We start from the raw sequence: 72,089 nt of genomic DNA, 5'->3' as shown, positions 1-72,089 counted from the left end.
TTGCTGAAAATACGCCTATTTTTTCTTTGCTTCAACATTCGGCGGTGACAACCGAACAAATCATTACAAAAAAAAAAAAAAAAAAAGAGTTAACTAATTTATATGAATGAAAGAGACTAGCAAAAGGCATCTTTCTGATGGTAACGAAGTGTAACCGACAGTTTGAGGGGATGAAAAAACATAGTTTTTGATTCTAAATGACAAAAATCTGAAGTCAAAGCGTAACACTTGGCACAACGCCTACAGTTCTGCAAGAGAGAAAGAAACACCTGACTCAAACATAATTTTTTTTCTTTTTGTGTGTGTCTCTTACCTACTTCATGCAAGAACTTAATCCTCATAAACAGCTCAAAACGTCAGCAGACTCTTACGTTTTAAATAAATAGATCTTTTAATACTTTGTTTCGTTATTTCTCGTTGAAAAGTCCACGTAAATATATGTATGTTATTTACTCTGTTTTATTTTATTTTTACATCGGCGTTGAGCAGCCGGTTTATATTAAATGTACGGCAGTTGCAGTTTTTAACCCGACCCAGAAAATAAAGGAACCTGGGTCAAGCATTGCTGTGAAATTTCTTGCATGAAACTAAACCACATTTGTGCTTCATGGTAACAAAAAAAAAAAAAACCCTGAAATGGAGAATATCTTGCAAAACGCAGCAGAGTTGTATACGAGAGAGCTAGAATCTTACCGAACTCAGCTCAGTCAACGCACATAAGGACTCGCAAATATTTCATCTGACATGTGACACGATCATACATTACGAACCGACTGTACACCGAAATGGATTGTTGTTAAATGAATTGTGAAAATGTTAAAAAGAAAAATGTTAAAACCGCGCTTTTTGCATAATTCGTGACAAAAATCGGTATGGTAAAGAAAATATATATCTCATTTTTGAATAGGAAAAATTGACTACTTTTTAAAAACACACAATGAAGTAAGCACCTTTAAGGGCTTTTAAGAAACAAAAAAATCGAAAATAAGCATCTTTAAGCACTTTTTAAAAACGCCACGCACCATATCTAAGACAAAGGAAAATTTTTGAATCGACTAGAAAGTCTGCAAACGTATCATGCTGAAAACTCGTGAAGACCATAAAATCGACTTTTTTTTTTATTGTGTCTGCATTTCTTTGATTGTTTGTAAGCAGCCGACCCAATTTTTGAGTTCACGACTGCCAATGTTTAACTACGTAACCTCGTAACTTTGCACCCAATCCAGAAGACCAGAGAACTGCTGGATCAAGTCAAGTATTTGGGGGAATTTGCTTTCGTGAAGTACTTTTCGATGGAACTAACCCGAATTTTTGCACTGCATGGAGAGAAAAACCACGAAAACCTCCTACGGTTAGCTTGGGAGCAAGGGACTTTAAACCATGATCCGTCTACCACTGAGGATACTTCACGTCTGCACTGTGGTCGGTGCGACCCGGATGCGAAATTCGTATCGAGCAGCCATCGCTGGGACTCGAACCCGGTTCACCACATTGGAAGGCGAACGCTCTCTTTTCTGAGCCATTACGGCTCATGCTTAGTGTTTAAAAATGTAAGGAAAAACAAATACGTTTAGTTGTTATAGTCTTATTAAGCATTTTGAGTTGAGCCCTCAAAAAATAACTCACCTTTACCAAAACTGACTGAAGTCGGGACGCGTAATTGTTCTGCAGCTTGGCCACCCTGCACGAAGTTCATCACATATTAAGCTGCGGGATTAATAAATTATTTTGATCCTGTAATGAAATCTCTGAATGGTAAGTAAATGAATGACTGAAACACTAATTAACTGAAATTAATCACAAGGGAATTTTGAAGTTCTTAATTTATACCGAAAAATTAAATAACTGAATTTATGTGAAATCCATGAAGCATAAATTTTTGCTTATAAAATAATCTATATTTGATCTTAGCTAAAATTCAAGTGTTTTTTTCCCCGACTTCAATAGGGATCCTTATTTTTTTTAAAGAGTTTTCCTCCTTTTCTTTTTATTTTACTCATTGACAAAATGGGTGTTATTTGGGGTTTGATGGTGTGCGAACCTTATTTGGACGTCATCACACTTTTCAACTGTGATCAAGAATAATAGTAAACAGTGTGTCGGCCAGATGGCCGACACACTGTTTACTATTAATCTTGATGGTTAAAGAGTTTTCTACTCTTGATGGCCAGGTGGCCGAGCGGTTAGCGTGCCTGATTGCGGGTTCGTATCCCGCTCAGGGCATGGATGTTTATCTCTATGTGTTGTCCTCTGTTGTGTGTGATGTGAGAATGTTGCGCACCCTATTAACGGGTATTTGGGGCAGTGTCGCGTGGGTAATGTTGCTCGCCTCCGTGACTTAGATTCACAGGTGCCCACTGGGTAACGTTAAATGAGCCACACTTCCGGCATCTTCCCAGGTAAAGGACTTAAAAGTTCAGTACTTGCCATTAGGAAAAGAAAAAAACAGTGCGCATGCGTTGCTATGGCGATCGCTGCTGTTTGATAATTGTTTTAGAATTCTTTTTTTCACTTTTAATTTTGTTATGCATTCAGTGGATGAGTTTTTATTTGAAATAGGGGACCAGAGAGATCCTATAAATACTTCCTGAGTTGTGAATAAAAGAGAATTTCACCATTTGAACGATATTTTTGTTTTCATTGTTTTAATTAAGAATCAGAAATTCTAACCTACAGATCTAACTGGATCGTTTTCAATTCTTCTTTCAGGTGAATATCACAAATAACGAGGGTAATTAAAAGAAAAAAAATTTAGACAACAACCATTTTGCCAAGGGGCAACCTGTGATTGCAATTTTTTTTTTCTAGTTTTGTTCTTTATAGGCACCGAATATGAACCGTTAGTTCTAAAATGTTAGTTCGTTTTTCATCAGACGATTTTTATTTTAGTTATTTATTTTTGATAGGTTACAGTAATGCATAGAACATCTTTTCACCTATCTCGCATTAGCGACTAAAACTTGAAACATGCGATATCTGTGATGACGTCTTGTCTCTCTACCGGTCATAATTATTCTCTCCTAATAGTTGATTATCTGCTTCCAGATTTTCCTCGCTTTGTCACTTATCTGTTCTCGATGTATCTATTATTCCTTACCTATTCTTGTCGTAACAGTTTTAATTATCTGTTTTAGATGTTTCTGTGCTTCGTTAATCCATCGTTACACTACGCAGGGCCCGATCCAAGCATTCGCCAAATACGATAAAATCGTAAATTTGGCGAATAAAATTATGTTTTGGTGAAAGTATTGGCAAATATTTTTTTCCTCTGTGAAGAAAAATATATATTTCATTCGACCCTCAAAATTACGTCAAAATTAAATCTGCTAAACAAATCAGTATATTTTATTCGATTACAGTAATTTTCGGTAGATACGCCGGATAACCTATTCGAATCGGGTCCAAATAATATAAGCCTGAAACAAACTGCAGTAAAATAGTTTTCTATGGGAAAAAAATTAATCATAGAAAAGGGGTAAGGTTTGCATTTGGCAAAGACTATCGAAAATTGGCGAATACTTTTGATATTTGGCTTATTTACTGGCTGATAGTTTGAAATCATTTGCACGGGCCCTGACTACGGAATGACTGAAAGTATAAAATTAGATAAAATTCTTTTTTGAAATCTATGCAATCAATTCATAGCCAACTTGATATAAAAAATAATTGAATTGAAGGGCAAAAAAAAAAAAAGTACTTATGATGTTTTACGAATTGAAGTAAGGATATTGTTCGAATTTATATTTTTTAAAATCACTTTAACATTTTGCGTTCTATATAAGAAGACATGCCTAAAAAAGGTGCATTTGTAACATATCCCGCCACCCCGAGATCCGGAACTTTGCACAGTAGTTACTGGTGTTTAAAAAAATGAGATACACCTTGTACTGTGGTAGTAGTTACCTAATGTACGGTGGTAACATGCTTTTTTTACTACCAACCGCCGAAACGAAATAGTACCAAAATTTATATAAATCGCAGGATGGTTTTGTTTCATAATTTTAGAACTTTATTTTAGAAAGAGTACCACCATTTTTATATAAATCTGACCAAATCGCACTAGCATCCCAGAAAGCATGTAACCTTGCGTCAGAATTTTCTTTTTACTGTCACGCAATCGTTTATACTAAAAACATTTTTTCAAACAAAGCAAAAATATGGCAGTTTCAAACCTTTCATCCTAAAAGGATTAAAAATTATTTTTTAAAGCTTTTTTTAAAAAGTATAGTCACTTAGGTTAAATGGTCACTTAGGGTCCAGTGGATTTTTAGAATCGTTTTCTAATTTTAAATTTAAAACTGTAATATAGGAACAAAATAAATACCCCAGTTTTTCTTTTCGAGTTAGAAAATGTACAACACTAGTTTAAAATTATTCTCCTGTCTTTAACACCAAAAGAGGTAAATTGAATTTTTTTATCGTAAAATTTAGCATGTTCGAAATTATTAATCCCATTGCACATAATTTTATGAACATAAAATATCGATTACTATTGGAGCAAAAGTCTTCAATCGATGCCAAGTCTATCGATGCTTACAAAAAAATGTAAGGTTTTTAAATTTTCAAATTTGATATTCTAGTCAACTTGAGAACATTATTTCAATAAAAAAAAAGAAGAAAAAACATGCATATCAAGCGCTTTGACAGCGAAACAAGAACAGAGCAAACGATTACGAATGCATTTTTAGCGCTAAGCATGATGGGAAAGTGAATACCCAAACTTTTTTCATTCAAACTGGAAAAAAGAAAAATGCAAAATACGTTGAAACGCATCGTCACAATTTTAAAGGAAAATCAACTACTGCTCTAATGGTTGGATTCATAAAGTACAGTAACGACTTATTTATGTAGATCCTTTTGCTTTTTTTTTCATCAAAATATTTCACGCAGTAAAAATGTTTTTAATATTTCTCTCCTATTTTTTTGTTGTATTGTATTCAGAATTCGCTGTTAACTTTTTTTTAAAAATATTATTTGAAATTTACTTTAAAAATTACGTTAGTTCAATGAAATGCATTAAATTGACCCAGAAAATAAGGAACCCAGAAAACATGTAACATTACGGTAACCTTGTATCGGAATTTTCTTTTTACTGATATTACAGCGAATGTAATATCAGTAAAAAGAAAATTCCGACAAGGAATTTTCTTTTACTGATATAAAAATCAGTAAAATTAAGTCTTTATACTTTTCTTTATACTTTTTAAAAAAAGCTTCAATAATGAAGGATTTTAGTACTAAACATTTAATAAAATATTAGTACTAAAAACCTTTTTTCAATAAAGCAAAAATATTGCAGTTTCAAACCTTTCATCCTAAAAAGGATTGAAAATTATTTTTTGAAGCTTTTTTTGAAAAGTATTGACAACTTAGGTGCATTATGACTAGAGCCCGGATTTTGATGACCTAAAAAAATCTCAACTAATGCCCTTAAAAAGTGCAAAAAATGCCCTTAAAAATGCAAAAATTGCGCAAAAAATGCCTTAAATAAAGTAAAAATATTGCATTAAAAAAATGTTTTGCTCTTTAAAATTATTATGAGTCATTTAAAAAATATAAAGCAATGCAATACTTGTTCTACGTTCACTAAAGTTTGAAAAATATGTTTTATATCCTAAAATAACAAAAAAAGGAAAATATATTGACACCAAAATATTTTTCTTTTGTATAGAAACTTTGATGGATATAACACCAAAATATTAGTAACATAATATTACTAAATATCAGAATTGCATTGGATTATTAAATGTTTTTTGATAATTTGAAATGTAAACGAGCGTTTGTCTGAAAGTAAATTTTCATTCCTGCAGAAGCTTCTTTCAACGTCTACTGATGTTATAGGTGTGTACTTGAAAAGGACGGTCTCACTTACTGACAATTCTTTTTCAATTTGAAAAGATTTTGCTTCACCTGTTAATATCCTATAGATTTTCTTCATTGTTTGAAAAAAATTAACAGAAAACTTTAAAAAATGCATTAAAATGCAAAATACGCCCAAAAATTTAAAGAAAAATGCCCTATAAATCTAAAAAAATGCTTTAAAAGACCAAAAATGTCCAAAAATGCAAAAAATGCAAAAAAATGCAAATGTCATCAAAATCCGGGCCTTAGTGATAGCCATACACTTTGACGTCATGCTGCGCAATTTTATATTGGCTTTAACTGTAAATCCCATTTGGAATTATTATGATTGATTTTAATTTTTATAAATCTCATTGGGGATGCTGAACTAGTTGTTCTTGCACGGACGCATTTTGCGTTCATTTATTTACTTCGTATTTTTTTACTTTCCTACGTGGTTTAAAATACTTGATTTATTGTTTGAAATTTACACGTCATCGATAGTGTGATGTTTCTAAAGTGTATCAATCTTTATAGTTAACGGCAGCATATTACAATAAACAACCGAAATTTGGTAAATCCTAGGTTTCACCTGTAAAACAAGTAATTAGATAATTTTCTTCTACGGAAGATTGTTTTGATAGAATTATCCCACAGTTACATCTCTCACTGTTAACCCGATTTGAAAGGTTCTTTTACACCAGGATAGGTCTGCTACACCTGGTGGTCGACGTGAACTGGGAAGAGCTATTTTATTTTATTTTGCAACCGTCGTTGAGCAGCCGACCCAACTTTATGGGTTTACGACTACTAATGTTCAACTTCGTAGCCTTGTCATTTTGAACCCAATCCAGAAGACAAGTGAACTCCTGGATCGAGTATTGGGAGAAATTTGCCTTCGTGGAAGACTTTTTGATTTAGCTAACCCGCATTTGCGTTATATGAAGAGGGAGACCACGAGAACCTCCCACGGTTAGGCTGACGGCAAGGGGACTCTAACCCATGATCCGTCTAACATTGAGGATATTTCACGTCAGCACTGTGGTCGGTGCAAGCCGGATGCGGAATTTGTATCGACTGGGATTCGAACCCGGTTTGCCGCACTGTAAGGCGAACGCTCTATCCCCTGAGCCATCGCAGCTCTGGGAAGCGCTATTGAGCAGAATTAGGAATCGATTAAATATTATGAGTTACAAATCATGATTGGAATCGTAATCGTAAGTGGTTACTAGCATTAATTACGCCAGAAAAATGTTAATAGAAATCAATTATCTCTTCTGTAATCGATGAAGGAAAATAAATTCTTATAATGTGCAATGTAATCTTAAGGCCATATCACACTTAAAGAAATTCGTCCAACTCAACCTTCAACTCAACCTCAACTTCAACTCCGAAGACAACTCCGTCCGAAAACATAGGTGTGCTATACTTATCCGAGTTGGATAAACTGTTGGATCAACTCTTTCACATCTCCTCGAAAAAGTTGATTCAACTTCACAATTCAACCAATCAGGTGGCAGCAACCGCATGGGATTATGGGATAGCACAAGTCAAAACAATATGGCGGCAAAGTTTATGTGAAAAAGCAGCGAATCTAATTTGTTATATATTAATTCAGGTGAGTTTTTAATTGAGTATTGATTTTAAAGTTATTTTATAAGAAGTATAAATCTGTTTCTATCCATTAAAGAAGTTTATGTTATAAATGTGTTATGTTTTTAACCGTGAATTAAAAGTATGATTTTTTACGCCAAATTCGCCAATCTGAAGTAAATTTTGCTAGTACATAAAAGTAGTTTTGTTTTATATTTTGACATTACTTTAAATGATAAACAAATTTTATGAATTGCATTTAATCTTTTTCGTACGAAACTGTATATTTATTAGTATTCGCCGAATTCAAATATAGTTTTTTTTTTACAATTACTTTGCTCTTTCTATAGTTCCGATAAGATTATACCAGCAATTATTCTAGAGTTGGTACTGAATTCAGTGATTTTGAATATTTTTTTACAAAGGAAAAAATTGCGTTATAAAAAGTAAACTTATTCATACCTAAACAATATGCTGACAGAATTAATTTCTTTGTATTATTTTATTTTTAAATTGTATATTTGTCAGTATTCGCGGAATAAAAATTTTTTTTTCCAATTGCTTTGCACTTTCTATTGACAAGTGGGCCCACCTTGAAAAAACCCACTTGGGACGCTAAGTGGGTTTTATTAAAAAAAATTTTTTTATTAAAACTTATTGATTCACATTTAATCTTATGTAATTTATTGTGTAGCATAAGTTTGTCAAATAGATCTGCATGCTTTATATGATTAAGTTTTTAATATTTATAAAGTTGAAGAAACTAGCATCTGTAATTTTGTATTACTATTAAAAACTTAAAGAGGGTTTTTTCAAAAAGTAATATTTAATGAAATTAGATTAGATGGAAATTTAAATAACATAGACTGTAAGGATCAATTTTTCAGATGCAGTTGCATTCTTTATATTATTAATAAGCAGGTTTTGAATAAATTATGAAGGAAGTTGAAAATATTTTTTTACCCGTTAAAGCACCTAACAGGTTTTTTCAATGTAATTTTTTTAATAAAAAAGTATTAACACACGTTTAACTTTAAATATACTAATATGTAGGTACTTCTTATATCTGCTTTTTTCATAATTTAATAGATTAATTTATTTTTTGAAATTAAAGATAAAGTTAAAATTATTTATCTAAAAAAGAAGTCTTCTTCTTAAGGTTAAATATTTGAAAAAATGGGACAAGTAACTGATACTCCTTGTAATTATACATAATTTTAATTTCACTTTCTATTAATCTTATTATAAAAACATGGAAAACCATTAAAAATTTATTTCAGTTTTTACTGATAATAAAAAACTTACTCATATCATAACAATATGCTGACAGAATTAATTGGTTGGTAATTTTTAATGACTGTTCCTTATTGTCTGTTGCCTTAAATACATTTGCTTCACCTTTCTTAATAAATTTTTTTACTTGTATTGCAGCAAAGATGAGTCAAAATTTTGAACAAGCTCCCGTTGGAGAAACTTTTAAATGGAGCATCGAAATGGAGAGCACATTTATTGAACTCTTGAAGAAAAAAGAGAACATTTGGAATGTAACATACCGCCACCACAGGAAATATCATTTAAGAGCTCATAAAAAATTAATCGAAACTGCTTTTGGAATAAATTGTTCACTTTTATCAGTTCTTGTTTTTCCTAATTTTTGAATAGTTTGTGTTTATTCATGTTGAACCTTTAACAAAATAGTGCCGTTTAATAGCTTTCTTTTTTTTAAAATTCAGTTTCACATAAACTTTTAATTTTCTACAAATAGCACAATTTTTTTCAAATTAGAGTATTTCACTAAACATATATAATAATACTTATCGAACTCTTAAAAAACTATTTTAATAATTTTTCAAGAACTTAAAGTCAACATTAAAAAAATTTATTGCATTAATTTGGTGCAAAAAATTATCAAACTCCTAAATTTTGTTATAACTGTTTATTTTTACTCTTATATTAGATTTTGTTTTCTCCGTTGTAAAATATACATAGTAAATGTAAGTTGCAAAAAGCTATATTATGTTATTAAATATATGAAAAACTTAAAGGTAATTTATTTGAATAATTTAAAATAAGTACTATATGACTAAAGGTAAAGAATAATCTAAAAATATATTTATTAACTAAAGATAAAAATCCATTGCTACTTATGTGTTTAATTTATGATAATAAGTGAAATTAATACAGCATGCAACGAATATATTTATAACAAAATGGTGATTTTTTTTCCTAATTTACTTTTCCAATATTAAAACTAATTATATATTTTTAACTTCTATGTCAAAGATTGCACAAATGAAAACAAACAGTTCTCTCAATAAATTTTCCTAACAGCCTAATCTCTGTCTTCGTAAGCGTCCATGCTTTACTCCAAAGTGTCCTTCTCTTATCTTTATTTTTCTTTACCAAACTGTAAATGATCAAACTTGAAATTGCTGAGGAAGGATCCATTGCCGTCGATTAAATTAAATTTAATTACCACACGCGCTGAGTCTTTCGATGAAAATTTTTATCCGTCTATGTATAAAGCGCTAAATCGCCTAAAAAGAAAGAAATCACTCGTTTATCAATGATCAACTCCTTTCAACCGCATGGCAACCATAGTTCAACTGCTTCAGGTAGTAGTTGAACAGAAAGTTGAAGTTGAGGTTGAGTTGAAGGTTGAGTTGGACGAATTTCCTTAAGTGTGATATGGCCTTTAAACAAAGTCAATATTTATTATTATTTTTTAAATCAAGGCACATCGCATTAAATTTATAGTTTTGTCTGATATACCATGCACCTTTATTACTTTTCATTCTCTCTATAAATAATTACCTTGTCCAAATTTTCAATCGTTAATAAAATACTTTTTATTCCGCCCATTCAAGTTCAAATACGTTTTTCTTAAATTTTTTCAAATTTCAATTCATTAATTAAATTTAGTTAATTAATTTCAGTTTTATATGGGAGTAAAAAAATTGTAATTATTTAATAAAGTGTAACTGAAATAATTTTTTGTTCTTGTTGACGAAGTAGGAATAGACTTAAATTAAAATAAATTTTATTTTTAAAAAATTAAGTAACTAAATGTTTTTCAAAAAACTTCACAAATCATTTAGTAATCGTTTTAAGATGAAAGATTTGAAATTGATTTGACAGTTGAAAAAGACTTTTACAGCAAACTTTTTCGTGACAATTTAAAAAAAATAATAAAAAAAAAAAAATTCCCGCACAATGATACTGCAAGGTTACATGCTTTCTAAAAATATTCAAAGCCAGCAAGAACATTTTATTAAAAAGATGTGTTTTCAAAACTGTGTCTAACACGTCTTTCCACTAAGCTTTTCAATTATCTGCAGCTGACAACCGAATTCGAGATAATCCGTTACACCTTATTGAGTTTATTATAAGAATATTCCCTTCAGAAAATTAATAGGTAGACAAAAACAATCCGAACTGAAACGCTTTTAATCCGATTAAATCATATAAACACATCAAATAATGTATTCAAAAGCTACAAGATTAGCGGCAATTAAAACACTGAGTTATAATTGGAATTATTTCTTTATTTAAGAATTAATAAGTATTTCATATCTAAATAAAAACCTCTAGTAACCATCCTTCAATAATTATTCAATTAATATTTATCATTTTTTTTTAATATTTCAATTAGGCTATTGCCTCAACACCTGCAACTGATGCAATATTTAATTAACTTAGAATACATTTCAACAAAAACCGATGAAATCAAAACAGCGTGGATGGCGAATTTATTCCTATTTTTCCTTTTAATATCTTCCCACATTTTCAATTAAATAAACTCGCGTAACATAGTTTCAATTTTTGTCCAAAAGTAGATTACAAGCCCTTATTTATTCTTTTATTTGCGAACGCTCAACTGTAGCGTTGGGATTAATATCTATTTCAAAAGGAACATAATTGCTTTTACATGGTTTAACACTTTTCCTCATTAATGGTGAGATTTTTGATTTTTTTTATTTCGCACTACTTCTTTTTCGCGAAAGCCATTTTTTTCCCCCTTGGCTCTGTGAATTATAATTGTATTTTAGATTAGCTTCTTATATTCTCTTTTCTTACGCCAAGTTTGTTGTAAGATTTATTTTTTGCAATAACGCTCTCGAGGTGCCTGTAACATCATTTTAGGTTGCTTAAAAGTCAGATGATTTAATTACTTTTTTGTTTTTATTTTACGTTCCATCTTCCATTTAGTTCTTATATTTTAAAGAAGGGCTTCTTCCTCGCATGGACTGAGGGAAATTATTTTTTACCTTTTTTTAAATTCGAAGGTATTTTTCTTTACTATATTGTTTGGATAAAATTATCTTTCAAAAGCTTATTTTTTTATTGGCGTGCATCGAACGAATATTTTTAGACATAACGGTGCATGTTAAAAAGATAAATGCATGGGCGTCTTTGGGGGTGGAGAAATTAAAATACACAATTACAATAGTTCTCAAGCAGTGATCGGAAAAACTACATTATTTTTGTAGTTTAGTACAACTACACCTACTTTGTTACACATGTAGTAAACTACAACTACTACTGGAACTGTTTTTACGCCAAAAGTGGACTAAAAGGGTGACCGTTCGGATAAGGTCTACCCGTACTGGAGTTTATTTTTTTATCTTATTTTTACCTGGATATTTAAACACATAAACAATTGCACGCGTTTGTCTTTTTCAAGAGGATCTAAATCTTAAATATTTCCATTTCCTATCTGGGATGAAACCATTAGGTGAAAAATTTCGAAACAGTTCTTATTTCTTACAACACTTTAGAATGACAAAATTGATATTTATGATTGAAAAATGCCAATTCTCAAACAAAACATCCTTCTCTCTCTCTGCATTAACTCAAAAAGTTAACTCAATTTTAGGCAATAAAAAAAATATTAGAATAAAACTCCTTTGTAGACAACATCACTATACCCTATGACCAAGTTTAGGTTCGGTCAATTCTGTTTATCCAGGTACTATATACTGACGTCACTGCCTCTTTTTGAGTCACGTGAAGTTAAGTTTCGTTTTAAGCTAATTTTGAGTTATGATTTTAAAAATTACGGGTCAATTTCGAGCAAACTGATTTGATTTTTGAGAGTTTTATGCTATAGACTATTCAAAATCATCAAGATTACGCGATTACCCTACGCATGCAGGTTCCTTATTACTTCGCTCTAGGTTTTGCTTATATTTTGATTGGGGGGGGGAAGATGCTGTTTGGTAAATAGCATTTGAAAGAAAAGCTAATTTTTTTTTAAATAAAGGGAGCATGGGACAGGGATAGACTGGTTGGCAGGGCACTGGGCCCATGTCGAAAAGATAGTGGGTTCGTTCCCAGCCGGCCGAAGACTCCCCGTGTAGTAAATGGTGACTGATGCACGTTAAATCTGTCGGGTCACAAAGTCTTGCATGTTCCCATAACAAATAAATACCTCTGGGAGTACTGATCTAGGAGTTTCCTTGTCTTCTGGATTGGGATCAAAATTACAAGGTTACAGAGTTGAACATTGTTAGTCGTAAACCCAGAATTAGGACTGGGCGATATTAGAAATTATATATCGTGATATATCGTCAGTTTTGCATCGCGATATAGCGATGTATCGCGATATAGTATTTTTGAATTTCATTTACTTTAAGGCACAGAAAGTCAGATTTCTATCAAGACTTCATACGCATATTGATTTAAATCAATTTATAAATTTGAAAATATATATGTTTTGCTAAAGAAAGATATTAAATAAATTGACTAAGATGTACAAATCTTACTTAAAATATTTATTTAAAAAATGTGTGTAGATACAGAATGAAATATTTGCACTTCTTTATCGTTTATAAGGTATAAGCAGTCTTAATTTAAGTTCACCCCTAAAACACCCTTAATGAAAAAAAAATTGTTATTAAACAAAAGCTGATTTCAAAATTTCAAAATATATTTTAATTAAAATAAAAGTTAGATTGACTAAAAGCCGAAGTTTAAAATTAAAAATGTTCGAATTTTAAACTAAAAAGTAAACATAAGATTTGTAATAATTTCTTAAAATTTTCGTTCTCTGAAAGATTTCTCAGTTTAAAAGTAAAAAGGGAATTTTATAAAGATATCTAGCTGAAATTATTGAAAGAAAATTTAAAAAATTAAAAAAAAAGTTTGTTAAGAAATTCATTATACACTTAAAACAAAGTGTTAAAAATATTTTTTTTTTTAAAAAAGAAACTTTTTTTAACAAATCAATATTTGCTTGTACTATTATGCGTAAATAATTACAGAATTATTAAGTTCGATCGTAATGTTCAAATTCTTAATGAAGAAGTAAACACAAGTTTTGTTATATTTTCTAAAGATGATCACGCAAATAACAAAAGATTTCTTAGTTTAAAAATAAAAAAATAAATAAAAGTGAAATTTATCAATATATTTACCTAACAGCATAGGAACAAAATTTAAAAAATAAGTTCGTTAAAAAATTATTTGTATGCTTAAAACAAAGAGCTAAATAAATTTTAGAAAAAAAATGCTTCTTAAACACTATTTTTATTATTATTTCATATAAATAATTAAATTAAATTAAATAATGACCGAATTATAAACGAAAAACAAAGTAAGGCAAAGTTTCTTAATTAAATTCTTAAAAATAAAAACAAAAGAATTGTGATATTCGGTAATATATTTAGCTAATTAACTAATAATATAAAACGAAAATTAAAAAAAAATAATGATTTTACTCTCTAATAAAACGAAGTAGTAATTGATAAAAATAAAAAAAGAAATGAATAAAATTCGCAAACTTTTCAAATTCTTTTGAACAAATAAAGTTTATTGACTTATGTCCAAAAAATAAGTTTTGTTTTAACTTTATTTCTAAAAATAAAAACAACGCAAGATTTATAAATTTAAAATCAGTAATAGAAGCCCATTAAATAATTAGAAGTTTTATCCGAAAAGTTTTTAATAAATTTAAAAAAAGTAAAAAAAAAACCTAACAAATTTATTTACTTTGTAATTTAATTCCTTATGGGTGCCTTAAATTAGATTTCCGATAATTTTCACATTTAAAAATATAAAAAAAGTTTTGTCAGAAAATAAATAAAAAACTTACCTAATTAATGAAGAAACTTTTCTTTATAAATTCTTTTCAATAATAGATTGCGTTCAGAACAAGGTTACGACGGCGATCACGAAGTTAATCCCATTGAAAATAATCTACAAGAAACGATTTCAAATCGCGAAGGTGCGAAAACGAACATGTGATATAACGATATAAGGTCTCAAAAGTGATTCTGATTCTACCGCTCATCAGTCAAGGCCGTCTCAACATAACGAAACAATATCGTCTTCCACAGCGCGAGTTGGCATCGGAACGTAAGAGAAAGTCCTTGCGTGTATCGCTATATCGTTATATCGTCTTCTTCACTCGACGGCTTAAATCACATTTCTGATGTATCGCTTGGAATGAAAGTTGCTGTATCGGTTTGCCGATATAGGCGTTAAATCGATATGTCGCGATATATCGATTTATAGCCCAGTCCTACCCAGAATTGAATCGGCTGTTCAACGACGGTTATAAAATAAAAATAAAATATAAAATAAATAAAGGGAGCATTTTAGGACAGCACATTCTAGTACTGTCATTTTTAATAAATTACCAATTTCAGAGTATTTAATAGCTGTCTTCATTTTACATGAATATTTAAATGAAATCAAGGCTTAGTGGAAAAAAATCACCTTTATTCAATTTAATAAATTTTGAAACTCGATCAAAAGTAAGAAAGGTTTTTACAATATTCCTTTTCTAGTGAAACCATTCATTAACTTTTCGAATCGAAATCAAATTTTTCATAATCCACTCATAAAAACTTTGTAACTCCAACCGGAGGGAAGCACAAAACAATATTTTTTTCTTGTAAATAGAGAAAAAAGAAGAAAAAAACAATAAGCCATAAAAATAGTAACTGAACCTTTAATTCTTCAAAAAAGGAAAGCAACAATAAACTCCAACAAAACTTCGCTTTTTAAAGTTTTTTAACCTCTAGATACCCTTTTGCACTAAGAAGTCATGTCTATAACATAAAATCTGTACTATATATATATATATATATATATATATATATATATATATATATATATATATATATATATATATATATATATATATATATATATATATATATATATAACAATAAAGAACCACAACTGAAAATAAAGGTGAAAGGTAAAGAAAAGAAATTCGAAAAGTGGAACAATTGGGTGGAAAAAAGAGTTGAAAGTGGCCTCATGGGATCGGCAAGCTTTGGCAACGGTTCCGCAAGTTTTAACTTGAGATTTTTCCTTTCTTATTTTTCCCGCCACGGCTACCAGAACAATCCTCAGAGACTGCAAATATGATTTATGGCAGCCATTTTGTTTTTGATGTTGTTACAGGGGAGTTTAAGATTTAGGCCTCCAAGTGATCGGAATCTCGGATTTGTTGGACTGCGACCGGAAATTCTTTTTTATTCTTTTGATTCTTTCCCATCGGTCAGAGACGTTTGTTTTTAAAAGAAGCTTCATTTTTAAGTCATTGGGCTTAGAAGCATCGATTTGCTTTTCTTTGCCATCTGCACACCTAAATTCGAACGACACTATTGCATGCATTTATTGAAGAAATAAACGGCCAGAGATATAACATTTTCTGCAGAAATAAGACTTTAGCATCATTTTATTTAATAACTGTTGTTGAACAGTTAAACCAATTTACAGTCTCTGGCCAATTTATTAGATGCACTACAAGATTCTACGTAAAATCTTAATTATAAGGTGATACAGTACAGCTTTATTGCTTAACGCGACTGATACCGGTTTGCACTTCTTTATGTTCGTGCATCAATTGGTAAACATTTTTATGCAATATGCTAAAAATAAATACAAATAGGATGTATATAAGGAATCTCCTGAATATAAACTCTTTACATGTATGCGTAAATATAAATGTATCGCATATAAACTCATGCAAATCACCAAAGCCAATTACAATCGCCAAGGCTTCAAATTGATTTTAAACTGGAAAACAAAACAAAAAAATTTAGATATTTGTCTATGAGTAATACCTTTCGAATTGGGGTGGTTGTAAACTGGTTGTTAGGGCACTAAGCCCGGATCCAAGCGGTCGTGGATTCGATCCACACCGACCGAAGACTCCCTGTCTAGTAAATGTTGACTGATGCACGTTAAATCTGTCGAGTCACAAAGTCCCACATGTTCTCATAACAAATCCTTACCTCTGGGGATACTGATCCAGGAGTTTCCTTGTCTTCTGGATTGGTTCAAAACTACAAGGCTATGGAGTTGACAACTCACAATTGGATGGGCTTTTCCACGAAGGTTATAAAAAAATAAAATACCCTTCGAGTTGGTTCCTTTTTGGGATGTTTTTTCTAGTTTCTTGCGGGCCGCTGCCCGGAAGTTGACAAGACCTGACGATCATTCCATCACAGATCCTCTTTTTATTTCTCACTTAGATCAAAAGAATCGGTTGTTATTAATTTAGACAGGTTAGTATAAAAAAAATAACTGGATTTATCACCTTAACCGTAACACACATACAAAAAGGCGCATCCATGTCCCATTGCTATATAAATCGTTTCATAACATTGCCAAAATTGATTGGATATTATTAATAATAACCGGTTAAAGTGAATGATATGCGAAATTTCTCACTTTGACCTAAAGAAGCTGTCATTATTACTATTGACCAGTTAGTATCAATAATAACCGGATTTACTTCCTTAACCGTAACATATATATATATTATAATATATTCAAATTTTATAACACCGAAATAATAATGTTTTTCACTGAAAAATAGCTCAATGTATGCGCATTTATCAGATCTCATCACCGTTAAAACAAACACACATTGAGATGTTTTTGTTGTCTGGGCTGTTCTTCTAAAAGTCATGGCTCGAATTGAAATATGACCCTTTATACATTTATTGCAACTAATCGCTGATTTGAAACATAATAAATACCAATCAAGCCTTAAAATTCTTATTGTACGTATATTTCGAAAAGATACAACTCGGTGGTCTTACTTAACTGTTCTTAAAAATAACTTGTAGAAACAAAATGGCGTATTCATCCACTGCAAAGCTTTGCATCTATCGATTTATGTTGAAATATATAACGTATATATCTTTAACATTTGTTGCAACAATTGAATCCCACTGTTCCCATAACATCTAATTATCTTAAACATTTGTTGCAACAATTGAATTCCAATGTTCCATATAACATCTAACAATCATAAACATTTGTTGCAACAATTGAATTCCAATGATCCATATAACATCTAAGTATCTTAAACATTTGTTGCAACAATTGAATTCCAAAGATCCATATAACATCTAAGTGTCTTAAACATTTGTTGCAACAATTGAATTCCAATGTTCCATATAACATCAAACAATCATAAATATTTGTTGCAACAATTGAATCCCAATGATCCATATTAGCATACCAGGACTTATGTAGTTAAAATAATTGGTTTATGCTAAAACGTACGTCGCAACAAAAGAATCACTATGAGATAGATAAAAATATACAGATCATATATAGATAATCATATACATTAGTTGTGACTTTCTTTAGACCCTTAGAATGTAGAGGACAAATAATTTATCAGACTGAAAAGAATTCAACAATTTTATCTAACATCAAAATTTAAAAAAATCGAATGATGGCGTAGCAGTTTTCTATTGTTTTCTTTGCAAGAAAATCACGTGCCAGGATCCAGTTTTTTTCCCATTCATTTCCAGGTTGTCATCAGCATAAAACTAAAAGTTATAAAGGTATTGTTTTTCCATAAATATTTTTGTATTCCTAATTTAAAGTTATTTTCCTCTACTACTATTATGACGCTTTTAATTAGAAAATTTAAAACTAAGAAAATTGTTTTTTATTTTTTTATTATTATTATAATGTAATGCTCCGCTACATTTTAATATAAAATGAGTTAGAAAGGTGATATAATCTTATTAACAGTTTTATTATTATTATTTTTATGCAAATAACATTGATATACCGTTATAAATTACAGTTAAAGGGATCTGTTAAAATATTTATAACTTAACGATCAGCTTCATGCACAATGAAATGCAGGCAAAAATAGTATTTAATATATCCTCCAGTTTGGTAAGCGAAAATGCTATAATACGCTTGTGAACGTAACAAATTTGTTAGAACAATATAATGCTATAACAAATATAAATTTTATTTTAAAAAATAATTACTCAGAGAAATTACCTCTGTTCACCAATCGATCTAAATATTTGGACGTGGGAAGTGAAGGCATAAGGGTAAGCAAACGGAATTCCTTTTAGTACATGTATGACGCGAACAGGGGGCTAAGCCTCCTAGTCCATATATATATATATATAGGAACATAATTCATGAACGTGCAAATATTTCCCTTTAAAATCTTATAATAACAATAATTAGAGCTCAGGGGATAGAGTGTTCGCCTTCTAATGAGGTGAACCGGGTTCGAATCCCGGCGATGACTGATCGATACGAAATCCGCTTCCGGCTTGCACTGACCACAGTGTTGACGTAAACTATTCTCAGTGGTAGACGGATCAGGGATTAGAGTCCCTTTGCCGTGAGGTAAGCCATGTGAGGATTTTGTGGTTTTCCTCTCCGTTTAACGCAAATGAGGGTTAGTTCCATCAAAAAGTTCTACAAAGACAAATTTTTCCCAATACTTGATGCAGGAGTTTTCTGGATTGGGATTGGGTTTAAAATAAATTGGGATTGGTTTTAAATTGGGATTTCTTCTGGATTGGGTTTAAAATTACTAGGTTACGGAGTTTAATATTAGTAGTGGTAAATACTATATTGGGTCGGCTGTTTAACGACGGTTATCAAAAAAAAAAAAAAAAAAAAAAAAAAAAAAAAAAAAGAGAAAATAACAATACTTAAAAAAAAATCACTTTAGTATTTCTTTAACTGTTAATTGAATCACAGTGCCTTGCTTGTAAAAAAGTATTTTGAATTTAGAGTGATTGCTTAACTCACTCATTTAACACTAGATTGCCCAAGGAAGTCATTTTGACTACTTTTTAATTTCAATTAGAAAAACAATGATGACACAATTTCCTCGAATTTTGTGACTTTTTTGTATACCATATAATTTTTTTTATTGTTAATAATTACTAATAGCTTGTTATATAACTGTAAATAACATAAAAAAATATTAAAAATTAATTTAAAAAAAATTTCTCTACACACTAGTTATTCCTTCACGATGCAGTTACTTTGACTGCTTTTGGACATTATAGGTATATACTAAATTCCAGTCTTTCTAGTGTTAAAGCACTCTAGTCAAAAAGGTGCAAGATTGTTCGATGATATCTCAATCAGAAGTATATGCAAATTTCATTTTTCGGCTGGAAGTGAGGGGAATATACAAGAGGGAATACAATTCATTAAAAGGGAAATGACATTGAGAAGTTTTATTGAACTGATAGCGTATAAGCCTTTTTGCACAAATAGAAGTAGCCATCAAATGAAGGCAGCATTGGAAGTGGTACCAGCGGAATTGGCGGGAATCCACCCAATCAATTTTTACGAGAGTGGAAGGGTATTCGGTGTCTGCACCTACAATTCCCGAACGTGTATTTTTAAAATTGAGCTGAAAATTTCGCCTTGTCATTCAAAATAAAAGTGGATATTTCTTGAAAACGTGCATCAAGCCTAATGAGCCTAAGGAGACCCATTTGAACAAGCTTCTCGTTTCCGTCCGTTGTTTCATTTTAGGTCAATGTGTTGTGAACGAAGAAAAGTAGGATTTTTAAGTTTGTAAATAATGCATTTTTTGATGAGATTAGTTTATTTTAAACTGTCCGCCACTCTAAAGGTTTTCACAAATAAAGTTTTTTAAAACATAGCAGGAAATCTGAAGATTAGTGGACAATTAAAGTGTTCCTGTCCCGCAATTTTGTCTTCATATCCAGTTCTGCTGCAGATATGTTATAGCTCTTGAGGATGTTTGAAATTATATAGCTACAACGCTTAAGAAGAAAAAAAACTAAAATGCTAAATACATGAAAAGAACACGAAAACGAATTAATTTTTTATGGTATCAATTTCTATTTCTATATCGCTACAAAAATTATCGTCTTCGCTTAAGAAAAAAAAATAGAGCGTGAAAAAAGAAGAAGAAAAACTTATTATAACAATTATGAACATCGACAAACATATCAAAGCGAAGCGTTCTATTTACGTATCGAATATGTTGCCACATTTTTAACACAAAAGTTAAACTTTTCTCCCCTTTGATAAATGTAAACTAATGCGAACCTTACAATTAAATTATTAATTCCCTCGTATATTATTGGTTTAAGTTGTCGAAAATTAATATTTCAATTGTAAGGTTCGCATTAGCATACATTTATAAGAGTGGAGAAAAGTATATACATTTTTTAATCGTTTTTTGAATATGGCTCTTTGAAGACGAAAAAGCATAGGTTTTCTTACAAAATGACTGATAACTAAAAAACTAATCCAAGTTTTTGAAAAAGAATAAAAATACTTCTTCATTATGTCAAAACACAATTATGTGCCGAGTTTCGTGCCTGGACGAGGCTTCTGGGGCGATATATTGTGATTACAGCCACACACACAGCCGCGTTTATTGTTATGTATAGATTTGTAAAGCACGAATTTGTTGTTAAGATTCTGATTGGCACATTCATTCCAGAGAGCATGTAACCTTACGGCCAACTTGTGTCGGGATTTTCTTTCTAATGGCACAAAAATGTTTGGACTAAAAACCTTTCTTTCACTTATAATATTGCAGTTAGCACTTATTTCATTTAGAATATTGCAGTTAGCACTTATTTCGCTTATAATATTGCAGTTAGCACTTATTTCACTTATAATATTGCAGTTAGCACTTATTTCACTTATAATATTGCAGTATTAATAGCAAAAATATTGCAGTTTCAAACCTTTCATCCTAAAAGGATTAAAAATTATTTAGTAAAGCTTTTTTAAAAAATATTGTCACCTAGGTCCATCATGACGTTTTATATGACGTCACACTAGAAATAAGATCAAATGGCATTGTCCATTCAAATTGCAAGACAAGGTGGATTTTAGCTAAGCATACAAGACTTTGCGAAAAGAAACCTTATAATTACCTGGATTTAAGATTATTTTCACCTTAAGACTACCTCTATTCCAGGATCATTTTTTCACGCTTGGAAAACCCTAAGACAACATCGATTTTAGGTTTTTATATAGAAGATTTTTCCCCCCAAGGTTATGGATTAGGGTATGTGCGTTGAATAGAGCAGATTGTCACAGATGTCATTTTAAGGTTAGAAGGTTGTTTACACGTAAACCGTATAACAAATCTTTTCAGGTTGACATTCAAAGGTCTTGCTGAGTTAAAATAAACCTTATTTTGCTATCTGGGATCTTTCTATCAAATGTTTTGTCTAGTGGCATTTAAGTGCAACCGTTTCTATTTTCAACTCAATATTATGATGCTTGAATTCTACCTTTTCTGAAAAATTAAACTCAGTATTTCAAAAATTTAAATCAAAAAGTGATTTAAATTCAGTATTTTATAAATTTTTTAATTCTGATATTTTAGCATGGGAAATTTGGAAAAATGTACTTTAAAGTGAAAAGTTTATTTTAATTCATTATTTCATGTTAATATTAGTTCTTTATTTTTCTCATTCTGACTTGTAATTGATTTAATGTTCTGATCGGCACGTGGAAAGTTGCTTTCGATTTTGTGAGTTCTATATCAGCCATAAGTTTTAATTTATTATCTTACTTTTCCTTCCTTCTCTATTTTGTTTGTTTGATGTTAATACAGTTATTTTTTTCAAAAATTAATTTATTAATTGAATGTAATTAATTATTTTTAGTTTTATTGGAGATTTTTAGTCAACTTTCGGGAAAAAATCACTATTAAGTCAATTTCAAAATGATCCCAAAGTTACGTCAGTAATGAGTAAATAAATAAAATATAAATAGAAATAAATAAAAAGTAAATTTTTAAAAAAAATATTGATAAATAAGTAAAATCTAACTGAAAGGCAAGTTTTATATTAAATAGCTGAACTTGATTAAATCGTGCCTCATCTAAAGATTTACAGCAATTAGTCACGTTATTGAGTAAGTTAAATGGGTAAAAAGATCTGTATCAAGTACAGCAGGCTTTATCTTCCATCTTTCTTTTTTTTTAAAAAGAATCCTTAATTAAAATGAAATAAGCCATGCAACACCTTGAAGTGTTACAAATTAATTGTTTAAAAGCTCTAACCTTTCAGACCGGTTATAATTTATTATTTTTTTATGAATTTCAACGGATATGGGTAAAAGTTCCTTTTCTGTGACCTTTATTGTTTTCCATTCATTGTTTTGGTTCTTACTTAAAGCAATTATTATTCATTTGTTATTATTGTATATGCATGTGCATTTGGGATATGCATTTGTTATTATTGTTTGTGACCGATAGATCAGATTAGAACAAAAGCAATACTAAATTTTGTTTACATGTCAATATGTTAGGAGTTTATGTCTTTTTCCTCCCCTTAAGTTGCAAATTTAAATAACCTTTAGTCCGACTGATCACGTGGTAACGATAAAAGCTGAATGATTGTGAGAAACAGTACAAAAATTTCCCATAGTATCTACCGCTAAAAGTACTAAATTTCTGATCTATTTAAAAATGATTTAAGTATTTAATGTTGTTCGTATATTTTGTTAAGGACAGGAACATGAAGATAGAGATCATTATCTTAATCGGGAGAGCTGGAGTCACAAGTAAATAGAGGGATCGAATTTGAAACATAAGTAAATAGAGAGAATGAGCTGTAGACGTAAGTAAATAGAGATACAAATCTGAAGACATAAGTAAATAGAGAGAATGAGCTGTAAACGTCAGTAAATAGAGAGACAAAGTTGAAGATAAAAGTAAATAGAGAGACAGAGCTGGAGACGTAAGTATTGCGTGTTTTGAGGAGAACTCCTCCAGACTAAAAGTCTGGGGCTGTCTGCAGCTATGGTAATAAGCGAGACCATATTCTAAGAGGGGGTGCAATGGAGGAGTGAAGGTGTCGATTGGTTTACTCACGCTGATCTATGCCAAGATCAAGACTAAACTATTCACCCCATGCCCCTATTCGAAGTTACTTTTTCTCGTAACCATGGTACCCGCCACGACGCGAGACTGATGCCTGGAGGAGTTCTCCTGAAAGCAGCACTATAAATAGAGAGACAGAGCTGGAGACGTAAGTAAATAGAGAGACAAAGCTGAAGATATATGTAGATAGAGATACTGAGCTTGAGACGCAAGTAAGTAGAGAGATAGAGCTGGCGACATAAGTAAATAGAGAGCTGGAGAAATAGTTGGGTACTTGACCTGCATATATTATGCTGTTCCATTAGAATGGAAGTTTTTAAAATGTAATAAAAATATGAATAGATTTTATTAAAATAAATTCTACCTTCATGCAAGCATAACTGTCTTTGATCACAAAACATTAGGGTCGAGATAGCCTGGTTGGAAGTGTTCAGCCTGCCGAAGACTCCCCGTGAAGAAAAATTGTGACTTTTTCACGATAAATCTGTCGGGGGACAAAATCCTCTGTTCTCCTAACAAATTGTATCTCTAGGGGTATTGAATTGGAGATGATCGTTCCCTGGTTCAGTTCAAAATTACGATCTGAGAATGAAGGAATGGATGTATGAATATGTCCTCCCTATAAACGGGTGTGGTGTATTTGTGTGGCAGAAGTCGAATTCCTGGCCATAGATGGAGTCACTTTAAGATAAGAACAATCAAATCCCTTGCCTTAATGGCCTACAACAACTACAGCACAAGACATTCGGGGCATTTTTTCGCAGCTATATATAGTTTCACAGAGCACAGTGACAATAATTTGTATGATAAATAATAAATCGGATAAGTATGCAATTTCCAGGAAACACGTGATTTTCACTCCCCCTCTCCATCTCAAATTAAAAGACACGCGAAAGCAACTTTCACAAATATGGGGTATTCAAAATCAGACAAAATAACACTTTTAATGTAAATTCGCAGAGGATAACATTCGATAAAACTTTTCCATACTTTCAACGCAATAATCACTATTAGAAACACAAAACAAAAATTAAATGGTAAGAGAGACATCAAGTTAGGATTAAACAAGATGCATATTAAAGGTAAGGATAGATTCACGTAAAGGGTTTAACATCAACAAACCGGCAAAAAAAGGGTAAATTACCACCAGAGTTCTGATGAGTCGCTGATCTCTCTCAACAATGTTGACACTCACAACTCGGTACGTTCGTAAAACTTCTCAAAATCAATCCTCCCAGGGGGAAGATGTTAGTTAAAATAGATTGAGTGGATTTTAACTAGAAGTATTTCCCGTGCAAAACTTGACTTTTCAAATGGTGCGGAGAATCATTATAACCAGCTTATGGAAAGTATTTGCGAGCGGAAGGGGAAGGAAGAAAAACAATTTTGACGGAACGCAGGTTTAATTTCGAGGCAATGAGGTGGCAACAGCAATTCGTCGTTTCCGAAAATCTGCAAGCATTTTTAAAATGGCTCCCAAGTGGCCCTAGAACGGTCGCCGTTAAGCCTCGAATCGGTGGACTTCCATCATTGCCTTATTGCCGTCTCATTGATACAACTACATTTATATGGAAAGATAAAATGGACGCGTGTTTAGGCAGTGCCGTTTATTCGGAATCCTTTTTAACAGAAACGACGGGAAGTTTCGAACATTTAGGGGAAAAAATGGTGCATTTTGAAAAAGATCTTGTCAGCTCCACAGCCTAGTTGAACGTTTAAGCTAATAGGTTTATTTTATCATGAGCAAGTAATATGATTTTTTTTAAAGTCAACTCCTACCTAAGTCAACAAAGAAAAATTTTATTTTATTTATTTTTTATTAAATAATTAAAAAATTTTCTTCCATGAATTAATGAATGAATTAATATTTGAAAAAACTGTATTAACATCATCCACTACAAATTTAAAAAAAAAAACGTATTTGAATCTGAATGGATGAATAAAAAGTATTTTATTAACAATTGAAAATTTGAACAAGGTATATAAATAAGAGTGTGAACTAATCGTAGAAAATGAAAAAAGAAAAACTCAAGCAATGTGATCTATGACGTTAGCGTCAGCTGATCGTTTATTTACATGATGGCTTGTTAAAGACCAGCTTAGTCTCTCCGCATAATTGAACCACAAGGAAATACATGAGGAGTTTCCACTCTAATGCTCCAACATATAAAAAGACGATAGGTCTTTTTTATTTTTTTAAATCGATTCGTCCCAAAATGGCAATAGTCTGGCCCAAACGGTTTTAGCTCCGCGTTATGGCAAAAAGCTTAATTATCAGTTATGTAGATGAATTTATCGTTTTCGTTTATTATTTTTAATTGAATTTATAATGTTCTTTAAAATCGTTTGGTCAGTTGTTTCATTTTAGCTCAATGAAATTCTTAGATGTTGATTCGTGAAGGATGCCGTTTGTTAATTCAGGACAAAAATAAATTTTGAAAAAGTGAATTATTTGAAATATTTTAATTTTTTGCCATAGTTCTTGCTCTTAAATTAATAGTAGAATTTATTGTATAAGCAACTGAAATAAACAATAGCAAATAAAATTACTGCAGAAATACTTTTGCTTATTATGTAAAATAAAAGATTTGGAGTTGATATGAAAAATTTATATTTTTGCATAAATGCACAATATGGAAAAATTTCGAACGCTATTCGCGATCGCAACGGTTGAACACGCCATCTAGCGGGTAGTATATTTTCTGGCTTTTATTTTTTAAGTTTTTATCTAGTTCTATCAGAAACATTGGCAGAGTAGGTGACAATTTTTTTAGCAGCAAATAAGAATCAAAATTTCCCGAAGAAAAAGGCAGAAGAACTTGAAAAAAAATGACCAGAACATTGGTAAATCTTTCTGAAACAGAACGCTCCCTATATTTGAAGAACAATTTTTCAATAATGTTTACCTTTCTATTATCAACAAACTTGCAACCGATAACTTCCGATTTCGTGATCGCATACTGTTACAGATGTGTGTATTTCGGTAAAATATTTTTTTGTTTTGCTTCAATTCATTACAAATTAAAGTGAAGTCAACATTACTTATTTGAATAAATGGAATTCAGAATGTGCAGAACTGTAATAGCTATAGAATTTTCTTTTTCCTTATAGAATAGTATATATTTCTGAATCTATATATAGTTCGGAAAACAACAATAAAGAATTATCCGAATTACTTGAAATAGTATCCTTTGTGTTGATTGTTAATTATTTTTTGTATTGTTTTCGTGGTAAGTTTTTTTTAGTTTTGAATGAATAATTTCAAGTAGAATCCAGCTATTCTGTTTTTAAGTTACATATTGAAGTTCATATCGAGATCTTATATTTATACCCCCCCCCTTCCATACCTGTTCAAAAATGTTTCGAAATGTCGCTTTCATTTTGAGTGAAACGAAAATAAAATTGTTTTCTTTTAATCACATGGAAGAAAGTATAGTTTTGCGTTTATTATTTTGTTTCATTGCATTATTAACACATTTTTTTCCCTTGTAATGCTTGTATTTTCCGTGAACGAGATCTTTTCCTTATTAATTTAAATAAAAATCATTAAAAAAAGCCACAAAAACAGACAGAATGACTACCGTTATGCAAGAAAGAGGTTGCTTAAAAAACATACTTAATTATGCATTCGGCTTTAAAAATGCTAAAAAGTGAGTCTTTAAGATGTATGATTAATGATATGTAAGCAAATCGTCTCAGATTAATAAGTTCTTTGATGAATGTTCTGAAAAGGGCGAGACGAATAAGATTATCGAACATAGTATGATTTTCAGGGAAGGGGTTACTCATTTAAATATTATTCTAATGGCTCATTTAAATATTTTTCTAATGCAATAAAAATCTTTTGATCCTTGAGCAACGTGCTTTTCGAAGGAATAGATTTTATGCAATATTTTAAGTTTAAATTGTAAAAAAACTATAAGAAATTAACAAATTGTTATAAAACAATTGGATAAACAAGGCCTTTACAGTCAACAGTTTCCATTTTTTCTTTAGTTTATAACTACAGTCGGACTTCTATTTAACGAATTTCCATTTTGCGAATTTTTCTATTTTGGGATTTTTTTCGAGGAACCATGAACATTTTGGAAATTCCTTCGTAAAATATCATCCAAATAGCGAAGTGAATTTTCTATTTAACGAACTTTTCTTTCAGATCCACTTTCTCTATTTCCCAAAATATTTCGGAACATTTCAAACTTGTCAACCTGTGTTTATGGGGGGGGGGGAAGTGACCTTGAATTGATTTTCGCAGTCACTTTTAGAGAAAGCAGTAAAATCTCTTTTCCTTTTTGTTTGCATTTCATACAAGAATTCATTCCCAATATAAATTGACGAGAAAGCATAAAAGAAATTTCTAAAGCATGGAACTATGATGTTACAGATCGTACTATTCCTAACAGTTTTGCTAAAGCTGGATTCTTAGTCGGCGCGGAGGATTTGGAAAGTGCGGAGGACGAGGATGACTTTCCTTTAGAACTATTTAAAAAAATGTGGAGTATAGCTAAGAGATAACCTCGATATTAACGATGATCTACTGATTAATGATTTTATTTTTATTGATTCTGAAGCTGCAATCACAGAAACAATAACTGAATCGGATATTTTGGACAGTGTGAGAAATAAAAACAATACAGCAATAAATTCTGGGGAAGCGGAAGACAGAAATGATGAACAAATCACCAAATCTTCATTCGATGGAATGTTAAAATCATTTGAAACAATTCGATAGTAGATAATAATTTACAAGATAAAGGTGTATCAATTGCTATTTTAATTATGTCTAGTGTTTATGAATTTAAAACCTGTTTCGTGCTGTTTTAGTATTTCATATGGTGATTTTCTATTTAATGAATTTTTCATATAAGGAACTTATTGTCTGGACTTAGTGATTTCGATAAATAGAGAACCGATTGTATATTTAATAATTCAAATTAACAAAAAATATTATGGTGTGTTAGAATTTTTTTTTCTTTTTCTTTGTAGAAAATGTTATGAATTTTCCCGTTTAAGGCGACAAGGGACCTTCAAATTCGATAAAAATGACGAAAAAATCAATTTTTTATTTCTACTCTCATTAAATAATCGATATCGTTTGCTTTCATATAAAAGAAAAAAATTTCGTTTTGGACAATTTTTTCGGAACTAACTGTTATCACCATTTAAAATTTTGTAAACAACCTGCCACGCCCCTTTTTACAGCTGTAGCAGAAGCACGCAAACCGAAACTAATTGTAATTTCTCAAAAATTAATAGTATTTTAATTTTTTTTAATGAATTTTTGCTCACCATAAGTTTACTAACTGTTAACTGCACTGTTTGTAGCGTCACTGATTTGTTTTTGTTTACATTGCGATTTGCTACGTCTACTTTCCTACACTTCTACTAGTATTATTTTGAAATATTATTCCTGAATTGTTTGAGATATGAATGCAAAAGCTTCTAAATTTATAAAAGATATAAATAACAGATATTTCATTCTTACATATACTTGTATCAGAGTAGTATTTCTGCTAAAAGCATATTTACTCACCAAAAAAGTACCCATCGCTTAAATTTTTCGGAAAATTAATATTATACGAACAAAATAAAATAAGCTGCAGGAATATAATAATTCTATTTTTTTTAATGTTTTTCTTAACACAGTTAAATATTTATCAAAGTTTTACAAGACGTGTAATTATTTGTAAATAGTAGTAAAAATATATAATTTTTTTTATAAAAAAAACCTAAAAATGTTGTTTTCTCTTATTCCAATTTTTAAGCATTTTAGAAATTTCGAAAAATTTCAGAGGGCTTAATTTTTATTCAAATCATTAAAAAATTCTTGTGCATGCTAAATATGTATGTATGATTATTTTGTACTATCAAAATAAATAATGCTGCCGTAATTAGAGCAAGTATATTCAAGAATGTTGTTTATGACTACATAAATTTTCAATTTTTTGTGGTATTTTTACATTATTTTTTTTTCTTTAATAAAAGCATTTGATTAGTGAAATTGGTGCATAATAAATTTTGTTACAACGTCTTTAAGCAACTTCAAAAAAAATTTGAACACAATATCTCAAAAATTAAGCCGCCTGGAGCATTTTTAAAAATTATTATTTTAAAATTTAAAATTTTTAATAAAATTTAAAATTTTGACAATTGCTCAACAAAATTTTATATGGTATTTTGTATTGCCTATATCCATTAGCTGACCAATTTTCAGATTGATTGAGTGAAAAATAAAAAATAAAAATTTGAACCTCCCTTGTCGCCTTAAATTGGAAATATATGACAATTTAATGGTTGTGTAAGAAATATGTTACAAAATTACTTTAAAAACAAAGTAAAACTACATATTTTATCCCTCGTGTTTCAACGGAAAATTTTTAAATTTTATTGCGCATGATAGAAATATAAATTGGCGACTCAATGAAATAAAATTTAACAAAATATTGTCTATCATGACAAGTATAAAGACTTGATTTCTTCCCATTAATTCGATGGCACCCAGATTTGGTTCGGTTGGCCCCATTACTTCAAGTTCAGTTTGCTGAAATTTTTTCCATTCGTATTAGTCACGCGTCTAACAGTGATCAGAGATTTGAAATTACTTTTAACATAAGACTTCGTTTAATTCGCGATCGCAACGCTCCAGTATGCCCTCTAGCGGGAACCTGAAAATATCAAGCATTAATTTATTAACTTTTCAAGTTCCATCAAAATCATTGACAGAATCAGACGCCATTCTTTAGCAGCAAATAAGAAGCAAAATTTCCCTAAGGAAAAGGCCGAAAAACTTGAAAAAACTCTCCAGAATATTGGTAAATCTTTCAGAAACCGAACACGCCAAACATTTGAGGAAAAATTCCTCAATTATTTTTAGCTTCTATTATCAACAAACTTGCAACTGATAACTTCCGATTTCGGTTACAGATCTGTGTATTACGGTAAAATAATTTTTTTTGTCTTCAATTCATTATAAATCAAAGTGCAATTAGTTATAAATCAACATTGCTTTCTTTATTCCAATGAATAAATGTGAATTCAGAACTGTAATAGTTATAGAATATTCTTCTTCGTTTTAGAATAGTAGGAGAGAGGGGGGTTATTGTAACAGGGTACGATTGTAACAGAGCAAAAATTTCGAGTGTCTGGTTCTAGATTTGGTTCCTAGGTGGCGCACAAGGTGTATTTACTAAATCTACATGTACATCCCTGCTGGCAACCATTTTTATGTACTTTTGAAAGAGTTACATCACGAAAGATATTTTCACGCTACGTAAGTACTTTTTTTGGTATTAGAATATTATATTGTAACAATGTAATTTTGTTTAAACAAATAAAAATTATTAACCGAATATGTAAGAGGACACCTTAATTAACATTTCAATAAAAAAGAATTAGTTTTGTTAATTAACTAGCAATGTTTTTAACAAATGAAGCTGAAATGGCGTCTTGGGGACGATTGTAACAACAAGTAAAGGGACGATTGTAACAGCTGAAAATAAATAATCTTATGTTTACAAACCATTACTTAATTCTTTAAGAACCACCAATAGTTTCCTATATCATTTATATTATGTTGCATGTGCATTATTTTATTTGTCCCCTTTCACAGCATAAAGTAAAATTTTTAACCCCTTAAAGTTAAAAGTTTAACCCTTTAGGTTTCTGCTGTTTATTATTTTTACTCCTAAAATATCACTACTATTTTGATCAATAAAAAATCTATCACAACTATGATAATATGTGTAATTAACTATGTTTTAGTTGAATTTATGAACTGTTACAATTGACCCCGTAAGTGGGGACAATTGTAACAAGTGCACGACTGTCAAAAATTGTTAATAACTAATATAATAACATTTAAAATAAGGTATTTATTTTTTTTTCTAGTAGAGGATAGTCTACTTTACTCGTCTGTCAATTAATACTAATAATATATTGGATTTTTTGTTAGTTAAAAATAGTTAAGTAAAAAATGTTACAATTGACCCCACTCTCCCCTATACGATTTCTGTATCGATATAATTTGGAAAACAACAATAAAAAATCATTCTTATCACTTGAAATAGTGTCATTTGTGCTGATTATTAATAAATTTTATCGTTTTCTTGGTAAGTATTTTTTAGTTATGAAAGAATAATTTCAACTAGAATTCAGCTATTCTGCTTTTAAGCTACATACTAAAATTAATATCGAGATCTTGATGTGTGGTATGTTATCTAAAAGTAATGAAGGGATAATCTATGTAGATATTATTTGAAAATAAAATTTTCAAACGAATAACATTTCATTTGGAATTCTCCGGATTCATGAAGAAGGTGAGTGTTATGATTTTTTTGAAAAAATTTGCTTCTAAATTTTTTTTTTCTTATTTGATGATAGTTCTCTACAGAATAGTTCTTAATCAGACGTGAAAACCAAAGAATAAAAAAAAAGAAACAGTATGACAGTTTTTTTTTGCCAATTTCAATATGAGAAATTTTTAAAATCGTTTTTTTATCCTAAGAATTCGTTGTTTTACGTTTTTTAGTTTATGATTTTTAGATAAAAATTGTTGTCAAAAAATTTTTTCTGAATAATTAAATGGTATAACATTATGTGTTTATGTATACTTCTTTCATATTCTAATATTTGAAGTAATATGATTCCGAAAAATATGGAATAAAAATTCGGTACTTATGTATTAACGCCACCGCAGCTACAGATTTGGCAGTTTTTAAGTGCCGCCACTCTACACCTAAATTTTTTGTCGACAAATCATAAAATAAAACACTTTATTTAAAATCAAAGTAGTCAATCGGATTTTTCGGTGGGAAATGGGCTGATATGAAGCTTAACATAGATTCAAAAGAATCTATTTTCGTTCACCTGATGATGTCACCATATTAACTCTAATAAATAAGATTCCAAATGAGGTAACATTTACAAAACTTACGTTTACCAAGATAAAGTTTCATGTCATGGGAATTGGGTATAATATGAAAAAAACACAACTACTTCGATTTAGTAGGAACAACATATGACGCAATGCTAAACGAATGGAATTTAGTTGTTGTTTATTTAGTTATTGTTATTAGTAGTTGTTGTTATTTGTTTTAGTTGTTGTTGTTGTTTATTTAGTTGTATTTAGTTTCAATAACTTTTCTTTATAATGCAATAAAATCTGGCGAGCAGCTATTTAAACGATCGAACACTTCGTTTGTTTATTTGTGGCTTGAAGTTAGGCTCGCAGAAAATGCCGCTCATGGGTTAAATTTAGTAGGAACAACACAACCTGTGACGTAGGCTATATTATACCCAATTGGTACATATTCGCTTTTTTTTTGGTAAATTATTTCGTTCCTGAAAAAATAAAATTGCATCTTGTTTTGTTTTTGGACGAATTTTCGTAGACAAATTTTCGCAGCACTAAGAAATGGCGACAAAAAGAATTTTTTTTTATTTCGTAAGCATTTTTCATTTTGCTTTTTTTAGTTTCTAAACAATGATTTTTATTGAAACTTAAAATTTTTTGATATAAATTGTTGTCAAAAAACTTTGTTTACAAAGGTAAATTATATAAAATTATGAGGCTTTATGTTCTACTTTTTGTTCATTTTAATTTTTGAAGTTATATGTTTCTTAAAACTATGGAATGTAAAGTTTAAATAGGCCTTTCATGTTACATCATTAAATTTAGTAAAACTATTTCTCGAGTATTAGGTTTTAACTCTTGAAGAAATATACATATTTTTTTCTGCTTATGTACAAACATTTTTCCCATGTGTTTTGAATGTTCCTTCTCTAAAAAAAAAAAAAAAAAAAAAGAGACAACATTTTGTTTTCGTCAAATCAAATCAAATCAAATTTTTTTCTCTTTTAAATTTAATAAGCCACAATAAAGAAGGAACCTTACAATGCTACACGCTACATTAAAAAAGTCTCCAGAGTAACTGCTCATATAGAAATCGCAGGCATTCGTCCCATACAACAACACCCCCTAGTTCGTTGCGATCGCGAATTTTAAATTGAAACAAGATAAGAAATACAAAAAATATCGAAAAAAATAAGGAAATGTGGTTGTTGAGAATTATCGTCTGCTTAATTTTTAACTTTGATCAAGTTCATAAAATTAAGTTGCTACAGTAACGATTTTGTTTTGCTTTTTTGTTGAGCTCATTCATTCTTTTCTTGTGGAGCTTGGAGTTTATATTTATTTATTTTTGAGCATTTATATATTTATATCTGAGCCATTTTATATCATTGAGTGTTTCAAATTTTATTGATGAAGTTAGTATTTTATATATTTTGTAAATAGAACTGTAAAATAAATCATTATAATCAAGAACACTGACATCTCTAACTAATTCTGATTTGAAGTGCAAAACGGAATAGCGGTTGTTGACCATCATACTAAATTTTCTAAGCATATGATCTTTTTTTTTGTTTGTTTATAAACTGCTTTAGATATTTACTAGTTCATCAACAACTATTCATAATATCATTTATTGTTCTATCCCTTTGATCTGCCTATTTACTGATTCACCTATTCATAACGTTCCCGATTCTATCATTTACTGGTTCACCCATTCAGCAATTCTTCGAATTTTTCATTTACTGATTACCCATTCACTGTTACTTTGATTCAAGGATTTTTCCTGATAAATTTTTATTGATGAAGGAAAATACAGAGTTAATAAGAATTTATTTACATAAATTTATAAATTCCTATAATGCGCGAAGAAATAAAAAGCAAACGATGACATCAAATTTCATCGAGCTTGGACTTTTAACTAACATAGATTAACTGATTCACTTATTCATTAATATACTGGATCATTTACTAATTTCCAGAAAAACTGCTTTTTAATTCACTCAAACGCCAACTTATGTTGTTACCTTTTTTGCTTTCTGTATCAAGAATTAACGGTTGCAAATGTGCAGTGACGTATACGTAGAATGATATGCTTTTGAAAAGTAAGCATTTTTAAAAATAAATAAGCATAATGGGAAAAAAATAAACATACATGGATAGACATGAATATTCATAGCAACGCTTGTACATACATAGTGTTGCGAACTTTTAATAATATGCTTTTAAAAATGAACAGTTTTAAGAATAGCTCGTAAGAAATACAAACTAATAAAGATGAAATAATAAATTAATAAAGAAACCACTATTGGTAGTAATTTTATAAGATTATAAACTTTTTTATTTACTTATATAATGAATCTCTTTTTTATTGATTTTTAAATTCACTAGCACACTGAACCACTATTTCATCGATTAAGTTATTCACATATTTACTGATTCACTTATTCACTAATACGCTGATTCCATGATTCAAACATTTACCAATTAGTTGAATAACTATTTCTTCCAATTAGTAAATACCAATTTTAACTATCGCTTTAGTTGTACTTTTCTCTCCTTATTTTTACTCCATTTTGTTAGTTAAAGCGTTAAAGCACGGAAAATCGCAAAAAAAAGAACAGTTGATATATTTTCTGTAATGTTAAATCTTTTTTTTCGATGCATTAGTGGATAAATAACAGATAAATGTTTGGATCAGCACACTTCATACATATGATGTTCCTTAATTTAAAAATGCAGGCCGTCATTTGTCTACATATCGTAAAATTAGTAACCGTCATTTGTCGAGATATCGTCAAAAATCGAAACTTAGAGCAATAACTTATACAAAAATCGAACTTTGCAGCAATAATTCTAAAAAGTATTCTTCAACTAAAGGAAATAAATTAAAATCCCAGAACCATTTCAAATATTCATGATGCCAGGTTTTAATACTGTGATTTGCACTTGTATAATAAGACGCTAATGTCTGCTTTTTGCTGTTTCTAACATATTTTACAACGCAATAATAAAAACGTCCCACACACTATTTCTACAATAACAAAACGTTCCAAAAATTTTTTTCAAAAATACTAAACATACGAATTCTAACATAATTTCAATATTTTCCTAAGGAAACATTTAATATTCAATAAATTCTGCATGCTTGCTCGAAAGCGTTATGAATTTTGAATCGAACTTATTGAAGGAAGGAAAAAAAATCTTGTTAACTGAAAGGCTATTAAGTAATTTCTTTTAATTACATGTTGTTAATTTCCAAGGTCATTATATAGCCCATCTGATGAAGTTATTGCCGGCATCCAACCACGAGCACGTAGAAGAATTATAGCCCTAAGGTTTTGAAGAATAATCCATATATGTCATTCATAATTCATCAATGACAAACATCGACGTCTGAACCAGATCATGATTCTTAATATGAAATTGATTTTATAAATCTAATCCTGGGCGTAGCTTGACCACAAATCATATTTTTCAACTTCTCGCTTGGCTATCGAACGTTCAGTCGTTGGCCTCGTCCGCCCCGAGCCAACCTTCGATTTTGGGCAATTAATCATTAGATTCTTAAAACAAAATGGTGATGATGCGAAGAATGGGCGATTATGTTGTTCGAGTTGAGCTGAGATGTTTTGGTGATGTCAAATTTGATGGGAGATCGTCAAGGATGTGTTTTTGGTTTATTTCTTTTTGCTGTCGCCCCACGCTAGTGACGTCAAGTAGATGCAAACGATTTTGCAAAAATGTTGCATTCGAAACGACCTTCCGGAAAACAGTATAAAAGCATTAGTTACATCAGAGCAAAGCATAACATAAGCGGTCAGTAAATTTAAGAACTGAAAATGATTTCTAAGGTAAGTTGTTCTGTTTTCTGACTTCAGAGCTTTTGAGCGAAAAACATACACTCGATTTTGACTTTTTATGAAACCCCTGACGTTCAGGAGCTTAACTGTAACTGAGTGTTATTCTTTGCATTTAATTTAGTAGTATTATTTTGAGTGATTATATTTGCTATTTTTTTTAAAATTGAGGATAAAAATCTATTATCTATTCTTTGTTCTCAATCTAATCACCATTATAATGTTAAAGAAATTACTTTATATAAATTTAAAATAACAAAACCGCAAAATATTTACAGCTTCAGGTTAAAAAACAACATCAACCTAAATTTAATTTAGTAGTATTATTTTGATTGGTTACAACTTCGGATTATTTTTGCTATTTTTTTTAAATAGAGGATAAAAATGAAAATACTTACAACTTCAGGTGAAAAAAAAAACTAAAATACGTTACTGGTTATGTGTTTTTTTAAATTACTGATTATATAGAAAGAAAGAAATTACTAACTTAAATAATTAAAGTTAGAAATTAGCGTCGTATTAAGTTAAGAAATTTAAACTAATTAATTTGAATTTAGTGAACCAACCAGAATATTTTTTTAAAAAATTTTAGAATTCCAAATAATTTGAAACAAGACAACATTCAGGAAAACATCATCCAGTTTACAATAACAAACAAACTCATACCTCACTTATTTTAGATATGTATCAACTTGCCTCATGTAACTCTATCAAAATGTGACAGTTTTTTTCTTCAAAATTTAACAGTTCAGTATAAGGTACAAAAATAAATAAAAATTCAAAATAGGACAAAAATAATTTGGAAATGATAATATCTATACTAAATAAATACGATTGCTTTACCGATAACAATATTATAAATATTGAACGCTAAGAATAATAAAATAGTTTCATTACTTGGATAATTAATATTAACAATGCTAGTTAGTCTAAAACTAAAAGTAGAAAAAGATTACGGAAACGAAAAGTAAAGATTGCAATTTAAAAATAGTACAGGGAGCGGCATAAAAGCACTCATAAATCAAACTACGAAAATTCAACATACATTTAAATACCTATATATTAACACTAAAAAAAAGTTGAGAGCAAAAAGAACACTCATTTACATTTTGAATTTTGATGGTAGGTAATGTAATTAAAAAATGACTTAGATTAAAATAAAGTTTCGTATTGTTGTAACATTTATTTTAAGATTTGATTTTGATCAAATTCGATATATTTATTTACTAACTATTTTTGTTGTTGGTTAAAAAAAAATTAATAAAATAACATTACAAATGTTTATACCTAAGATGTTCCAGTAATAATGCGGTAATCTTTTGAGCTAGCATTCCTTCATTTACAACCGAATTAATTTCCTTAAAATGTAGAAAAACAAACAGAGTTACGCATTTTTATATCACCCTGTCTTTGATTACCATTCATAATTTTAAAAGAGAATTTTTAATGTATTTAAAATTGCAGTTTTTGAAAATTTAGATGTTATATTAGAAGATGATTCCAAAAGATCACTCATTTTGGAAATCGTTTGCAAGCAAACAATTTGAAAACTTGTATTTTTGAAATCGTCTGCTTGCTAAAATTATGTTATTTCTTTCGAAACCATATTATTTTGCTCTAAAATGTGGAAAAACAAAACAGTTCCTAGGTTACAATTTTTTTAAAAATTTCTCAATAATTTATGAACTGTTCACAATTTTAACGGGTGATTTTTTTACGTATTGTAAATTTGAGTTTTTTTTTAAAAGTAAGAAGTAACATTAGAAGATGATTCCAAAAGATGTTTCATTTTTAAAATCGTTTGCTTGCAAATATTATATCATTTCCTCCGCAACCATATTATTTTGCTCTAAAATGAGGAAAAACAAAACAATACCTGGATTACAATTTTTATTTATTTCTCAAAGATACCGTTACTACCCTTGCAATAGCATTACTTAGTATTATACTTGACATTATTTTATATTTTGTTATATTATTTTAGAGTGAAATACTTTAATACTTTATTATATTACTTCTTTTTCGTGTTTCAACGAGGTGATTAACATTCTACAAAGGGCGATTTTATTTTTATTATCAAGGTGTTCAGAGTAGTTTTAGATTAAATATTTAACGATATCGTAGATTGTTTAGGTTTTTATTTACTTTGTTTTAATTTTGTTTATTTTATTAACTTTTTTTCGTATTTCAAAGGAATGAATAAGATTTGCTCTACAAATGATTTTTTTTGTTTCATTAAAAAGTACGAAGTAACTTTTGGTTAAATATAAGCAACTTTTGAAGTAACTTTTGGTTAAATATTTAATGATAATGTAGAAAATAACATAGAAGAAAATTTTTAAATAATTTTACATTTCTATATTTTACACATATGTTTAATATCACATAACAGATGATTTTATTTTTAAATAAAATGTAGAAAACAACTGAAATGATTAGTTGGAAACTGGGTTATCATAAGTGGATATCTTATAGACGACTGCATATTATTTTCTTCAAAGTTTTCTTTTTAAACAAACAAATATGGGGAAAAATCGCCTTTTCAAAACATCACTAAAGTTGTTTTTAATAAAAATAGCTGAATAGAGAACAAAAAGTTTTTTTTTCTTTCTAGAAGGTAGTTTTCCAAAGTTTTGGATAAAGGTAATTGTCACAGATCTCGTTTTAAGGTTGGAAGGTTTACACGTAAACCCTATTACAAACCTTTATAGGTTTACATGGGACTCTTTGTCTGACAGTTGAGGTCACAGACAAATTTGTAATTATGAAGGAAGTGCTGCAGATTTGCTCCCTGCTAACGGGATTATTTGGAATATAGATCTATAATTTATATTTTGTTTCAGATTACCATTCTCTGTGCTGTAGTAGTCGCCTGCCAAGCTACTGGCATCGGTCTAGTGAGTACAGGGGTTAGCTCCACAACAAGGCGCCAAGATGTAAGTATTAGCACGATATTCTAATATAACTGCATTCAAATAAATTTTAGATTATATACAAAAAAAAATATTTTTTTACAAAATATTTTAATAATACATTATTGTATTCCTACCATATATGGCAACGTTACTTTTAAAAAGTAACGAGTAAAAGTACAAGTATTTTTAAAAAAAGTAACGAGTAAAAAGTTCTTATTTTAAAAAGTAGCGAGTAAAAAGTAAAAGTACAAGTACTGAACAAAAAAAGTAACGATTTAAAAGTACATTTCTAGGAAATCGAAAATTCCAAGTAACCTAAAATTTTATTGAATAATATTCTTATGTTCTTTAACGTTTTTGCAAAATTGTTGTTATTTGTTTAATTATTTTTAATTTTGAAAGTTATGGATATTAATTTATTTTTAAATTCGGAAGAATATTATAATATAATTTTATAATATAATCGTATAATATAATTTTGAAATCAAATATAATCTTAATATTAAACTTTTTATGGATTAGCACGAAAAAGAAATTTTATCTATTGATTTTAATTTTTAGTTTATTATTTTTATTTATTTAAATTACCATTGATTTAAAATTGTTTTACTCTTTAGAAACGTGTTTTAAAAGCACAGACATAAACAAAGCAAACACGGAGTTTCAGATAGCTCTGTGATCGTTGAGGTAGTAAAAAATAATTGAATATGCAGTATACGTTGAAACAGAAGGTATTTAAACACGAAGTCAGCTGTGAATGCATATATATTGCACATTAATTTTATAAATTTAAGAAAACATAAGTATTTTTTCTTAATTTAATTTTTTTTTTTTTAGAAAGCTTACCGAGTTTTAGAAAAAAGTAACGATTTCATTCGATATTTCTGTTACAAATACTTGTACTTTTTCCCTAAAAAGTAACGAAAGTACAAGTAAAAGTACTAAATTTAAAAAGTAACGAAGTACAAGTAAAAGTACGTACTTTTTACTTGTACCGGCGGTACAAGTAACGAAAGTAAAAGTACTGCCATATATGATTCCTACTATTAGTTCACATTCTCCCTATATCTTGTTCAAATTTCCACCCGTTCATAAAATACTTTTTATTCATACACTCAAATTCAATGTACATTTTTTGAACTTGTAGTGTGTATTAACACTTGATGTTAATACAGTTTTTCCAAATATTAATTCATTCATTAAATAGGGGTGAGCAAAAAACGAAATGGAATTTTCTGATGGGTTAAGCGTTAGTCATTGTTTTAAATTTTACTATAAGAGATTCAGTTTTTCATTTAGTTCAAAATAATTTTTATAGTAATGTTCAGTAATTTTTATATTCGTATATTTTTATATTCGTATTATATTTTTATATTTGTATTGACGTAACTATTTCTTTTTTGACGTTCCGGGTTTGTTGGTATATACTCGGAATTAATATTGTGGTGCCATGCGACTCAAAGAATTCTAATCAATGGTGTGATTTAAGAATTTTAATGGGACATAAAATGTTCAGTTACAAGTCATAAAACATCACAAAATAAAGCATTAATACAATGGGGGAGAAAACAAAACTTAAGTGGGGGGAATTCGAAATCTACATGTTTGTGGTTTGAGGGATGGAGTTAAACTAACTTAAAACTGTTCTATTTGAGTCTCTTTAGTGTTCATAGATGGCGTTGGCAGGGATTTTTGATTGTCCCAATATTTCTTTCTATTTATTATTTATTTTAAAGTATCAGATGAAGATATGAAAAAAAAGTACTTAAGGAAATTATTCTATATTGATGTGCAGTTACTTGATAGTTGGATGTGGATTTACGTAATTTAGTTTACACCAGTAGAAATTCTTCGACCTGAATCTTCAACCGGAAGTTGAAACAACTTCTACAAATACTGCCCCCTACCGTGGAAAGCAAGAAACACGGTCTGGGGAATAAGGAGTATATTTAGAAAACGAATATTAATCAGATTCTATTTATATTTTAGAACAACGGTAACTACGACTTCGGTTACGACATCACGGATGCTGAAGGTGCTTCCAATTTCCGACGTGAAACGGGAGATGCTGACGGAAACAAGCAAGGCTCCTATGGTCTGAGAGATACAGATGGCAGATCCCGCACCGTAGACTACATTGCTGACAAACAAGGCTTCCGGGCTGTGGTCAAAACGAACGAACCAGGAACTGCTTTCAGCGCTCCAGCCGGTGCTGTCATCGATTCTCCTTACGACATGCCGAAAGCTCCAGAACCCATTGCACCAGCCCCAATTCCAGAACAAGCTCCTATTGCTGTTCCAGCTCCTGTTGCTCGTCCTCCACCAGTGGCTCACCCAGCTCCAATCGGAGTCGCTTTCTCACCTGTCGCTCAGAGTCATAGTAGTAGAGTAGACATTGTCCACACTGTACCTGCAGCTCCAGTACACATAGTTCCTATGTCACCCTTCACACACGTTTATCCAGCTCCCTTTATTGTAAATCCAGTCATCAGCCGTTTCGGTTACGGGCACAGTGTGCTTGGAGGAAAAAGCTTCATTATGGGAAAGCACTAAGTGCTGCAGTTGGACATTGTTGTGTTTTAGCTGATTTTTTGGATGCTCAGCTGGATTTGAGCTTTTTTAGAATTCGCTTTTGTTTCAAACGCTTTCACCGAATTATTTTTTTGTTGAAATTTTAACTAATAAAAGTTTTTTTTACACGAAATGGTTGTTGTGTTTATAGATACTAAGGTCTTTCATTAAACGGCGTATTGCATTTTCAAATCTACATATAGAACCCGACTGCCCATTTTGAGAAGAATTCGAAATTACTTTTTTTTTACTTAAGGCAAAAAATAAAAAAAATTCCAATTTTAACATTTTGTTGACTGGCATCCTACAAACTCTACTTTTATTGTTTAAACATTACTAAATGTTCATGGGCTGACTTGTTCACATTAGATAGCTCACGCTAGCTGGTACAGGATTCATCAAAATACCCTATCAGCAAAATAACTTGGGCCCTCATTGGACGAATCTTGACTCAATAAGGGTTCAAAAAGCAGTTATTTTCCCGATATTAGCCCTACATAGAATTGTCCGATTCACCCGATATTTTACAGCCAATATCGACCCTATATAGAATTATCAGATTGACTCGATATTTTATAGCTATTAATCAGCCAATGGCTGAGATTGCCCCTATATAGGACCAATATTTTAATTTTTATTTTATTTTACAATCGTCGTTGAACAGCCGACTCAATTTTTGGGTTTACGACTACTAATGTTCAACTCCGTAGCCTTGTCATTTTGAACCCATCCAGAAGACAAAGAAACTCCTGGATCAGTACCCCCCACAAAGGTATTGATTTGTTATGGGAACATGGAGGACTTTGCGACTCATCTTTGAAGTTCGTTAGTCACCATTTACTGCACGGGGAGTCTTCGGCCGGCTGGGATCGAATCTGGGATCGAATTCACGAACTCTTGGACAGGGTCTCAGTGCCCTACCAACCAGACTAGCCCGGCCCCTATATGGCACCAATATTAAAAAATCCCTATATTAATTCCTCGGTGCATGTTAATATAGGATCCATATTGAGCCAATGTTGAGCCCAACTGGGAGGACTAAGTTAAATTTGTTGCTAGGGGATTAAGAAAAGGTGGTTAATATTCGATCTATGCATGTCATGTTTTTAAAGAGAAAAAATTTAAAAAACTATATTTTTAATATTTGCAAAAGAGTATAATGGACAACACACAACAAAAAGGTTCATATTTTAATTTTTTCATTAAAAAGAAAGGTATACATTTTTAGCAATTACCGTCTATAACAGGGGTGGCGAACCTTTATACACCAACGTGCCATTTTTTCTAAACAATTGTTTAATGAAATCACAGACATGCCGTCAAATAATTTTAACTTCATCAGTGAGACTTCTGTTATTGCAGATTAAATGACAAATAACGTAATATTAGGTTGTAAGATATTAGTTTAAGCAGGACTGTTGATTTTTTTGCTAGTTATTTATTGTTAGCTTGTTTTTTTTATGGTTATTAATTGTTCTTTTAGCATTAATTGTTAATTTTTTTATTAATAATTGTTTATTATTTCGTTTGTTTTTTGTGAATTTCAATTTAATTGTTACATATGCTTCATAGTGTGTGACATTTGTGTAATAACAATTCATAGTGCAATAACAATTGCGATCGGTGGCGTGCCCAAAATATTGTGTCGCGTACCATAAATGGCACGGGTGCCATTCGTTCGCCATCCCTGGTCTATAACAAGGGATTAGTTAGGATAATAGCTAGTCTGGGAACTGTAGGTAATTAACCGGCATACTCTTGCAAGTTATTTTCCACAGTAGTGTTTCTCACATTTAATATTATTAATAATATCTAAACATTCAATAAAATAAATTGTATAAAGAAAACATTTTTTTTAATTTAATAGTTAACATTTGAAAAAATGAAAAAAATAAAGCGAGGAAAAAATTAATACATAATGTTTCTTTCGAAAAATGTTTCTTTCGAATCCCTGTTATTCTCATATTTCCAACTTTCCTAAAATCGCCAGGCATTGTATACAATGTCAGCATTTCGTACACTCCGGAAAAGTTTTGTAAACAGTTTGATATTCGTGTACAAGCTAAAAAGTTTTTTTCTCAAAACTCATTTAAATATCATTTAATTCAATTCCTTACTATTAGTTCACACTCTTCCAATATCTTGTTCAAATTTTCAATCATTCATGAAATATTTTTTATTCATCTCCACTCAAGTTCAAATACATTTTTTTAAGCTTCTAGTGGATGACAGTTGATGTTAATACAGTTGTTTCAAATATTAATTCATTCATTAAATGTAATTTATTCATTTTAGTTTTATAGGGGGCAAGAAATTGTAATTATTGAATAAAAACTAACTAAAATAAATTCTTTCTATGTTGACCTAAGTATAAATTGACTTGAATTTTTTTATTTTTTATAACTTGCTTTTATTCCTTTTTTATTCTTCTTTCCTTTTTATTCTTTTTTAATTATTTTTATTATTTATTTTTATTATCCTTTAAAAATCTTAAATTTAAAAAAAAATTAAGACCATAATAGCTCTTTTATGTATGACTATAACGCAATAGGAAAAAGTAAATGAATATCGAATAATATGAATAAAAAAAAAAGAACAATGTTTGTGTATCACATTTACAATTTTAAAATAAGACATCGTTGTAAGAAAGAGAGGAAGGAAAAAGGTAAAACGATATGCAAGCAAAGGAAAGGATAACATTACATAAAATGAGAAAAGGCATCATCTGAATAAAAAGAACTAAAATAAAATACATAAGAACACTCGTTAAAACGTAAGAAAAATTACTGGTACATTTACCATATGAGTAAGTATATATGGTGTGTTTCCATACGTTTGCCATGTGTATGTGTTACCTTCATATAACTGTTTGGTATTTTACCATGAGATTACCATAAAAGTAAGCCATTTTATGGTAATCTCATGGTAATTTACCATAAAAGTTCCAATACATTTGCCATATGTGTATGGTACATTTCCATAAGGGATTGTCTTGCCATGTAAATACTAGTCAGATACGTATGGTTACCATAGGTTTATAGAGTCTTACTATATAAATGCCATACAAATATTTGTGGTTACCATATGCCTATGGTATCCTGCCATACAAATTTCTATGGTTGTCATAAGCCTATGGTCTACTGCCATACAAATTTCTATGGTTGCATTAGGCTTATGGTGTTGTACCATATAAATACCATACAGATCTCTATGGTTACCATAGCATACCTCCCAACTTTTACGCAAAATTTTATTTTCATATTTAAAGTGGTAGTAAATATATACTATTTTTTCTTTTATAAACTTAATTTTTAAATGATTTTGATCACCACTATTCTTAAAAAAAAATCAAGCACATATATTAATATGCGTTACTATCATTGCTGTCAGCTTAATTTTTTTTAAATACAACGTATTTTTTTTGCTTAAAATTGAAATTTTAATTCCATTGTAATACCACTGGGAAAAATGATAATGGAAGGGATTAAAAGTTGGCAGGTCTGCCATAGGCGTATGGTATTTTGCTGTACAAATTTCGATGGTAACCATAGGTTGCCATAGATTACCTTACGTTTCTCTATGGCAAATTTTCCTAAGCGTCCATAAACTAAAGATAATGCAGAGTCACACGGAAATTGAACAGTGAAGCAAAAATTTCACTGTAGAATTATCAAACAAGAATAAAATGCAAATTACAGGAGACCACGAGACACGTCACAAAGACAAGAGTGTAATAGAGGGGTACCCAAGTCAAAAGTTTTGATGGTACCATCAAAAAATTTGATGGTTTATGCTGGTTTCAGTGGGATTCATGATGGTCCAACATCATTTGATGGTCAACATTCAACATTTTTCATTTTGAGTTCATGGTTCTTGATATGCCAACAAACTTCCATCATTCCATGATGGAAAATGCTACCTTAATACTATGATGGTTAACCATCAAGGGAAGTTTGATTTTCAAGGACCAACAATCCGTGATGGTTCCAATTGTGCATTTCAATGATAGTTTAATGGGAATTCTTGTTGGTTCTCAGGAATGTACCATCCAAACAATTTGGTTTTTTTTATGTTGGATCATAATACATTCATTCTTACACACACTCCAAATTTCTACATTGGGGTGATGGTGGTTCATGATCGTTCCAATATTTGATTTCTAAGAAACTATGATGGCAATTTCTGATGGTTCAACATGAACAAACCATAAAAACAAGTTTCTATTCTTATGTTGGACCATCATCCAACATTGAGGTGATGGTTACTTGTGTTGGTTACTATCAAAAAATATAACGGTTCATGATGGAATTATTGTTGGTTACCATCAAGGTTATGTTGGTCCATCAATGGAAAACCATCAAAAAATTTTACTTGGGTATACAAGGAAGTCAAATTGAGTCAAGTGTTCTGTACATGCTAGAATTATCTGTCACATGAAATGTGAGAGTAATCGGATGGAAGTACCTCAGTACCGTCATTGAACAGTCTACCCTATTTCACGTTTAAGGCTATCAATGCTCAACTCTATAGTCTTGTAATTTTGAATCCAATCCAGAAGACAAGAGTGGTCCTGGTTCAAGTATTGGGAGAAATTTGCTTTAATGGAAGACCTCTTGATGGTTTAACCCGCATTTACGCTACATGGAGAGGAAAAACTACGATTAGCCTGGTGGCAAAGGGACCTTGCCCCATGATCCGTCTACCACTGAGGATATTTTACGTCAGCACTGTGGTCGGGGCAAGCCAGATGCGGAATTCGTATCAACCAGCCATGGCTGGGATTCGAGACCGGGTTATCTTATTAGAAGGCGATTTCTCTATCCCCTGCGCCATCACGGCTCGGGGATTCATCCTTTATTCTGATCCAAATGTAATTCTGACGCCTGGATGCCATACTTTACCTTAATTTAGATTGAAAAGTTCTACGACGGTGCTAGCCGATTCTCGGTTATGAAAAACCTAAATAATTATATCAGACTGGACTCAAAACCACTAAGATACGATTTGAGAACGTACATTTCAAGAAGTCATTAAGATTTTAGAATGATTCAAGAAGAATCAAGAAGTCATCAAGATTAGAATGGGGATTCGAGCTTCGGTCCGAGCCGTGGTAGTACTCCAACCACCACACTAACTGAGCGGCGTTACGAGACTATGTTCAACTAAGATTTTTTTTCTCACATAACCGTGATATTTTTACTTTTAAGTGAAAAAAAAAATCAATAATCCAATATTTCGCCGAATTTTTTTTTGGTTGATTAACTAAGAATCAAACATAAATAAAAGATTAAATTATGTTTTTGCTTCCCTTTTTAAAAAAAATTAAGATTTAATTAGGATGTGGTTTTTCTCCCCCACCTCATTTGAATTCCAAACTAGAGTCAAATGTTCTCTTTTTTTTTTTCTTTTCTAGTTTAAATTAAGAACGCGTTAACAAGAAAGTAATTTAATTACAATCCTTAATTGTATTTACAAGGAAAGAAACGGGAAAATTACAAGTCCCAAATGTTATTAACTTTAATACATTTCTCTCATTTAACAATAAAAGTCATAATGATCGGAAAAAGCAGGAATAACGGATTAATTCAATTTTCAATTCAAATTAGTTTTCAAGAGACACAACATTAACATTTCGGTTCCTTTTTCGGAAGCAGATTACTTGGTTTTGTCAGTTTTTTTCTTTTCCCTTTTAAGAGAATATATGCATTTACTACTCTTCGAATTTTGACATTTTTGCTGTCGTAATTGCGAAATACTGTTAATTACCTTTAATTGTTGTTTCACTAATGAAAATGATGTAATGAATAGGGTAATCTTTGCACATATTTATTGATATTTCAAATTTTTTGATATTTTTTATCGAGCGTTAGCGAACTGGGGCTAAGACCCCTGTTCGCTAACGCTCTCCAGCCCCGATGATTGCTCGACAGTTAAAATTATTCAACTTAAAAGAAACCTATGCACTAAAAAGAACCCTTGCCCCGCTACTTCCCGCGTCCATTTAAAATCTATTAGTGAGTATAACCATTTTTCCAAGTAATCATTTTTTTTAAAAATGACATTTAAAATTAAAAGTACAAAAGTTGTAACAAATTTGATGAGTTCATAATTATAATTTAATTATTTTTGCTTACCAAACGAATGGATGTATATTTTAAATACAATTTCTGCATTCATTACTTTGTGCATGAAGCTAAAATTTAAGTTCTAAATCATTTAACGAATCTCTTCCCGTAATTAATAATAGTATATTTACGTAATTTGCACCAAAAAATAATAACTGTGAAACGATTAATAAGATCAGATACAAATCTAAACATCTTTATCTTAAAATGTAACGTAGAATTACGTTATTTTAATAATGAAATAACAATCATCGTAAACTCTTAATTTAGAAAACAAACAAATTCAATAACGTTATAATAGCAGTACTAGTAAATATCTTTAACCCCTTAACGATAAGTTAATTTTCAAGAAAACGGTCATAAAAGTGCCTATTTTTTTATCACATATCATAAATACACGTATTTGATTAGAGCTGACATCTAGTTTAAAATTGACTAACTATCTACAATTACCTTAAAAATATCCTGGTACTGCCATCTGGTGTGCAAAATGAGAAATAAAATTTTTTCCGAGTAGAAGAAATGAATTAGTTTTATTCTTATTGGCGCGTTACTACTGAACACTACAGCCCGGAAAAGAAATATCACGGGAAGCGAGAACTAGAGGGCGAAACCTCACCCCGTCATTTTCACGGGAGCGAGAAGGAAGGGATTGAACAAGGCACGCAAACATATTTTTGGGAAAACAATTTATGACTTCTATGCTGATGACTACCAAACCAATATGAAAATTAAGTGTGGGAAAACTGCATCCTACCATGAAATTTTGCGGCCAATAAAAATATAATGACAACAATGGACATCATCATTAGATTTATATATATAGTTAAATTACTATTAGATTTCTAGCTTAGCTCTCTAGTCCATATATAAGAATATAATTCATGAACGTTCAAATAATTCCATTTAAAATCCTATAATAACTATAATTAGAGCCGCAGTGGCTCAGGGGATAGAGCGTTCGTCTTCCAATGAGGTGAACCAGGGTTCGATTCCTACGATGGCTGGTCAATACGAATTCCGCATCCGGCTTGCACCGACCATAGAGCTGACATGAAATATCCTCAGTGGTAGACGGATCATGGGTTAGAGTCCTCTTGCAGTCAGGCTAACCATGGGAGGTTCTCGTGATCTTCCCCTCCTTGTAATGCAAATGCGGGTTAATTCCATCAGAAAGTCCTCCACGAAGGCAAATTTCTTCCAATACTTGATCCAGGAGTTTCATTGTCTTCTGGATTGGGTTCAAAATGACAAGGCTACGGAGTTGAACATTAGTAGTCGTAAACCCAAAAATTGGGTCGGCTGTTCAATCATGGGGGTTGGTGAGCGGTAGCGAACAGAAGGCTTAGCCCCCTAGTTTAAAATAACAAGTTCATAAAAATATTCAACCATAAGACGTCGTAATAATAAATTTCATTTCTTACAAATACTTTTAGATATCTTTGTAAGAAGAAAAGTATAAAATAGGTATTTTTTTAAACAAAACTTTTACATTTATTTATTGCGAAGTTTTTAGCCAATAAGAAGTTATAATTTCAAAATAACTTTACTCATTGTGTACACTAAATATTAGAAAATAAGATGTAAATATTAGAAGATAAGAAAATAAATTAGAAAACAAGATGTTGTTCATTTCCAAAACAATAATAAGCATCACGTCGGAGTTTTTACTCATCAAAATTCTGCTTAACGCTTATTTCACAGTATATGTGTTAATATGGAGAAAAAAAATAGTCTTTTGGGAAAGCAACTTCAACTTTTTGAGGAAGCGATGCCAACTTTATTTATCAAAATAAAAATTAAGCTTTCAAGCATATTGTACATTTTGCAAATGCAAATACTTACGAATTCCAACCACACTTGTGAATGCATTAAAAAATAGCAGGTGTGTTATCTTCGCTGCCAGTAAATAAATTTACCAATTTTCCAAAGAACTAACATAATTGAGTTTGATATCACTGATTTTTGAAGTTTTTCTTACAGAGAGTCGAAAATTAAATAACTCGAAATAAAATAAAACTATCCTAGATTTTCCATTCATTTTTATTCGAAAATATTTACATCTGCTCCATAAAAATGCAAATTTTCAATTAGATATCTTGTGCTATTTTATTCAATATCGCGCGGAGAAGACTTTCAAGTCAATAAAAAAATTCCTTTTTCACTGTTTTTTCATCTATTGAAATGTACTGCACGTAAATGTAACATGTAAATGCGAGCGTTATTATATTAGTAATATGTTAACAATAATTAAATATATCTAGACAGTCTCGAGCCAAATTATTTGACGCACTGTGAGATTCTATGTAAAATCTTAATTTTTAGGTAATACTATACAGTTTATTGTTTTTACGCGGCGACTGAAACCGGTTTGCACTTGTTTACGTTCGTGTATCAGTGGGTTAAATTAGACGACATATAATATAAATTCCACGATTGGATAAATTAGACGATATATTATATAAATATAGAATAATTATTATATCAAGCATTATATTAGTATATTAAAGTAATTAGACCAAATTGTCAGACGCGCTGTAGTGTTTTAATAATAGCATGTTTGTATGCAATACTTTTACACTTAAACATACATGTAATGGGTTTTTATTCAGGAGATTTTTTATATACTTCCTATTTGTATTTATTACTAACGCATTGCATTACAACATTAACCAACTGATAAACAGACGTAAACAATTATAAACCGGTTTCATCGTTGTAATCACCTAATAATGAAGATTTTGCAAAGAATCTTATAGCGTGTCTAATAATTTGGCTAGGTACTGTAATATTGCATAAAGTGCTCTAAAAATATTATCAATAATCGACTCTAAATAAATTAATCAAACTGAGTCAAAAGCTGTACAATTCTTTTTTCAAACATTATGACATTCTATAAAAAAATAACTTAATTTTTCACGCTTTTAAGTATAATGTTTTTATCTGAATAACATTTAAAAGTTAGAAAGATCTGTTCAGAGTACTATTTTTATTTTCTATAACGTATTTTCCAAAAGGAAAAGGGTTAAATAAAATGGCGCTCCAATAAAAGAACTCATCATTTTGACTTCCAGACATATTGCCTCCTGATTTGTCAAGTTTATTTGTAAGGAAGAATTTATTTACTCCTGTCAATCAAGAAAGAAGTTTAGTTAAAAAGTTTTCAACTCCGTCAACTTGACATTTAATATTAGGAATAGATCCGACATGATTTACGAACGACCTATTTGCAACGAAAATAATGTGATATGCAGTAATGAGTTTTTAAATTACGATCCAAGACAGTTTTCACTAAAAAAACGATTTTTTTTTCATGGTTAAAAAAATGAAATGCAAATAAGAAACATAAATAGTATCATGGCTAAACGTCAAGAAAAAATATTTCTAAAGTTACATTTGGCAATAATTTTTTTTATTTTATGTTTGTGGGTTAGGGTGTATCATAAAAGAGTGTATCATAAAAGAGTATCATAAACAAGCAATATAAAAAAAAATTTAAGTCAATTCCTACTTAGTTCAACAAAGAAAATTTTTATTTTAGTTTTAATTAATTAAAATTTTAATAATTAAAAATACTGTTAATAATTACTGTTTTTTCTTAAATAATTTAAAAACAATTCTCATTTATAAACCAAAAATTAATTAATTAAATTTAATGAATGAATTAATATTTGATGAAAACTGTTGTTGTTGAAGTATGCCTGTTTAGGCAGAGGGAGTGCGATTGTTCTTGTTTTTCATGAATAAACTGTATTAACATCAAGTGTCATTCTACTACAAGTTTAAAATAAATGTATTTGAAATTGAGTGGATGAATCAAAAATATTATATTAACAACTGAAAATTAAATCAAGATATAAGGAGAGTGTGAAATAATTAAAGTTGAATTGAAAAAAAAAAGTTGCCACTCAAAACTTTGTTTACCAAAAATTTTAGACAAATCAAAAAATATTTGTCTTCCAGAATTGACCTGAACATATTTTTTTTTTGGTGGTGGTGGGGTGGAGATCAAAAGCTCATAATTAAATTTTTTTTTAAAAAATTATAATTACGCAACAAAATTTACTTTTACATTTCAAGACTGTAAAGCTAATAAGTTAAAACAATGGTGAAAAAATTCTTAACGAAATGCGATTTCCGAAATCTACAAAAAATATCTAATCTGGGTTACTATGTATGGCTAAATTAAGCTTTTATTGTATATTTCGTTGGATAATTAACAACAATTTTGCTACTTTGCAGTCTTTAGCTCAAAAAAGACAAGTCAGTGAACAACTTTTGCGTTTATCGTTTGGAACAACTATATTCGTAGATAAAATGTAGCGTTTATTATTCAAAACAATCCCAGTCATTTATGAAATTTTGCGTTTATTACTCAGAACAGTATCATTCATGTATGAAATTATAGCATTCATAGTTCAGAACAGTCATGTTCGAAGAACAGTTTTTGCATTAATAGTTCAAAGTAGTCCCACTCTAAGATCAGTCTTTGATTTTATTAATAGATTAAAGCAATCCTATTCAGAGAACATTTATTGAGTTTTATAATTTAGAACAGTTTTATTTAGTGTAATATGTTTGCGTTAATAGTTAAAAATTACAATTCAGTGAAAAATTTTTTTGACTTTTATAGTTCAGAGCAGCTTCATTCAGAGAACAAGTTCATAGTTCAGAACAATTTCAATCTGAGAATTATTATCCTGATTATTATTTTAAAACAATATGAAAACATTGACACAATTGTTTACAGATATTTACTTCAAATAATAAGACTAGAATAGAATCAATAGAATCAATTCAGAAATAGAATAGAATTCAAGAATAGAATATAATTCAAGAATAGAATAGAATTCAAGAATAAAATAGAATTCAAGAATAAAATAGAATTCAAGAATAAAATAGAATCGATTCAAATAATAAGGCTTGAAGCGAAGGGAATCTTTTGCTCTTAATTGAGTCTCCATTATTACAGGTTTATAGTTCAGAACAATTTCAATCTGAGAATTATTATTCTGATTATTATTTTAAAGCAATACGAAAACATTGACACAATTGTTTGCAGATATTTACTTCAAATAATAAGACTAGAATAGAATCAATAGAATCAATTCAAGAATAGAATAGAATTCAAGAATAGAATAGAATTCAAGAATAGAATAGAATTCAAGAATAAAATAGAATCGATTCAAATAATAAGGCTTGAAGCGAAGGGAATCTTTTGCTCTTAATTGAGTCTCCATTATTACAAGTTTATAGTTCAGAACAATTTCAATCTGAGAATTATTATTCTGATTGTTATTTTAAAGCAATACGAAAACATTGACACAATTGTTTGCAGATATTTACTTCAAATAATAAGACTAGAATAGAATCAATAGAATCAATTCAAGAATAGAATAGAATTCAAGAATAGAATAGAATTCAAGAATAAAATAGAATCGATTCAAATAATAAGGCTTGAAGCGAAGGGAATCTTTTGCTCTTAATTGAGTCTCCATTATTACAAGTTTATAGTTCAGAACAATTTCAATCTGAGAATTATTATTCTGATTGTTATTTTAAAGCAATACGAAAACATTGACACAATTGTTTGCAGATATTTACTTCAAATAATAAGACTAGAATAGAATCAATTCAAGAATAGAATAGAATTCAAGAATAGAATAGAATTCAAGAATAAAATAGAATCGATTCAAATAATAAGGCTTGAAGCGAAGGGAATCTTTTGCTCTTAATTGAGTCTCCATTATTACAAGTTTATAGTTCAGAACAATTTCAATCTGAGAATTATTATTCTGATTGTTATTTTAAAGCAATACGAAAACATTGACACAATTGTTTGCAGATATTTACTTCAAATAATAAGACTAGAATAGAATCAATTCAAGAATAGAATAGAATTCAAGAATAGAATAGAATTCAAGAATAAAATAGAATTCAAGAATAAAATAGAATCGATTCAAATAATAAGGCTTGAAGCGAAGGGAATCTTTTGCTCTTAATTGAGTCTCCATTATTACAAGTTTATAGTTCAGAACAATTTCAATCTGAGAATTATTATTCTGATTGTTATTTTAAAGCAATACGAAAACATTGACACAATTGTTTGCAGATATTTACTTCAAATAATAAGACTAGAATAGAATCAATAGAATCAATTCAAGAATAGAATAGAATTCAAGAATAGAATAGAATTCAAGAATAAAATAGAATCGATTCAAATAATAAGGCTTGAAGCGAAGGGAATCTTTTGCTCTTAATTGAGTCTCCATTATTACAAGTTTATAGTTCAGAACAATTCCAATCTGAGAATTATTATTCTGATTATTATTTTAAAGCAATACGAAAACATTGACACAATTGTTTACAGATATTTACTTCAAATAATAAGACTAGAGCAGAATCGTTTCTAAGACTTTTGCTCCTTAATTGAGTCTCCATTACTAGAGCAACTCGCGATTATTCTGGAATTTTCGCTATCGCCTATCAACAGTTCGAACAATCGCCCCCCATTCTCCTTACGTAGGCTTTATATATTAAGAAAGTGCTATAAAAGCGCACACACCCCCATATATCCTCTACTTAGTTGCAACAGCAGATCCATCCGGGTTATTAAAGCGAAAGATTGTAATGGAGTTAAATCATGTCCTGGGATGAAGTAGCCGAAATTCGGTTAAATCGTAAGGTTGAGAGAGAGAATGGAATATTTGCGTGAGAGTAAAATTATTATTGCATTCTGTCGATAATCGTCACGTGTTAAAGGTTCTCTCTCGGGTGAAATGAGAAAGCTTTAAGAGAGAACTAAATTGTTGGAATTTGCAACCTAAACACGTCATGATTACTGAAACTGCTTAATTAAGTTATGTCAGGGAATGATTAGAAATTGAGTTTAAATGTGAGCTAGCAATAGTCATGCAGTTTTTTTTAATTCCTACTATTTAGTTCACATTCTCTGTATATCTTGTTCAAATTTTCAATCGTTAATAAAATACTTTTTATTCATCCACTACAAATTCAAATACATTTTTTTAAACTTGTAGTGGAATGACACTTGGTGTTGATACAGTGTTTTCAAATATTAATTCATTCATTAAATTTAATTGATTAAATTAAATTTTACATGGAAGAAAAAATTGTAATTATTGAACAAAAAGTAACTAAAATGAAATTTTTCTTTGTTGACCCTAAGTAGGAATTGATTTTTTATTTATTTATATTACACTCTATAACAAAAAAATCGACGCACCAAGAAGGAGTTGTCCAATTGAAACGAAAATTGGTGGATAGGAAGACAATGTACAGAATAGTAAATGATTAAAATTTCAGAACGATTTATTGCAGAGTTACAGTAACAAGTTCAATAAGGTGTTGACCCGCCTCTAGCCTGGATACAAGCTGCCACACGGCGTGGCATAGACCAATAAAGCTCCCAGATGGTCTCTTGCGGTATTTCCTGCCAAACTCGATCCAATTGTCGAACGATGTCATCAACATTCCGTGCCAGATGCAATCGCCTTCCCATCATATCCGAAACATGCTCGATGGGACAGAGATCTGGCAGGCCAAGGAAGAGTTTGACAAGCTTGCAGACAGTTCATAACAATACGTGCCGTATGTGGTCTGGCATTGTCCTGCTGAAAAACCAGGCCAGGGCGCTGCAAAAGAAACGGTAGCAAAACAGGTCTTAGGATGTCGTCGACGTACCACTGTGCAGTAAGTGTACCTCTAATGACGACCAAAGGGGTCCGCCTGTCAAAGGAAATGGCACCCCAGACCATAATGCCTTGTTGAGGGCCGGTGTGGCGTGCAATAGTGAAGGCAGAATCCCCCCTCTTCCCTGTGAGTCTCCAAACACGTCTTCGATGATCGTCAGGACACAGTTGGAAGCGGGATTCATCGCTAAAGACTATACGTCCCCAGTCGGCATCATTCCAGCCATATCTGTTCAAAACATTCACGCAAACGAAATTTCAAAGCAATCGGATGATTGCTTCTAGGTGCGTCGATTTTTTTTGTTATAGAGTGTAATTGTTCGTTTTAAGGTCATACTATTAACGTTACGAAAAAAAGTTAGATTTTCAAAACTAAGAACTATATTTTTAAGGAAATATCGAGAAAACTACTTTACTATAAATACGCTATATTTTAAAGCAGAGCACGCTTTTTCCAATTTTCAAAATGTCAACATGTGTTGAATAAAGAGCCGTGATAATTCAGGGGATAGAACCTTCGTCTTCCAATGAGGGGAACCGGGTTCGAGTCCCAGCGATACGAATTTCCTCATTCGACTTGAACCAACCACAGTGCTAGCTTAAGACAGTGGTAGGCGGATCATGGTTTTGAGTCCCCTTGCTGTCAGGCTAATCGTGAGAGGTTTTCGTGGCTTTTCTCGCCTTGTAACGCAAATGCGGACTAGTTCCATCAAAAAATCTCCACGGAGGCAAATTTATCCCAATACTCGATTCAGGATTTTCCTTGTGTTTTGAATTGGGTTCAAAATTGAAAGGCTACGGAGTTGAACATTTGTAGTCGTAAGCCCATAAAATTGGGATGGCTGTTCAACGACGGTTATGAAATAAAAAGAACTTTTTGGTGACAACAATCACAGAAGAATAGGGAATATGAAAACTAAAACGTGTTTATTGCTTTAAAAAAATACTGATATTTCTTTTTAAAATAAAAGTTAATGTAAATATAAAAAACTTGAAAAATATCAGAATATTAAGATATTTCCATTCTTCTAACACTTTATATTTGTACAATGCTGCTTTCAACATTAAAACACCATATGACAAATTCAAGTCAAGCTTTAAATTTCTGTTAAGGGATCCATTAATAGAAAGTTAGAGCAAATCTTCTTTCTTTAAGCTGTTTTCAGTTTCAACAGTCTCTCTCTCTCTCTCTCAGGAAATTGTAATAACTAGCATAGAAACGTTATATTACAGGAGCACACCCAAGTCAAAATTCTTGATGGTTTCCATCAAAACATTTCGGTGGTTTATGTCGGTTTCAGTGAGATTCATGATAGTCCAACATCATTTGATGGTCACCCTCATCCAACATTTTTCCATTATGCGTTCATGGTTTTTGATGTGTAAACGAACTTCCATCATTCCATCATACTCTAATACTATGATTCTATGCTATTCTGATGTTGGACCACCATTAATCAGTCCCAATTCTTATATTCGGGTGATGGTTTCTTATGTTGCTTACCATCAAAAATACAATGGTGCATGATGGAGTTATTGATGGTTACCATCAATTTTATGTTGGTCCATCAATGGAAAACAACCAGAAATTTTGACTTTGGCATTGGAGAATCTCACTTCACTGTTAAACTTCTTCAGTATTTGAGTCAATTTTAGTGACGAGCTTGAAATAGTCTGCAAACACAACATCCACTAAAGGGTTTAAGTGTAATCCTTTATTTTCCCGAATTCAAGAATTTTCTCTTTAGAAGAGTGGCGTCAAAAACACATCTGTTGATGCCCATATTTGCACATTTATCCCTCAATTGAATAATACAACTAAAAACTCTAGGGGAAATAGGGCTGTTTTATTTGAAACGCATCATTTTATTAGACAATCACAAGCCCTAAATACAGTGAAACCTCTGGAGCAACCACTCTCCGTTTTACAATAAAATGGTTGTTGGTGGAGGTGGGTCGTTATTAGAAGTTACTGTCGAATCCAGCCGGCTGAAGTGTCACTGTTTAGTAAAAGGTGACTGGTGCAAGCTAAATCTGTAAGGTCACAAAGTCCACCCTATTCCCATAAAAATTATACCTCTGGAGGTACTGAATTGGAGATTGAGCTTTCTCTGGTTAAGGACAAAATGACGATCTCTGGTTGAATGAATGGGTACGCTCTGTAAACGGGATGTGACGAGTGGGTGTGACAGAAGTCGAATTCTTGACCATAGATGGCGCCACAGCAAAACAAAAACAATCGCACTTATGTTTCCTTAATGACCTACGACGATAACAAGAACTGTCATACCAAAATAACGATAAGAATTTTTTTCCGTTTTCGCATTCCCTAATTCAGAGGTCGCCAAAGTGGTCTATATAGACCCCCAGGGGTTTATTTAACATAAGCGGGGGTCGATCTGAGTCAGGGGATCGATCCGAACCGGAAGGGTCGATTGGTCGAAGGATTATCAGTATTTTTCAGATATGGGACAATTAGAAATAAAAGAAGAAGACTTGGAAATCTATACAGGTAATCTTCAAAAATTGAGCGACGATTTTAAACTGCGTTTTGTTCATTTGGAAAACATTGACATCCCTTATTGGATTATTGTGCCATTTTCTGCTCAAATTGAAAACGTGGACATCAACCTGCAAGATGAGCTTGCTGAATTATTATGGGGATTTGAAGCAAAGACGCTTTTTAAAAATTTAACAATAAGCAAATTTTGGACAAATATAAATATAATGCAAAAATATGTAAGGCTTTACGAAATAGCTCAGCCATTTGTAATAGCATTTCCAAGTTCCCATATGGTTAAAGCCGGTTTCAGTCACGTAAATTCAATCTTAACTAAGAACAGAAATAAATTAAATGTGGAGTTTCGAGGGGATTAAGATTAAAATTGACCAATTTTGAACCCAATATAACGAACCTTGTAGGAAAAAAAAAACACCAGGCACACCCATGTCATTGATTAAGAAGCAATAAATCCGTAATTACTTTACTTATTATTTCTACTTACTTATAATTACTTATTATTTCATAAATATGAAGGTATTTATATTTCAACATTAATATATTTTTCATAAAGCTATTGTTACACTATGTACTATTACTTTAATAAATGTTCAAAAATCATAAAATAAATGTACAAACACAGTATCTAATAGTTTTATTTTAATTAACAGAAAATTACTTTTATGGGGGTCGATGGAGATTTCGAAAAATTATGTAGGGGTCGATGATCAAAAAAGTTTGGCAACCCCTGCCCTAATTGTTTATTTTTTCTTTTAGACATACTTAAAATTAATAGAAAATGGTTATTTAGTTAATAATTTAACTATCTGAAATCAAAGCGAAACGAAAAAGACGTTTTTTTTAATGTTATACTTCACGCCTGTTATAAGAAAATGCAAAATAAACAAGTCAACTGATAATAATAACTTAAATAATAAACTATTTTTAATTCAAAAAATTAAAATTTTATCTATTTATATAACTGAAAAATGTCACGCTTTAAGACAAATAATTTTTATTTTAATTAAAAAATACATACGCGTTTATTTTTTAATTAAAATCAATATCATTTATTGCGTTTCATGCACGCATTTCCTTTCTTTTTAAATTTGTCTGTTTAAAATAACAAATATTTATTTATATGCTTTTTACTCGTTTATCAAACCTTTACTGAAAAGAGCTGTAATAGTTTTATTATTTTGCAACAATAAAACAATTCTTAAAATATAACAAAACAACAAAAAATGGCGTCACGCATAAAGGAAAATTAATTTTTCAAAATGAAATTTATTTTTAAATTCAAATTTGAAGAGAAAAACTAATAGAGTTCATTAAAGTGACATTTTTCTTTAGAGTTGAATTAAAATATGGATTACTTCTAAAAGATATGTCAAAACTGTTTGTAATGCTTTTTCTCCGATAACTTAATTCTAAAGAGCTACTAATTTTCTTACATTAATATAAAAAATCAATATTCCATCCTTTGTTTAAATTCATCAAATATCAAAGGCAGAAAACTGACTTTCTTTTATAAAACACAATACTAGTTCATTTCTGCTGAAAGTTCATCAAGTTCTTTTTAAAAAAAAGTAATACAAAATTATTTTTTTTAAAGTCAAAAAGGTTTACTTAGATCAACAAAGAAAAATTTTATTTTAGTCACTTTTTATCAAATAATTAAACATTTTTCTTCCCTATAAAACTGAAATTAGTGAATTAAATTTAATGAATGGCTTAATATTTGATAAAAACTACATTAACATCAAATGTCATTCACTACAAAGTCAAAAAAACGTATTTGAACTTTGGTGGATGAATAAAAAGTAGTTTATAAACGACTGAAAATTTAAGCAATATATAGGGAGAGTGTGAACGAATAGTTCGAATCGAATGAAAACGATATTTAAATTTTTAAGAAAATGCAGTTTTTTAAATTCGTTTTTTCTTTTTCATAATAACTAATTCAGAAATAACGTTACAAGTATAAAAAAATAGAGATAAAATGAAGTTCTCTAAAATTGTCATGAAATTTTCTACAAGCAATTAGTGCAAACATTAAGGAACTCGGGGCCAAGATATCCGGGTTGGCTGGGCGCTGGACTCAAGTTCGTGAGAATGGGAGTTCGAATTTAATCGGCCGAAGTGTAGTAAATGCTAAATGATGCATTTTAAATCTGTCTGGTCACCAAGTCCTTCATGTTCCCATAACGATTTATACCTCTGGGGGTACTGAATTGGAGATGGATCGTTCTCTGGTTCAGGTTTAAATTACGATCTGTGAATGAATAGATGTTAGGAATGGGTTCGCCCTTTAAACGGTTGTGATGCATGAGTGTGGCAAAAGTTGAATTCTTGGCATCAGATGGCGCCACTGGAAAACAAGAACAATCGTACTCCTTGACTAATGGCCTGCGACAAGAACAACAGAAAAGGACTCAACTTTTCTACCGCTCTCCGATCTAAACTCTCGAGATCTTATTTTCTATTTTGAGTGTTTTCCATCTATGTTAAGGTTACAGAATCCAAAACTTCATTCAGAGGGAGAGTACGCACGTTCTTGGTTTTAAATATCGTCTGCACTGGTAAGTGTAACATATTTAAAGTTAAACTCTCGAACCACGAAGATTGAGGCTTAGTGCGTAAAAATATGATAGTTACATCAAAAGGTTATAAAAGATGTTATGTTATTTTTTTTGTTTTGATTTTGCGCATCGTTCTTACACGTTTTCTCGTAACCCAATGAAGGTGTCAGTTATGTAGCTCATTAATTATTAATATTTTACTTTACAAAATTCAAAAAGTGTTTAATAAAATTTCCTCAATAAAAACTTATGGATTAAAGATATGGATTATTAATAAAACATTTTAAACAACTAATGCTTCGTGTTAATACATTCGATTATTTCTAGATCAAATTAGAATGTTATTATATATTAAATTTACAAATATAAATTTTATATTATTTATTTGATGAAATAAGAAAAAAATGTCAAAAGTTTCGCAGGCTGAATTCGACCCAGAAAATAATGCTTTACAAATTTCTCCTAATCAAAATGCACATTAATGGTTAATTCAAAAATGCACATTAATGGTTAATAAATACCGGCTTATTTTAGCAAATGCCTTGTTTGGTAATTAATGAAGGCCACCAGCAAAATTAATTCAGTAACCTTGTCTTAAAATTGACTTAAAGTAAAGTTAAAAAGTAAAACAGTTTCACGATCAACTAACTCATCAGAACCTTTTTCATCCAAGTTGAAACGTATATTACATCTGACAAACAAACTGGTTTTGGAAGCTTTCGAACCGCCTTCCTCACAAGTGATGCAACAAAATTCAATCCCCCCCCCGAACTTTAAGATCGATTACAAGGCCTCGTGCCCTTATTTTTGAGACTCACGTTTGGTAAGAATTCTAAAATTTAAAATTAATGGTTAATAAATTGCGCATTCATGGTTAATAGCGCATTAATGGTTAATAGCACTTTAATGATTAGCACATATAATGATTTATAAATAGCGGCTTATTTTATAAAATGCTTTTCTTGGTAATAAATAAAAGTCACCAGCGAAATTAATTCAATAACCTTGTCTTAAAATAGTAAAATCAAATTGTAAAACAGTTCAACGATCGAGACAAAACAGTAATGGAAGGGTGTCATTTCATTAAGAGGTCAAACAAAGCTGAAATTTTTTAATTTTAATACTAAAATAATGTTCATGAAGTCTGATTTAATAATGCTTTCTACAATACTTAATCCTGGAATCGGTCGAACTGATTGCTATTTTCATTCGCGTTCCAGAAAGGTCAGACAGATAAAAATATGCACAGGGGATTAGTTTTACTTTAGATAATCAAAGGGTAGACATTTTTTTTTATCACTAGACATTACATAAAAAAGGCGGGGTATTAAGTTACTATTTTATTACGCTCAGAAAGTAGTTTCGTTTTCATTCATTTCTGAAGTAATTTTTGCAGTCATAATTTGATAAATGTCAATATCGTCTAGACCTGGAAGAAAATTATTGATTGCGATTTGATTAAGAAACAACCGTACTTCTAAACGTTAATTGATTTGATATAAATGCTAATTGATATATATATATATATATATATATATATATATATATATATATGTAATATAAAAATTAAATACTTTTGTATTAATAAAAGCATTAAAACTTCATTCGTTTTCATAAAATATCTTTGGTAAAGGATAAGGGTAGAAATTCTATTTTGGGACTTCAAGGCTAAAAACATGCCAATGAATAATAATTAGATTTATATTTCAAAAGAGAAGTTATTTTAAGATCTTTCACTTCCATATAAGGAAGAATTAAACGATTTTCAATGAGTAATAAATAAATTTGATGAGGCGTAAGAATACAAAAAAGGCAATAATGACTGGCCTCTTCACACTTTTTAATCATCCTATAAAACGCAGGAGCAATGTTTTTGTGTGGCTTTTTGTTGTTTATAATGCCTAGCTAACGTACGTCAGTTTAGACGGGATATGGGTCTTCCCCTCTCCAGCTTGGAGGGGGCTAAGATGTATGCTTTCACCATCGCTACTAAATAAAAAAGATTATGCACAACATGGACTCATTAATCATGGTGTTTTGGACTTGTAATTAACTAAAAAATATCGGTGTGGATCCACCGTTATTTCATATATATATATATATATATATATATATATATATATATATATATATATATATATATATATAATATATATATATATATAATATATATATATATATATATATATATATATATATATATATATATATATATATATATATATATATATATATATATATATATATATATATATATATATATATATATATATATATATATACAAATATATATATATATATATATATATATATATATATATATATATATATATATATATATATATATATATATATATTTGCACTTTTTTTACGTTAGTGTTTCAATTGGTTAAATTGGACGATATATAATATAAATTCGAACATAGCATAAATTATTTTATTTTATAATTTTTGTTTTATATCCGTTGTTGAACAGCCGACCCAATTTTTGGGTTTACGACTACTAATGTTCAACTCCATAGCCTTGTAGTTTTGAACCCAATCTAGAAGACGAGGAAACTCCTGGATCAGTACCCCCAGAGGTATTGATTTGTTATGGGAACATAGAGGACTTTGCGACTCGACAGATTTAACGTGCATCAGTCACCATTTACTACACGGGGAGTCTTCGGCCGGCGGGGATCGAACCCACGAACTCTTGGACATGGGTCCAGCGCCATACCGACCACGCTATCCCGGCCTCATAGGATAAATTAGACGGTATATTATATAAATATAGAATATTTATTATATCAGGTATTATATTATTATAATTAGATCAAATATATTAAACGCGCTTTAGTGTTTTAATAATGAAATGTTCTTCACAAGTTTATAGGCAATACTTTTATATTTAAACATGCATGTAATGGAGTTTTATACTGGAGATTTTTCATACACTTCCTATTTGTATTTATTTTTAACGTATTGTGTTACAATGTTAAACAATTGATACACGAATGTAAGCAAGTGTAAACCGGTTTCATCCGCGCAAAAACTAATAATGCTGTAGTATCACTTGATAATTAGAATGTTAAATAGAATCTTATAGTGTGTCTAATAATTTAAACAGGGACTGTATATACACCCGCCAACTTGTACGATCGCTATAATTTTTTTCTTTGAAACTTTAAATTGAAGACTTAATGCGTCAAACTGCTATAATGTTGCTACTACTAAAAAGTATTTTTTGCAACGACCGCACAAGTTTGCAGCAATATATGTATCTAAACTAAAAGATGTCCTTTTGAATTATAAACTATGATTTTAAGAATATCCTTTGTAACGATTTTGATTATTGGGAACTCCTGATTAATTTTTGTCTTTTTAATAATTATCTTTACAATGGAAAGAATATTTTTCTTCAAATTGATGGAATATCGCGAGGATCTAATTATTCATCTCTCTTAGCTAACTTATTTTTGCATTATTATGAAAAAAATTATATTCTTAGTATTAAACTTGTTTTTAGATTTATTGATGATTTAATTATCATTAATTTTCATGTTTATGCTATTTTATTAAATAATATTTACCCCGAGGAATTAATCTTGCTTCGTAATCATGATGACAATATTAATTTCAATTTTTTGGATTTGGGTATTATAAAAGAAGAAAATATGTGCTTTGTTGATTTATACGATAAAAGAAATGATTTTAATTTATAAATAAACTAATTACTTGGAATTCTAATGTTTCTAGGAACATCTATTTAAGTACCACCTTTAATGAAATGAATAGAATTAAAAGAATATGTAGTAATATTTATTGTCCAAAAAACAAATTGATAAACTCTTTCAAAATTTGATAAAAAACAATGGATACCCAAATAAAGTAATAAAATTCTATATAAAATCATTGAGTTAATCGTATAGTATTGTAGATACATGTACTGAAAATTTACTTTGTTAATTTATATAATTTTTCCATGCGAAAATCCATTTCGGGCAAATCCGTGGCCAAAATTATTTACTAAAAAATATACTTTGCTAATTTGTATAATTTTTCCATGTGCAAATCCATTTCATGCAAATTTGTGGTTAAAATTATATGCAAAACAAGTAATTTATGTTTCTTTCTCTTCTCTTTTCTTAAATAAATATTTATTTTCTAAAATTATTGTTGTTGTTGTTGTTGTTGTTAATTTACGTCGCACTAGAGCTGCACAATGGGCTATTGGCGACGGTCTGGGAAACATCCCGGAGGATGATCCGAAGACATGCCATCACAATTTTGATCCTCTGCGGAGGGGATGGCACCCCCGCTTCGGTAGCCCGACGACCTGCGCGCGAAGTCGAGCACTTTACGGTAGCACAGTTTAACGAGGACCAATACCGTACACCCTCGGTCCCTACGCAGACTGATCCAAGTGGTCACCCACCCGCACACTGACCGCAGCCAGTGATGCTTGACTTCGGTGATCTGCTGGGAACCGTGTCTTATCGATCAGTCCACTGCGGGACTCTAAAATTATTAGTTGGGTATAATATGAAAAAAGCACAACTACTTCCACTTACTAGGAACAACATTTACATTTTAGTTTATTTAATAAATTGAGTTTTAAATATGCTTACTAAATTCATAAACTTCGGTAAAACAACACTATAAATTATTTCCAAAGGAACTAGACCAGGGGTGGCGAACCTTCATGCACCAACGTGCCATTTTTTCTCAAATATATTTTAATGAGGTCATAGACGTGCCGACAAATAGTTTTGACTTCGTGATTATTGGGTAAATAATAATACTAAATTTTATCAACTCAAAACTCTTTATTTGCTACGAAAAAATGTTATTCTCAACTTTTGCAATGTCTCAGTTATACGCGTAATTCAACTTAAAGTAACATCAGTGTGACTTCTGTTGTTGCAGATTACATGATAAATAACTTATATTAGGGTTATAAGATATTAGTTTAAGCAGAACTGTTATATTTTTTGCTAGTTATTTATTGTTCGTTTGTTTTTTTGCCGTTATTAATTGATTTTTTGGCTTTAATTGTTCTTTTTTTGTGAATTTTAATTGAATTGTTAATATGCTTCATAGTAAACTTTGTGATCGGTGGCGTGCCCAAAATATTGTGTCGCGTGCCATAAGTGGCACGCGTGCCACTGGTTCGCCATCCCTGAACTAGACTAATACAATTCCAACCTGGCGAGTAACGACTTATAAACAAGACACTTCGTTTGATGCTTTTACTTGTTGCTAGAAATCAGGACCGCAGAAAATGCTGTTTACTAGCTAAATTTAGTAGGAATAACACGATCTGTGACGTAGGCTATAGTATACCCAATTGTCAATTTTTTTAAATTATCCAGTATAATATTACCTTGCGTAACTCCATTTTCGGGCCCATCCACGGTAACTAACAAATCGAACGCTCTTCAGTAATGCAGTAAGAACGCACTTTAATACAAAATTCCTCTAGTTACGCTTTTAGCTCAACTTGCGCTTTTGTTTTCATTTTGTGCAATCTGGCAATCTTGTTACGAAAATATTTTAAATCATTCCTAAAAAATTTCCCGTTCATGTAAGTTCATTTGAATTCGCTACTCGCTTTATAGATTCCATTTCATGTTCCATTCTGTTTTTTCCTTTATATTTTATTTTCAGTTTTTACGTGATATTTTTACTTATTGTGTTCTATTTTATTTGTTGTATTTTTTTTTTAAATTTCGTTTGAGTGCTCCTCAAACTATTGTATTGATATATTTTGCTTTGGCTATATTTATACAATATTGGAAAGCACTCCTTTCTGCGGATATAATCGCGTGAGCTGATAAAGAGATTAGATCCTTTATTTTTTCGGATTTTTTTAAAACTTTGCCCTTTTATTCGGAATTTTTTCTTTCTTTCCCGGTTTATTGTTATTTTTATTATTTTTTCCCCCTTTTTTTATTGTTTTGTAATTTTTCCCTTGAATTCTATACATTTTGAACTTATTTTATGAGTTCTATTTAGTTGCAGCTTATGCGCATGCATATATATATATATATATATATATATATATATATATATATATATATATATATATATATATATATATATATATATTGTCCTTCAAACCCTCCCCAAAACTGTACCTCTGAATGAGCACTAAAGAAATAAAATTTATTAACTATGGACGATATTATTTTGTGCGAGATTCAGTCTCTAATTTTATCCATTCACGGAAGAACTTTATTCGAAAATGACAGCTTAAGGTGAAAACGTTCAAGAAATAGCGACAGAAATTAACTTTTCGAACTTGGTGTCTTCAAAATGCACATTTTTGATAACAGTAACAGGTACTATGGAGTTTAATTTGACATTCTAAACCTACAGTACCTGGCCCAAATAATCAAACGCACTATAAGATTCTATGCAAAATCTTAATTATCAGATGATACTATGCATCTTTATTGTTTTTACTCGACTGAAACCGGTTTACACTGGTTTATGTTCGTGCATCAATTGGTTAAGATTATAACGCAATACACTAAAAATAAATACAAAAGTATATAAAAATTTCCTGAATAAAAATCCATTACATGTATGTTTAAATATAAAAATATTGCATACAGGTATAAACTCGTGCAAAACGTGTCATTATTAAAAAACTACAGTGGATCTAATAATTTGGTCTAATTATTATAACTAGTGGGCTGCTCCCCCTGCTCGCTAACGCTCGCCAACCCCCGAAAATTGCTACGCAATCTTATATGGCTTGCTTCGCAAACCAAGCTCGCTTCGCTCGCTACTAACTTGGTTACATTGCAAATGCACAAATTTCTAAGAATTCAAAACAATCATTCAAATCCATATAACAACTTTTTTTAAAAAATAAAATTACATCTTTTTAGTAAATACTAAGTCATTAAAATAAATTTTAATTCAAATAAATGACATGTAATTCGTTAAACCTATTAGAAATGTGCTATAGTATAAAATCTTAAGGCATAACAGCACGACTGAGACTCATTTTTTAATGAATAACTAATAACAATAATATAACAAATAAATTCGTGATATAAATCAAAAATCGTCAAATAAATTCGTAATATATAAATTCGTGTAAAAAAGCGCTTTCGATAAAATACTAAAATAGAGATCTATCGACAAAGACTCCCCACTTCTGCCTAGCTTATAGTATGAGATTGCCGCAGCTGATGCTTTCTCAGGTTATTTCAGTTTCCGTTTTTAAAAGCGCTATATGTTGAGCCACCTCAGCTAGATTTGGCATGTGACATTTTTAGCGGCAATCATGGGTCGATTTTCTAACGCTGCCATTCGGGGAGTTGTAATGAGGCTTTTTTTTGTCGCCGCGTAAGAGAAATATATATATAGATATACTAATATAATACCTGATATAATAAAAATTCTTTATTTATATAATATATTGTCTAATTTATTCAGTCGTCGAATTACGATTAGATATCGTCTAATTTAACCAATTAATACACAAAGGTAAGCAAGTGCAAACCGGTTTCAGTCGCACTATAAAAGCAATAAAGCTGTAGAGTATCACCTGTTAATTAAGATTTTACATAGAATCTTAAAGTGCGTCTAATAATTTGGCCAGAGACTGTAGTTATTGGTCCATATTTTCTGGATGGCAAAATTAACAACATTAGCTTTATAAATACATAACTTAATCTAAAAATTGTAGTGAAATTAGGTACTTGACCTCCCATACCCACCCATGTGACTTAAGGCGTCAGCACCAGCTAATCGTTATCAGCAAAATTGCGTATTAAAGTTGAGCTAAGATTCTTTACTTAAGTTAGAATGTTAATTAACGATAAGTTAAATACGCATAGCCGTATCGTACTGCATACATAGCCGTATCGCACATTGAAATACACTGGTTATCATAAATTAAGGAAAAATCACAAAAATAGCGATAACTCTTTCAAAAGTAAGCCAAACCGTGCAAAATTTGCATATGTTGTCCACTAAGAGTAGCTGAGTAAAATTGCAATATGCAAATTAGTGGCGCTGCACTCGGCTTACGTCATCTGCCTGGAGCATAAAAGTCCAAGTTTGAGAGAAAGCACACAAATTTTACTGTGATTGCGACATTGAAAATCTGAGATAGCCAATTCGTAATAATGACCTCTAGGCATCATTTGCCTGAAGAACTACGATGGAGAGCCATCGGGAGACTAGAGGCAGGGCAGAGTCAATCAGAAGTGGCCAGATGGCTAAATGTGAGTCCATCTGTGGTTCATAGACTTTGGAGGCAATTTCAAACCACAGATTCGGCATCTAGGAGGTTCAGTCAAGGACGGCCAACTGTTACGACCAGTGCCGATGACCGATATTTGACATTAAGTGCACGCAGGAATAGAACCGCTACTCCGACACATCTTAGATCCTCTCTTGCTGCAGCCACCGGAAGGTTGGTGTCAACGTCAACTGTGCGCAGAAGGCTCCACGAAGGTGGTCTGTATGCGAGACGACCAGCCATTTGCGTGCCGCTCACATCACGCCATAGGAGAGACCGTTTGCAGTGGGCCCGACAACATGTCCACTGGACGTCAGATCAATGGAGGCCTGTTCTCTTTACGGATGAGTCCAGGTTTAGTCTAGAAAGTGACAGTAGACGTTATTTGATATGGAGAGAACCTGGGACCCGTTATCATCCATCAAACATCCGTGAAAGAGATGCATACGGAAGAGGCAGTGTCTGTGTTTGGGGAGGCATATCCTTAGGAGGGCGCACATACCTCCATGTCTTTCCAAGGGGAACCGTGAATGCTCAGGTTTATCGAGACAACATCCTTGATGCTTATGTGCGCCCATATGCCGGGGCAATTGGTGATTGCTTCCTGTTACAGGACGATAATGCAAGACCACACAGAGCTCGCATTGTTGATGATTATCTTCAACAGGAAACAATTACTCGCATGGAGTGGCCAGCTCGATCCCCGGACTTGAATCCTATCGAGCACGTTTGGGATGCTCTAGGGAGGCGTGTATCTGCCATCAATCCGCCCCCTCAGACCCTTGCCACGCTTGCAACTGCTTTACAAGAGCAATGGCTCTCACTTCCTATTGAACTGATAGACCGCATAATTGAAAGCATCACACATCGCTGTTTGTGCTGTATTGCTTCTAGAGGCAATCATATTCCATATTAAAGGTACTTTTTCTATTGCAAACCGATACTTCCAATTTGTTTATTTTATACATGTGCTAATTTCTATACTACTATTAATGTCTGATAATTTCTTTTTATGTTGTTTAATACCTTACTATGTGTTGTATATTGTGGGTAAGTTTCATAAAATTCCATGTGTAATTTCTTGAGTTATCGCGATTTTTGTGAATTTTCCTTAATTTATGATAACCAGTGTAGTTGAAATATAATTCTTTCACGTCAGCTTCTTTCACTTAACTTAGATTTATTATTTGTTTATGTATTTTATAGTAACCGTGATACATTTTTGATTTGCGTTCCTGGAAACATAATGCTCGATGCATAATTAGTTCGTTTATGTTCTACATATGGCTTCATGCCTGTTTCTGTGTTGAACCTCTGCCTAAATATTTAGTGAGGTAATCAAAATCTTTGAGAAAGAATCTTTGTGAAAGATTTTAGAATGTGTCACTTACGAGAATTGATACTTGTTTGGTTTGGCTCACTCGAAATAGAAGGGAAAGAACAGTTGTTAGTGTAAACAAATGCCACGGTTCAGCAACCAACCAGACACACACCATGTCACTTGCCGGTATCCCGTTAAAAAATTAACATATAAGTATAAAGCATTAATATTTTCTGAACAATAAGGCTCAGTAAAATGCACTGTTATATTTAACATAAATAAGATAAACTAAAACATACGTTGGTATCAATTCTTTGCTACCATGGTAACAGTGATATACGTATTTTTTTTGTTGCCGCCATCGACCTGTGTCACTGTTATTGTTCAAAGGGGAACCTATTTATAATATACGATTCAACTGTTAAGGATGCTGTTATCTCTATCATTCCTCGAGAAGAATCTACTGTTACGTTATGATAGTAAAATTAATTTCTAGTTCAGCATAAGCATATTACAACTACTGTACATCATCTGTTTGGATATAAAGATTTTATAGTTTTGTATTTTGATTTAGAAGTGTTTTCTCAATTTGTAAAATAAAGTATTTCGGTAATAGTTTAGGGTGCCCCTCTCCATTTTTTTTTGCAATTTGTAAATGAACAATGTATGTAGTTATAACAAAAACCAATCACACAAAGGTAAACAACAGTTGCGGTAACCCGAAGGTGACGTAATTGAAAGCAAAGACCACAAAGTATATCAGAAACTGAGTTTCAGCAAAATTTTACAATTGAAGGTAGGTAGAGCCACGATGGCTCAGGGGATAGAGCGTTTGACTTCCAATGAGGTGAACCAGGTTCGAATCGCAGCGATGAATGGTCGATACGAATTCCGCATCCGGCTTGCACCGACCACAGTGCTGACGTGAAATATCATCAGTGGTAGACGGATCGTGGGTTAGAGTCCCCTTGCCGTCAGTCTAACTGTGGGAGGTTTTCCTCTCCATGTAGCGCAAATGTGGGTTAGTTCCATCAAAAAGTCCTCCACGAAGGTAAATTTCTCCGAATACTTGATCCAGCAGTTTCCTTGTCTTCTGGATTGGGTTTAAAATGACAAGGATGCAGAGTTGAGCATTAGTAGTCGTAAACCCGAAAAAATTGGGTCGGCTGTTCAGCGACAAATATAAAAAATTATAAAATATAAAAAGAAGCATTAGTGACTACAATAGCAGCAAAATATTGTGTTTGGGGCAGAGATAGCCTGGTTGGTAGGGATGTCCAAGAGGTGGTGGGTTCGATCCTCGCCCTCCGAAGACTCCCCGTGTAGTAAATGGCGACTGATGCACGTTAAATCTGTCGAGCCACAAAGTCCTCCATGTTCCCATAACAAATCATACCTCTGGGGATGCTGATCCAGGAGTTTGTCTTCCGGATTGGGTTTCAAAACTGCAAGGCTACGGTGTTAAACTTTAGTAGCTGTAAACCCAAAATCGGGTCTTCTTTTCTACGACGGTTATAAAATAAAATAAAATTATTATGGTTTAACACAGTCGAAAATTTCCGACAGCAAACTAGGGTGATAAAAACGCTGTGCAACGTTGGAGGAACTGATATCCAGGTTTCGAAAAGGTATTCAGTTTTCGTATTTTAACAGAAAATACACACAGCAATCTCCAGTGTCTTTTTCGTGACAATTTAAAATTTGATAAAACAACTGGTTAAAGCGAAGTAACCTCTCGCATATTTCATCCTTGAAATATTGTTGGTGGATTGAATCCCCTATAGAGACACCTTTACATATGAGAAGGAATCACAACCCAATGAAGGGATCAATGAATAATTCAA

The 72,089-nt window shown here is 30.9% G+C and overlaps 1 protein-coding gene across 1 annotated transcript; it reads left to right on the top strand.

Moving 5' to 3' along the window:
• The first annotated feature begins 36,127 nt into the window (after positions 1-36,127).
• LOC107439623 (uncharacterized) lies at positions 36,128-41,893 on the top strand. Its single transcript, XM_043041405.3, has 3 exons — positions 36,128-36,268; positions 39,118-39,210; positions 41,179-41,893. Exons 1-3 carry the CDS (start codon positions 36,257-36,259, stop codon positions 41,740-41,742), a joined length of 669 nt encoding a protein of 222 aa, XP_042897339.2. The 5' UTR covers positions 36,128-36,256; the 3' UTR covers positions 41,743-41,893.
• Positions 41,894-72,089: the final 30,196 nt, after the last annotated feature.

This window comes from Parasteatoda tepidariorum, chromosome 3 (assembly GCF_982258835.1).
Source record: "Parasteatoda tepidariorum strain Cologne lab strain chromosome 3, Ptep-v5.0, whole genome shotgun sequence".
Lineage (NCBI taxonomy): Eukaryota > Metazoa > Arthropoda > Arachnida > Araneae > Theridiidae > Parasteatoda > Parasteatoda tepidariorum.
The sequence above is the reverse complement of the archived record's forward strand: the minus strand, read 5'-3'. Positions and strand labels throughout refer to the sequence as shown.

Bases quoted from the DNA above. Each gene is read 5' to 3' on its own strand.
- LOC107439623 (XM_043041405.3), top strand. The intron at 39,211-41,178 runs GTAAGTATTAGC...TTTATATTTTAG, and splicing joins CCACAACAAGGCGCCAAGAT to AACAACGGTAACTACGACTT.